Raw genomic sequence first — 72,089 nt, forward strand, 5'->3', positions numbered from 1 at the left:
TACTGTAAAGAAATTACCATGAACTTAGAGACTTGAGACAACACAAATTTATTATCACACTGTTATGAATGTGAAAACTCCAAAATAGATTTACAGGGCTAAAAGAGTTGGCAGAGATGTATTCCCTCTGGAGTCTCCAGGGGAGAATCCATTTCCCTATTTTCCACCTTCCAGAGGCTGCCTTCTTTCTTGGCCTCCTTCCTTGACTGGTGGCTCCTGCCTCCACCCTCACACCATGTCACTCTCACCTACCCTCTCTAATGTTGACCCTCTACATAAGAATCCCTGTGATAAGGACATCCACCCAGATCTTCCAGGGACAATTTCCCCATCTCAGGATCCCTTACTGAACTACTGCCAAGTCCTCATTGATATGTATGATCACAGAGTCCCTGTAGTTTCTAAGGATTATGACATGGACAATTGGGGGACTGTGATTCTATCACAGTGTTGCTTTCACATTCAATGGTCCCCTCACTTTTAAATAAAATTGGTGCATTAGAGAAACCTAGGCTCTTCTGCAGAAGCTGAATTGGCAATAAAATGGTGGCAGAGCTTTTCAGGGTCTGTAGTCTTTTGCTCCTTGAATTTCCAGTGACTGCAGAGGTCCAATGGACCCTGAGGGAGGAAAGTCCAAGAATAGAAATGAGTAACCCACTCCAAGAAGCTGGGATCCTGCTCTCTGTGTCTGTTGTCCACAGTCAAGCTGCATATGGGTACTTCCTCAAGAAACAGGAGGGACCTGGTGATTAATGCCACCCTGGAGATGAAGCCAGCACTCCCTGTAAACCCCAACTGCCCAACTATCTCTTTTGTGAATTTATTTTTACATGGCATCTACTTTTACTTCCCTTCATTTCCTTTCCAATCCCTTCCCTTCCCTTCCCTTCCCTTCTCTCAGACACTAGAGATTGAATCCAGGGCCTATTCTTGCTAAACACTTATGGTATTACCAGGCTACACCCTCAGCCCTCACATCCCACCTCTAGAATATTTGGCTCCTAAAACCCAGCAATTGGCCCTACTTCAACAGATTGCCTTAGGGCAGACCCCAGAGAGCCTGGGGATTTACCCTCTGGACACTCTTTGATTTCTGTCCAAGAGACAGGTGGATGTGAAACCCAGCTCACCCACCTGAGCAAAACCTGAGTCTCTGAGTCTGGGATCATGCAGGGTTTGCCTCTTCTGTCTGCAAGTCTGTCCCTGGTACCTCAACTTGCACATGAAGTATCCTCTCAGATCTGCTGAGTGAAACCTTAAAGACAACACAACAACAGGTTAGAACAGACACATGCGTCTCAGAGAGACAGAGTGGTGCTCAGGCCAGCAAACTTGAATATTGTCTAATGAATGGTACATAATCATGTAACCAGAGCAGGGCTATCCAGGAGAGCAGAAGGCAAGTCTCATGTGTCATTTCCACTTCCCTAATAAAATCTTTAAGAAACATACAAAGAAGCAGATGAAACATTTTAGCAATATATTTCCTCAAATATAATATATTCAAAATAGCATTGGTTCAAAATAAATATTTCATGTTCGATTTTTCTCCTATAAAGTCTTTGAAATCCAGTGTGTTTCTGTACTCACAGCACATCTCACTTCAAACTAACCACATGTCAAGTTTTCAGCAGTCACACAGGACTTGTGACTACTATATGGAACAGTTCAGCTCAAAAGCCTGTGTTAATTAGAAGAGTGTGCATAAAATTTAGGGAGGCAAGAAGGGCTTCCAGGTGCCTCCCTGAGTGCTTCCTTAAGGGGAGTGTACCTTGGTCACCAGCCTCCAGGGCTCTTCACATTCCACTGGAATCTACAGAGCTCCTAGAGTCCCTGCTCCTAGCAACCTTCTCATTCCTGATGGGTTTCCTTTTCAGGTGTACCCCAGGAGAGACTGAGAGGCTGACTTGATCAACAGATTCAGGTGTAGGTCCCTGCCACTATTTCCATGATAATGAGTAAACAGCATATTGGTTTTATATATAGGTTTCTTTTTTTAAATTAAAAAGTTATTCAACTGATAAATAATAATTATATATGTTTATGGGTTATCATGTGATGTTTTGATGAACATTTACAATATGGAATGATTAAATCAGGCTAATTATCAAATTCTTCATCTCTCATAGATTTTTCTGTGGTGAAAATGTTTAAAATCTATTCTTTTAGCAATTTTGAAATATGTACTACATTGTTCATTACAGTCACCTTGCCATGCAAGAGATCTTAGACTTATTTCTCTGACTGAAATTTTGTACCCTTTTATCAGTATCACACCTTTCCTTGTCCTCCCCCAGGCTCTGTTAAGCACCAAGGATTTGGCTATATCCATGGTTCTTCTGAGCCTTCTCTTAAGAGCTCATCCACAAAGTCAGGCTTCTGATGCTGCATAGAATCAGAGTTAGCACAGACATAAGCTAATCTAAATTATTAAGTATCTTTTTCCTATATAGAAATAAAATCAAAACACAGTCAGTTCTTCCTCTCTGTAGGCTCTACAGCCAGTACCTGTCCTAGGAGGGAAGTTTTGTATATGGTTGCCGCCCCTGCCCCTTGTCTAACATGGCTGCTCAACCAGATTTGGATCCTGGTTTGCTCTGCATGTACATTGGCTTACATATTCTCTGCTGTGGCTTTGTAACCTAATGTTCTACCTGTCCTTGTCCCTTCAGCATCTGGTTCCTGTTTGGTTCTTCAGCCTTTACTTTCTTCTTCCTACTCTTACCTCTGAGCCTTTGCATGTGCTAATTCCTTTGCCTGGAAAACTCTTCTCCCTTTCTCCTGCCCCATGACTCCAAGCCTTTTACTTTTTAAGCATGGATATAAAATTATCTAAATTCTTAAGTGGTGTTCCAATTATTAGAAATAAAATTAGTCAGCTCTTCCTATCTGTCGGGGGCTGCAGACCCCATCCTAGCCTGGCTTGAGGATTTCAGTGTGGCCCTGATGCAGGACATCAGTGTAGCCCTGATGCTGAGATAAAGAATTGCAACAAACAGCTGACATTGCTTGAAGAAGGAGCCCCGGCGCTGAGCCAGTAGGCTAACACTGATCAAGGACTGTACCCTGGCATTAAGCCGGGGCAACATAGATTGCAACAAGGACTGTACCCTGGCATTGAGCCGGGGCAACACAGACTGCAACATCAAGAACTGGCATTGAGCCGGGGCAGCATGATCTGCAACATTAAGGACTGGCACTAAGCCGGGGCAGCCTGGTTTGCAACATATGACTGATACTGCCATAAGAACTAGCCCCGGCACTAAGCCAGCAGCTGATGCTATCTAAGAAAGTGGCCCCGGCATTGAGCCAGGGCCAAAAAGAACTGCTTTGATTAGACAAAAGTGACTCGTGCTTGCACGCGCCCTTTAGTTGCTCTGATTGTATTATATTGTAATCTTGCTCTCCCCACATATTCTATAACTGATTGTTCTTCTGTACCTTCTTGTATCTGTGCCCACTATGTACCTTTTTGATATGTAATACTGTAATCTTACTATTATACTCTGTAACCTGATTGTCTCACAATTCATATATATATAACTGTAACTGCCTTGTAAAACCACCATCACCATCATCATCATCATCATCATCAGAGAACCAGAGGATGATCAGAGAAGAAAGAGAAAAGAATAAAGAGCTCTGATGAACAATTGAGGTGCCGTGTTTCTCTCTGCGGGCAGAAGGAACGTGACACCTATCAGCAGGTTATGCAGTCATGGATTCAACCAACCATGGATACATCTTAAATACCCAGAAAACATCTTATCTGTACTGATCCTGGATTGTTTTCATCTTGCATTCACTAAGCAATGCCATATAACTATTTACATAGAATTTACATTGTACTAGGGATCATAATAAGACTGAGGCAAAATCCAATACAGCCTCAAATTTCACTTGCTTTGCTATTTGCTTTTATTTGACATTTTAAAAATCACTAGTTCTGGAGGTCACACAACTGAGCTATACATTATGGGTCTCCCACTAGCTTTGCTGCAGGTGACATGTGGGTTGTGATCATAGCAATTGTCTAAGTTATTTGTCAAGGATTAAAGGTCACCTTTGTTGAAACTATCACCTCTTCATTTGGGCCTCTGCAGGTGTTCTATTCTTACTGACTTGGTAGGTTCTAATCTCTATCAGAAGAATAAAAAAAAGGTGCAACTGTGAGAGAAATAAGACCTTTTAATGGGATGTCCTGCTGGAGAGAAAGGGAGATAAAGCATTGACCAGGACAGTGTCAGGCTGGTTCAAAAAGAGGACAGAGGTGTACAGCTTTTAAGGCATCTTTGGTGTAGCCAGGGAGCTGGTCTCTTGATGTCATCCACTGTGGAAGGGGTTTTAGTTGTTCCTGAGCTCTTCTCCATCATGCTGCATCCTGTGTCCCATGGCTCATTACCATCTTAGGTTCTCACCTATGTCTGTGTATTTCACTATGCTGATAAGGTCAAGTCAAGAGTGGATCACTCCAGTGGTTGTCCTACCTATGCCTTTGCTCCTCACCTCCTGAAATTTGCTTCTTACCATTGGGGAAAGTTCCTAATTGGACTTTGGGGCCAGACAAATCATTGTCCTTCCTCAGTAGATGTGACTTAATGATCTTGTTTTTCTTGACTCTGTTCTCTTTGTATCTCTGCTGTTGGTCTTTGAAGGTCACACTGACTAGTTAGCCTCCCATCTCCTGACATGTCATGTTAGTTTAGAGCTTTGAAGGTAGCTGCACTTTTTAGCTCTTAATATGTGGTATGTTTTTCATGGGGTTCCCTAACTGTGTCACCATGGGTGACCTTTACATGCCAGAGGGTCAAAATATCCTCTCTCAGATCATGTCAACACTGATATTATCTGAAAATGTGTTCTATGAAGAGCCATGAAGATTGATTGTGCGTGCACAGAACACTGATTTATTTACCTCTGATTACATTTCCCCATGCCATGGACTACTCTGCTTCATTGCCCCATTAATATGCCCAAACCAAATTTTCGCCACAGTGAGGTGATTTTGAAACTTGGGTCTCTGTCTCTGCTTGGCCACCTTTCAAATAAACTCTTCTGCAAAACTCATTTCAGTGATTGGCATATCACCTGGAAGGAACAACAGGCCTGGTTTGGTAATAGTAAGTAATCTAGAGATGGTTTAAAGTATACAGAATGATGTGAACTGGTTATACACAAATACTCCACAATTTTATATTTTATGAGATCTAAACATCCATAGATTTTGGTATCTTTATGTTCCTGTGAACACTGACAGACAACTACATTTTTATCATTTTACAGCTTGTGAACAAAGGCCTCTAGCTTCCAATAATTTCTGTAGTGAGGGTGTTCTTGGTATCCCAAAACAGGTTTTGGAAATATAATGAAGAGAAGATGTGGAAGTATCCTTGTCAGTTCTGAAATATAGAAAAATCTGTTAGCTGTATCAAGTAGTTTGAAGACCAAAACATGAAAGAGCAAACTATAGCACATATTGAAACACTGACATCAAAGGCCTTTGGGAGGCCAAGCTAATTAGCAGAGGGCAATGGGCTGAAGGCCCAGAAGAAATTAGGCCAGGGGAAGCCCTGCTCCGGGAACGCAAAAACAATGACTAGGAACTAATTATACCCCCTGCCTGAGCCATAATTAAGTTGTTAGTACCCACCTTTGGAGCCAGCTTCCCCATCACCTGAGCAGGTATCTGCACAGTGCAGGGGGAACTTTTTCAACAAACTTACAGTGTGATCTGAAGGTTTTCTTTTTTAAAAAACATTTTTAAAGGCCAGGCTATAGAAATGAGGTCTCATATTTCCAGAACTGTTGCCAAACTAAAAGGATGATTCTCTTTTAAAAAATAGGTATCTGTCTTGTGTATCCATCTACCTATCTATCATCTATCTAATCAGGTGGTTTGTATTGGTTGATTTAGAGCTATGTCTATCCTACTGTTTCTGCAGAAGTTTTGAGGTAGCCATATGCTTTAGCTAAGGAAGCTTCCTAAGATTTTGAAAGGAACGTCAGGTCCTCCTAGATTATAGGGACATGTGATTGGGGCTGGATTCATAACTCAGTGGTAGAGAGCTGCCTTACATGTGCAAGGAACTGGGTTCAATTCCCAGCACACACACACACACACACAATGTGTGCATGCACATACACACATGAAGACTTGATTGCTTAGGCAAATTGCAAAGCTCTTGTCTCATCACAATCTAAGGAAGAATGAAGTTAAGGAAGTTGGAAACCCTATAAACCCCCTGTGCCTGAGGGCCCAGGACTACAGTGAACAGATGCTGAATAAATTAGGAAAAGAGAGATGAAAAGGGACAAAGGCATATTTTCTGTAGAGAGCATGATTTCAGGCTATATCAACTAACAAATGAGTAAGAAAATGAACCAGCAGAACCTTTGGGAAGGGGAGAGAAATTTGCTGCTCCAGTGGCCTCAAGCACTCCACCAACCTCTGAGACTTCAGGCAACCTCATCTGTAGGTGGGGCTGGGCAGTTGGATGATTTCTGCTACCCCTTGTTTCCTTTCTCCTTTAGGTACTTTCATTATTGTTAATCAATGTAAACATCTTTTTGTAACATGCACTCAAAACTGCAAATATTCAAGATATAGTTTTATGTTTTGATTAATGTAACAAATACTTAAAGAGACATGGTTAAAATGAGAAGAAGGGAGGAAGAGTGAGGGAGAGATATATAAAAAGGGAGAAATGTAGAGTGAGGAGGAGAGTGAGACAGAGGAGAAAATGCAGAGAGGCACAAGGAAAAATGTAGAGAGGGAGAAAAGGAGGAGTTGATTTATCATTTAGAATTTCTGAACTCACTGACTATACACAAACCAGAATGGTCAGACATCCAATCCTTCAGAGCCCTCTGAAGGAATTTGTCTGCATTTTTCTGCTGCTGGCTATTTGTGATTTTGATTAGGTTCATAAATGGAAGGGAGTTATCAGTGGGGAGGAAGGGTAAAGTCAGAAAAAGATGTGAATGGCAGGAAAGGGTGGGAATTGGGAGGGGACATGGAATGAGGGAGTCAGTAGGGACTGTGAATTTGGGGATAAGATGGAATGAAGGATCTGGCAGTTTCCTTGAACTTTGGGAATTCAGGGATATGGATGGGTAAAAAGGTTTCTAGGAAATGTTCCTGCCATATTTTGAAGTTTAAAGTCTTTCTTCCGGGGTTAGGCTTATGTTTCTTTTAGATGTGGCATTGCACAGAAATAGGCACTTTGGTAGATTGCCAACTTTGTAACAGATTCTTTGTATTATGTTGAAACCCCTTGCAACATAAGTTTTGCAACTTCCCTGTGAAGAAATAAAATCTATGCTTTTTTTCCTCTCTTGAATTTGGATTTGGCCATGGGGCTTGGCCAATGTGGTGTTGGTACATGTGAGGCAAAAAGAGGCTTGGGAATAAAGTGGACATTGCCACTGGCCCTCTTGCTGCTCATAAAATCTCTAGGACCATCACCATGAAGGAGTCCCTACCTACTAGATGAGAGTGACATGACCTTGTTTTCCCCATTCACTCTGCTACTTACCAGACACGAATGAGACCACTCACTGCTGATTGCAAATACACAAGCAAGTGTTCCTACCATCACATGGAATAGACACAAGTTGTGTCTTTGAGCTTAGCTCAAAACAGGAATCCATGGACTGGTAAAGAAATACATTTTTTTTTTGTATTGGAGATTGAACCCAGAAACACTTAACCACTCACTTAACCAGTAGGTTCATCTCCAGTCCTTAAACTTTATTTTGAGAGAGTGCTAAGTTGCTTAGGGTCTCACTAAGAACCTGAGGCAGGTTTGAACTTGCAACCACCTGTGTCAGCCTCCTGAGCAACAGGGATTATAGGCATGTGCCACTGGTAGTGCCTGGCATGGTTGTTGTTTTAATCTACTAAATTCTGGGATAGTTAGTTGTGCAGCAAAAGCTAGCCAAGAGAGGCAGGAAAGAGTTTGTTATTATATAATGGTGGGGTTTTGTTAGTGCTCAACAATTGGTAACCTATAAAATAGCAGCTGCAACCAGTTTCTCAGAGAGCTAACAATGGTGCATTTTAGCAATGTGAGTGCCTCTGGAGTTCATGTTTTGCCACCTGCCTGATACAGAAATGCCTTGACACCACACTGCCTCATGACTTCCTGGGGAAGAGAATCCCCCAGCTCTTCTTGGCAGTCCATCTCACTCAGAGAGTTTTGGTTAGTGACATGTTCTGTCTTATATTTAGTCAAATGCAGCAGCTTTGCAATTGAGAATGGTATTTTATTTTTAGAGAAATCTTGGGCCCAGGGGAGATGAGAGGTGCAGGAGAGAGATCAATGATGAGAAGTGAAGGAGAGAGACCAATAGTCCTTTGCGCTCCTCTCTCTGCTTCCCCTGTACTTCTCCCTGAAGACATCTACTAGGTTCTAATACATTACAGTCCATTCCTGTGGAATGACCCAGTTTCCTGGTTGGGGTGATTCATCTAGCACCTATCAAAAGGTGTAAAGCCTGGGAAACTGGGTTGTTAGGAAGTCCAGGGGGTCAAGAAAGGAAGTTTAAAGATATGACACAGGACAAGGAAGGGAACAGACATTGTGCTGGGTTTAGAAGATGGGATGTATGTTTTAGGTATATGGGACAGAGTGGTATACAATATTGGGTGCAGAGGAGGGTTGCCATTCTCAGTGAAACTGTTATGACATGATTTTCTATGTTTAAGGGACAAGTTGCATAAGTTTTGTGGTAACAAGGAGTTGACCTGGTAGGGTCCTTTACTGTTCTTGAAATAAAATTGAGAGGTTTATCATTCATTCATCAAATACTTTACAAATACTCAGTCTGGGGATGCAGTAACTAAAATATGAAGAATATGTAAATTCATGGAGCTTCTCTTCAGAGGGGAAAATGCCAAGTGAACAATTTGTTATATTACATAATTTTGAATGCATCAAGATGGTGAGATGTTATGCCCTGAGATAAAGGGGTCAGCAAAGGCCTTGCCAAAGAGGTGATGTTTGAACATAATCCTGAATTAGTGAAGGAGGGAGCTGTGACTTCTGGAGGAAACCACTCCAGGCAGAGTGGACAGGAAGTGCACAGGCCCTGGGGTCACAATGCTGGGTGGAGGATGCAGTCAGGATGTGACGATATCTGTTGAGGGCTGGAGCTGGGGAGGAGGTTGAAAACCTGCATATTGTATCCTGGACCTCATAGGTCAAGGAAAGACCTCTCATTTGAGTTTTGTTGAGTTGCTTGGGCATATTTTAAAGATGGAGGGCATGAAAGTAACTTGATCTGATTTTCATTTTTAAGGGATCTTCTGCCTATTGTAGAAGGACAGAAGACTTCGAGGGAGCCATGGAAAGATGAATGCTCCAACAGTGGCTCCACCACTGGCTGACCTTGGCATGTATCTTAACCTTTCTGAGTCTCAGTGTTCTCTTCCATAAATTGGTGACAGAAACCATACATACATACAAACAAACATACATAATTCATCACATCATGGATTAACTTCACAACTACTTTTTGAGGATCTGTTCTGTGCCACTCTGTGAGGTGCTGAACTGTATTGAGGACTAAGAAGACTGAGGGGATACAGTTGTCCCTAACCCACAGTGAAGTTTGAGAATTGATGACCATGCTATACCTTTATTATTAGTCCATTGGTGTTTTGGCCTGATGAACCTTATTTCAAGGGCTACAAACAAACCTTCTCCCAAGGCAGGAATCCATGTGGGAGGTCTCTATCACCCCTGGAAACTGAGGCTGAGTATTATAGAAATCTAGCAAAATTCCAAGCCTGCTTTATCCTCTTCTAGCTACCTACCATTTAGTTTTCTTCATTTTTGGATTTCTTCAGTGTCTTGCCTTTATTTGCTTTGTTTTGACATATATTATCCTGTGTTCCACTAATCTTTGTGTGTTGATTTAGACTTTGGTTTTTGTATGTTAATGGTTCCATTGAGTCAAAATCCACTTCAAAGGTGCAGATATTTAAAAATAAGAGTTGTTCTGCCTTAGTCTCCTCAATTCAAGGGTTACAATGGGAGTATTGTGTGTCACATTACTGTTGATTAGTTTTGTTATTCATACCAATCTCTGATAAAACCATGTTAAGGAAACCTCGCTTAAAAGGAATATAATTTTATTTTAATTTTTAATGAGGTCAAATACACAAAGCATAAAATTACTATTTTATTCATTTTTATGTGTATAGTTCAGTGGCATTAAGAACTTTGACATGGTACAACCATAACTTCTCTTCAATTCCAGAACTTTTTCATGATCCCAAACTCAACCTAATGTATCAATAACTCTCCCTTCCCCACTTTCTGTCTCCATGAATTCAACTGTTCTAGATACCTCATCTCATAGGAGGAGAACCATCTAGTACTTGTCCATTTGAATCTGGCTTCTTTTACTTAGCATAATGTCCTAAAGGCCTATCCATATGGCAGCATATCAGAATTCCCTTCCTTTTGAAGACTGAATAATATTCCACTGTATACATATGCCACATATTTGCTCATCCAATTATCTGTTGATGGATGTTTGTGTTACTTCCACATTTTACCTATTGTAAATAATGCTATTATGAGCATAGGGGTTCAAATATCTCTTTCAGACCCTACTTTCAATTATTTTGGGTATTTATCCAGAGGTAGAATTTCTGGATCATGTGATAATGATAATTTTAATTTTTTGAGGAACGACCATACTGTTTCCATAGGGACTGTGCCATTTTACATTCCCATTCACAGTGCCTAAGACTCCCAATTTTTTCGTATCTTCACCAGCACTGGATATGTTTTGCTTTTTTTTTTTTTTTTGGATTCATCCTAATTTATTTGAGGTAGAATCTCACTATGGTTTTGGTTTGCATTTCTTAATAATTAGAGATGTTGACCATCTCTTTATGTGCTTGTTTGTGGTTCATGTATATTCTTTGGAGAAATGCTTACTCAATTTCTTTGCCTAACTGGGTTAGTTTTTGTTGTTGTTGCAGAAGGTCTTTAAATATTCTGGATATTAATACCATATCAGATCTGTGATTTGCAAATATTTTCTCTCCTTCTATGGGCTGCCTTTTCATTCTGTTTATTGGATCCTTTTATGCACAGAAGATTTAAATTTTGAGGTAACAGGGTTCACCTATTTTTTCTGTGATGCCTGCATTTTCCATGTCATGTTAAAAAATAGTTGTTAAATTGTTCAACAGTGCTATGGAGGTAAATTGTAAAATTCAGTGCAATGATGTTTATGAGATTGATCAATTTGAGTTAATTATTAATTACTAATTAATTGTTAATTAATTATAGTAAAAGGAACAGGTCCAACATTGTTCTTTTGCATGTGAATATTTATTGAAAAAAATTTCCTCCCCCCACTGAAACATCTTAGCACCTTTGTAGAAAATCATTTCACTCTGTATGTGTGAAGTTATTTCTGGATCTTTATTGGTGTTTCACTGGTTCATATGTCACTTTAAGTCAGCAAAACTGTATTGTTTTGATTACTCTAACTTTGTAGTAGGTTTTGAAATCAGGAAGTATGAGACCTCTGAGTTGGTCCTTCTTTTTCAAGATTGTTTTGGTAATTTTCAAGGTCCCTTGATATTTCTTCTGAATTTTGGGATGAATTTATGTTTTTTCTGCAAAAAGTAAATGTCATTGGTATTTTATTATAGATTGAAATATATCTGTAGACAACTTGGGACTGTACTGACATCATAAGAATATTAAGACTTAATAAGAATATTAAGTCTTCCAGACCATCAGCAAGGCTGTCTTTCTACTTACTAGTGCCTTATTTCAGTAACATTATATAGTTTTTTCTGTACAAGATTTTCACGTCCTTGTTTAAATTTATTGCTAACCATTTAAATTTTCTCAATGCTATTGTAAATGGAATTGCTTTCTTAATTTTGGCAGGACATTATTAGTATATATAGACATAGCTCATTTTTGCATGTTGATTTTGTATTCTGCAATTTTGCTGAATTCATTTATTAGTTTTACCCAGTGTTTTCTATTTTTAAAATGGAATGTAATTCTTAAAATTATTTCAAAACCAAATTCTCCTACCATGCATGAATGCTGTTTGCAGCTAACAAATACTGAGTGCAGGTGTGGAGAGAAACCTACTATTCTGTGCTGAACTGGTACAGATAGAAAAAACAGATCATAATTCCCAGTGTGCTTTGAACTTATCAGTTACACAAAATGAAGTATAAATGGCTAATATTCCAGGTCAAAAATGTTGGCAGAAGAGAGAAACATTCGAGAGATCTTTGCACACATTTTCAATTTTCTTAGTGTTAAGATGGGACCTCTGAATAAATTTGTGTGTATCCCAGCATGTCAGAATTTTCACAGATAATGGTAGATGTTTAGTAGAAAACTGCTTTACTTTATGAGATCTCTTTCCACACCATAAATGAGGTGTAAATATTTTTCTAATTTAGGAAAAACAGAAGATTTTCTTGCTTGAGAAAGGCAGCTTTACTTACTCTAAAGGTAATGGGAGGCCTCACTGAAAACATCAGTACAGGGTACTTCTGGAAGGTCAGATTAAAGCTACAAATAGACACTGTGCATATCCAGATTACATGCAAGTGCAAAGAATAGGGTGTGACTAAAAAGGTGAAATAGCTCAGCTGCTTCCACCATTGAGCATTATGTCCAGGAGTCAACTCTGTCCTCTGTTGGCCTAGAACTCTGGGATTAGAAGGGAGGGCAGACACCTACACAGTAGCTTCCTGCATTACTCAGAACTCAAGACAATCTCACTTGAGTCCCAGGAGCAGTCTCACCTTGGCTTACATAGGGATGGTGAATCCAGGAATTAGAACATATGGAATCATCTGCATTGGCAACTCCATGACTCATCAGTCTGTGAGGAGCACACTGGTGGAACCCACTAGCTCTCTGCAGAACATAGGATATAGCAGCCAACGTCTTTCCCTTTTCTCCTTCACCTGACAGACAAATTGTCACTGAGTGTCTTCCAGGATCCCATGCGATCCTTCTTGTAATTACTGTTTACTTCCATTTCTGGTGGTTCACTACATGACAGTTCATTAACATAATGAGAGGGTTCCACAGCACAGCAACTAGGGGTGGAACAGGTTCCAATGAGACTGTGACTCACTCATTCGATTGGGTCAAACTTTGGTTGCCTCTGTCCTTGGCTTATCTCACTTCTGTGGGCACAAGAGTGCAAACCACCCTTCTGTCTTGCCAGGTTATACCCCCTGCCTGTCCTTCCCATCCAAACACTGGCTGACCCATGGAGTCTCTCCTGAGAACTGAAAGAGCTCTTTATATTTCTAGTCCTAACCCTGAGAACTTCTCCTTCCTTTATGCTATAGATTTGTCCTCCAGTAACACTGCCACCTTAATATCTGTTCCACACATATCATCCTCTGCCTCTTTCTTGCTTTTCCCTGTGAGATGAAAATGGTTTATTATTTTTCCTGTCTGTTCACCTTTGCCCACTTCTTTATATTATAATTGTATTTCTCCATTTCAAAAGAAAAGTAGTGATAACCCCTACTATCATAATTCCCTATTTACAACTATGTAAAATATTAACTGTCCCTGTCCCTTTTCCCAAAAGGAGATGTGCTTTTAAGTATGCTGACATATCTAGAAATACTATCTTTTCACCATCTTTGGGAGCTTTGATCCACTTATTTTTCCCATTGTAGTGGGGCATGCCCAATCACTAGGTGCAAGGCTCCAGACTGAGGGGAACCTGGTGGGGAGGTGCTGGTACTTGGGCCCAAAATCTCCTGGGCAGCAAAAATCAAAGGCTCTACTTTTAAACACATGGGCAGGATGAGGGAAACAGAACTCAGGGCTGTCACATAGGAGTTTTCTGCAGAAGGAGGCAGTCTCCCAAGGCGATCTGGTTGTTCTTATTCTCGTAGGTCCTTTGACCTCTGAGGACCTCGCTTTCTTGGTTGAAACTAAGCCAGTCAGTGAGGCAGATCAATGACAGCCTCACAAGTCAGTCTGAGTCTCTGTGGACACAGAGCATGATGGGGTGTTGCAGAGAGAGGCTTGGACAAATGCACAGTCCTGCAGGGATGTGTTATGTGATGTGCTTGAGTCTGAGACAGGAATGTGCAGACATATGCATATCTGCACCACTGTATGGAGGAGTCAAAAGAGCCCATCAGAATGTGAATGTGACTGCAGATATTTCTCTTCCTTAAAATCTCTTTGAAGATGAAAATTAAAACACATTGCTGCTAGGTGTGGTTTTAGGAGTATCTCAACATGGGCTCTTAAGTTTCAAGAATTCTAGATGGAAAATGGTTTTGAGCAAGTAATGAAGAGATTGATCATTTATATAGTATGATGAGCAGGCAACTCTCTATCATGTCTCCATCTTTCCTTTTTAGGTTTAGAAGGAAGGTTAACTGTATGTATCAATTTTATGACCAAGTGAAGCAATAATTTTCCATTAGTTGGAATTTTGCCTGAAGAATACAGATTTACAGACGCTCAGACTTCCAGAACTTGTAAGGATGTAACGAGGTAGAGGTCAATGCTGTGTTCTGACTTCATCATAACTGGGGAGAAAGATTTACCCTAAAGCAAGATATTGGGAATCTGACTATCTCAGACTGATCCCAGAAAACCAAAACTGAAGCTACATTTAATTTTAAAGAATTCCTATATATGTGCATGTGCTACAAATGACTTTGAAGAAATTGTTAGACCCAGATCAACTATGCTCACTGTCAATGGTTTTAAGAGAATCTGAACATGGTCATTTGGGCCCAATAAGATGAGAAATGAGAATTTCCTTAGTAAAACTCAAAGAGCCATGGTGGTGCATACTTATAGTTCTAGCTACTGGGAAGGCTGACCCAGGAGGATCACTTGAGCCCATGAGTTGGACACTGGTCTGGGCAACATAATGAGACCACGTCTCAAAATGCAAAAGAAAACAAAAAGAGAAGCTTTGTAGAGTAACAACTAAGACATGCACTTCACTTAAAAAATGGGGGAAATTAGAAAACATGATCTACTACAATTCAGATACATGATCTCATGATTGAGCCATTGAAACAAAAGTATACAAGTCAACGTTGAAGAGATACACTTGGAAGTGAAGACCAGCTTAAGGAAAGCAAAATCTTCAGGGTGGGAGAGTAAGGCGGGGAGTTCTAAAGATCTGACCTGTCATATCCTATCTGTAAGTCTCAGTAAAGACATTCGATTAACCCTGTTTGTTCTTATCAATGAAATGAGAATATTTGCATTTTTGTTGTTGTACATTAATAGTTGTGAATGTCAAAAGAAGTCATGGATGTGAGAGTGTTATATGCAAATTGCTTAGGTTTACAAAAATAAGATTTTATTTTTGCACAACTCAAAACTTTTTCCTGAGGAGGTGTAGAAATATACATTGCAAATCTGAAATTCCTAATTACCTGAGTGCTTACAGAATTGGGTGCAGTTCCAAGGGTGCATGAAAGGTTTCCTGTGATCACATGTGACTCAGGAATATGTTTTTGGCATCAAACACATAGTTCTTAAATTGATAATAATTGGAGGCTTACTGTCCATTTATGACCAGTTTGGAGATGTTATATTGGTGGCTACAACAGTTTCACTAGCTCCAGTTCCTGACTAAGGAGGCTCTATGCCCTAGAGAGGCTGTTTGTATTCAGAAGAGGTAAGGTCTGGATCCCTGAAAAGAAATCTGGACACATTTGGTTGGGTCCAGAGTAAGGATTCTGGATGTACACTTCATAGTAGATGTGGCCAAGCATGCTGAACCTTCAGTATGGCTCCATGCTGGTAGAACTGGTTTGCTCAGTCTTATCTGTCTTTCCAGCACTGCCTGTGATTTGGATACAGTTTGACATTGTCCCCCCTGGATTCATGCATTGGAATCCAGTTCTCTAGTGTGTTGACATTAATAGGTAGTAGACCCTTTAAGAGGTAGAATCTAGTGGCAGGCCTTTCGTCCCTGGGGTTGCTGACCTCAGAAGGGATTCAAATCATTCTCCTTGAATGGCAGTTCTTTTGAGGGTGTAATAAAAGAGCAAGGCTACTCCATGCCCTAGCTTCCAAATTACTATGTAATCTTTTCATATGAACCCTGCCATGATGTCATCTCCCATGTAGTCCTTATGAGAACTGATACCATGCTATATGAACTTTCAAACTCTAAGACTGACCTAAATAAGCCTCTTTTTTGGAAGTTTCCCAGCCTCAGGTATTTCATTATAGCAACAGATTAAAGAATAATATACTCTCCAAACCATTTTGCCTGGCTAAATATGGAAAGATGACCATCACTGAGAAGTAGGGTTGCAAAACTAGACGATCACCTAGTTGCTCTCGAACAAGGAGAATGATTTGAATCCCTTCTGAGGTCAGCAACCCCAGGGACGAAAGGCCTGCCACTAGATTCTACTTCTTAAAGGGTCTACTACCTATTAATGTCAACACACTAGAGAACTGGATTCCAATGCATGAATCCAGGGGGGACAATGTCAAACTGTATCCAAATCACAGGCAGTGCTGGACATTTAAGCTACATGAGTCAGAAAATTTCCCTTTCTATGTAAGCCATTTCAAATCAGTTTCCTGTCACTAGCAACTTGGTCTTTAATAATAAATATGCCTCTCATCTCAGAAAGGCATCTCTGGAACTGACAATGGCTGATATTTCAGTCTCTGATTTTCTGATGTGCATAATGAATATTCAGTAGGAACAACTACTGTTTAAACATATGCCAAGAAACACAGCTGAGACTTGAATATTTGGGAGTTTTTAATGTAGAAAGAAGGAAGTATTTCTAGAGACATAATAATACCTGTTAGGATAGCAGGTAATTTTATTTTTCTTTTTAATTTTTATGGGCAGGCTCTTTTTTCCTGTTTCATCTTTTAAAAGTAAAAGCAATGCTTCTCCACCAAAAGTAGAGACCACAAAAGAAAAAATAGATATATTGAACTTCACCAAAATTAAAAACATTTGTGTATCAAATAACACAATATAGAAAGTAGAATGTGAGGAAATATTTGCAAATCATGTGATAAGTGATGAATATTTAGACTGTATAAAGGAATACCCATGGCTTAATAATGACAACAAAACTATGTGATAAAAAAAAACAGGCAAAGGATTCAGATAGTTATCTAAGCAGATAAGTGGATGGCCAATAAGCACATGAAAAGATGCTCCAAATCATTCGTCATTAGGTAAATGCAAATCCAAGCCACAGTCAGATATTACTTCATACTTGTTAGATTGGCAATCAAAGAAAAGGGACAAAACCAAAAACTAAATAGTAAATACCAAGTATTGATGAGGAGTTGGAACCCTATGTATTCCTTCTGAGGATGTAAAACAATGCAGCCACTATGGAAAACAATATAGTGGTTCTTCAAAAAGTGAAACATGAAATTACCATGTGACCCAGAAATTCTACTGCTAGGGTGTACCCCAAGGAGTTGAAAGCAGGGACACAAAAAGACATTTGTACATCACTATTCATGACAGAATTATTCACAATAGCTAAGAAGTAGAAGCAATTTGAGTATCCCTCCACAGAAGAATGGATCAGCAAAATATAATATATATATATATATCTATACAATGGTATGTTATTCAGTCTTAAAAAAGAATGAAATTCTGATACATGCTACAATATAAATGAATCTTGAGGGCTAAGCAGAATAAACCAGAGAACAAGTAGAAAAATACTACATGATTGTACTTATGTGAGGTAAACAGAAGAGTTCTATTTATGGAGACAAAAGGTAGAACAGAGGTTACCAGGGCCTCAGGGAGGGGGATTTTTTTTAAGTGGATATAGTTTTAGTTTGGGTTATTGAAAATGTTCTGGAGATGGATGATGGTGGTGTTTGTACAACAGTGTGAATGTACTTAACACCACTGAATTGTACATTAGAAATGGCTAAAATGGTAAATTTAATGTCACATATTTTTTACCATCCTCCCCCAAATAACAATGTTTCTCAAGGGAGTCTATAGAAACAGAAAGTAAATTAGTGCTTGCCTAGTTGGGTGGAAACAGGGATTTACAGTTAATGGGCAGGAGGATCTATTTCATGGGTTGGATGAAAAGTCCTAAAACTGATATATGTAAGTGATCACACAGCTGGATATGATATGGAAAATATGCTTCAATAAAGTTGTAAAAAAAACCCCAACAATTTATCTAAAAATTTCTCAGAATAATTCTACTCTATAATGTGCTAATAGGAGTTCCTCAATAGAGGAGCTGTGTGGTCCAGTGTTTTGGGAAACACTGTCCATCTTCCACAGGGAGATTGATGAGCCACACAAGAACATCTAGGTCTGAAAAGACAGTGGGTGAAGAAAGATGCTCATTCTAACCTTCCACCTGTTCCCCCAGTGCATTACGAGGCATCTTTCCTTCCTCCACAAAGTTGTTCCTTAGATCCCTCTGAACTCAGGTTCTGTAAAATGCACTGTAGTAAATGCTAATTGGAATTTTGACAGGAATCACTTCAATGGGCAGGTAGCTGCATAGGATCATGTATGTAAGTCATTCTCTCTGGATCCCTGAAGTTGTTTACTTGCCATTGCCATGTATGTCATCAGAGGGGATTATTCAGCTCAGCAAGTGTAAAGATGGCCCTAAAGCCACACCAGATGGTGTTTGTCTATACCATCGAAGCTAGGATTATCTGGGACCTCGGGAGTCACTATGAACCCTCTCTCCAAAGGGAGGTATGGAAAGCGGGACACTGACTTAGCACTGGGCATGACCAGGTACTGCCTGGCTCCACCACTCATTTCTCTTTCAGTTATAGTAAAACTTTTTTTCTTATAATTTTTTATTATTAGTTTTTGATTTATTGTATACAAATGGGGAATAACTTTCATTTTTTGTGTTGTACATGAAGTAGAGTCACACCATTTGTATAATCGTACATGTACATAGGGTACATGTACACTCTATTATCATTCCTTCCCCCTGCCCCCTACCCACCCTTCATTTTCCTCTACACAATCCATTCTTCCTCCATTATTCTCTTTCCCCCTCTTCCCCCCAGTTATGTATCATCATCCAATTTTCAGAGAAATCATTTGGTCTTTGTTTTTTTGGGATTGGCTTATTTCACTTAGCATGATATTCTCAACTTCATGCATTTACCTGCAAATGTCATAATTTTATTTTTTCTTTATGGCTGAATAATATTCCATTGTGTATATATACCACAGTTTCTTTATCCATTCATCTTTTTAAGGGCATCTAAGTTATTAGTAAAAGGCAACTTTCCTTCCAGACTGGTTTGTCCAAGATAAAATTCTATATAACAACTTCTAGTGGGCCTTGTAAAGCTCACTGGGAAGTAAAAAGCATTTTCAAACACCCACTGAATGCCAACCACCACCCTAGGTGTGTTCCTATCATCTCATTTAATTCTCTCTTGTAAAATATTTTGCTTCTTTGAAGTTGGGGAATGTGAAACCCTGGGGTGAAGTAAGCAATCTGTGAGTCACCTTGGGTCACACAGCAAAGTGCAAGTTCAAATCTGGGTTTGGCCTTCCCAAAGCCTACATTGTATGACACCACACTTTGAAAATCTGGTGAAAAGCAGCCCGAGAAATTACAGCTAGTGAAAAATGAGGTGCCAAAGGTGGTATTCACAGACCACCGTTTGGCAGAACCTTCCAGGAAATGATATGCAAATTACCTTGATGCCCACACTTCTACTGCATGGTACACACTGTGACCGGGGGTCAATAGCCTGAGACACAAAGGTAAGGGCAAGGTCAGAGAATGCAAGACTGCAGCTGGTGGCCTGTGAGTCAGGGATGCATCTGAGGCAGGGCAAATATTCACAGTGAGTTGGGGAGTGGCTGAGGCAACTGCTGGCCTTATCTCTAGGGCTCAGCAACTCAGAAGGCTATAATTCACAGAAGAGTTCAGAATGCCTGAATGGAAGGCAGCACAGACTGATGTCAGCATGTCATGTACCCAGGCCATCGGTGCTTCAACCAGGCCTGGGTAGAGTGAGACTTCCTGCTCTGTCCCTTGGCCAGTCTGGATGCCCTGCAGCTCTTCTGAGGCACTTTCTGCCTTATCCCCAGGAGGTCACATTCAAAGTGTCCTTAGAGACTTGAGGAGAAATTGTTCTTTCTCTTTCCAGCTGGTGGAGGTGGCTGGGCTGAGAACTGTTGTGACTCCTATGCAGTCATGGACTTGTGCTGGGACATGGTCCCTGGGAAAGTCCCCAGATGATCATGCCATTATCACTCTCTTGTGACCCTCCATAAATAATAGAGCCACCAACACATCCCAGGAGCTACTCAGTTAACAGAAATAGCTTTGTAGTGGATGTCCTGGTTCCCTAGAAACTGAGAATGCACAGAGATCAAGCAACATGGCCAAGCCTCAGAGCTGTGTGCCCCTGACTCTGGCCTCCCTGGACTCTGACCTCCACTCAGACAGGGTGGGGCAGTAGCATGGGCTTTACTTCATCCTCATGTTGGCACAAGATCCAAGTATGGAGATGAGAAGTCAGTTCTCCCTGTCTTGAGAACTGTCTACCTGGCTTTCTCTTGCTGTGCTGGCCTACACCTTGACACAGGACTGCTTGCCCTGCAGAAGGTCCAGCTACCCCTCCATGGTTCTCCATGTTCTGTGGGTTAGGCCTCATTTTCAGTGTCTTACCTGTCTAAAACCCACACACAGCACTTGGCACCTGGTACAACTGTCCCTCAGTTTCCATAGTGAATTTTCCTTGCAGTACAAGTAATACATAATGTCTATTTTTAAAGTTACATACAAAGAAAAAAAAATAATGTTGCCTATTACATCTGAGAAATAATTAAGGATAACTTTGGCTTTCTTCTCTTATGTTTTTTAAAATTTTTATATAGTTGAATAAATGTGCTTTATTTATTTAGAATAAATTTTGTTTTAAAATTTTCAAGACATCTACATAGTGAACCTTTGCCTATAATATGAGGTACTCTTGAAAACCATGATTTTTAAGGACTGTTGATAATTCATCATTATCGGTAATATCCTGGGTTACTTTATGTTTAGTTTGTTTTTCCATTTTCAAGATTGTGAAAATTATTTAATAAACATTCATGTAATAAAATTTGTATCCCCATTTGAATATTTTCAAATGATAAATTGTCAGGTATAGAAATCTAATCATAAAATCATTTTAAAAGATATAATTTAAAACCTTTGAAAATTATAAAAATGACATACTGTCATTGCATAAAATGTAGAAAATATGTAAAAGTCAAAAGAGTTGTGATTATACCTAGTGACATCTCTTCTAAAACAACCACTGATAATGTTTCACTTTCTTCCTGTGTTTTGTCTGTGCATTAAAAAGCACAATCAACCACTTCATATATCATATAATTTTGTGTTCAATAGTTTTCATTTAGCATTTCATGGTGCAATAACTCATGTTTGCTCAATATTTCCCTTCATTCTTTGTGTAATCCTATTCTCAACCTTAAGAATTTTCCCAGAGGAAAAAGAGAACTACTTAAATGCTATGGGTATTTAAAACAAACAACTATCTCCCTCTGGACACTTTTGAGGATCTTCAGCAAAGCACTGGGAATGTTAAGGAGGCAGGGATGACCAATCAGGGCTCCAGCTCTCCCACCCTTGGGTCTGATCAGCCTGAAACCTGCTCAGTCTGAAGGGTCAGGCTCAGCTAGAAGTGAGGAGGGTCCCATCCTGCTGGGGTAGGGGAGAGGACTCCATCCTGCTCAATGGCAATTCCTGGTGAGATGATGGTACTGTAGGGAGTCTTTCCACCCAGGACCCTTAAGGAGATTGGGAGATGGTAAGAACCCTCCCTGCTTCCTCTGGGTTTTCTGAGTCCCATAAGTGGCACAGAGGCTGGGTCAGAAGGAATCAAGCAGGCTGGGATCCTGAGAACACTGGAGGGAAACATTTAAACATTTATTCAAGAGGCAGCATTACATGTGGGAAATTCAGGGATAAATAAGATGGACAAAGTCCCTTTATGCATCAAACTTATAGTTAAGTGCTCAGACACATTTTCATCTGTGAAGAATAAAAATCAGATGAAGTGACAGGCATGGCCTTGGAAGAAATGACTCCCATGCTCAAGTGCTGGCCAGAGCGTGACCTTAAAGCAGGTTATCCCAGGCAGAGGAACACCTAGGACCAAGTCTTAGGATGACCAAACTTGGATGTGCCCAAGTTTGAGGGATAAAAAGGAAGCTGCCATAGAGAGGGCAGTGAGAGGGGTGGTTAAAAGGTGACAGAGCCAGAGCCAAGATAAACTGCGGTTAAGAGACGAGATGTCATCCCAAGGGTATGGGAAATCTTGGGAGGGATTATCGCAGAAATGGGGCATAACTACTCTTATCCTTTAAAAATGCTCTGGATACTCTCTGAAGGATTTGAGGAGTTGAAGGACAATAAATGGAATAAGAAGGCCAGTGGTCAAGGATGATGACCTCAGGTCAGGTGGGGATGTGGGGCCTGAATAGCTTTGTGGTGAGTTTTGGGGGCTGGCCCTGGATGATCTTGGATGCAATGTGGGAGGGTGATAAAGAAACAGGAATCAAGGAATATAGCTTGGGCATAGATTTAAGCAACTGTGTGGGTGGGCATGTAATTTACTGATCTGAGAAAAGCTGAGGGAGAAATTGAAAATGTCTGGGATGAAACTTCCTCTAATCCTGGGAGATGAAGACTGGATTTAGATTTAATTTCACTTAAGGATATAGGAAATGGACATCTCTAACCTCCTTGCCCCCCACAGTTTATGGTTGAGTTCTTACTATGGTTTGGATAAGTGTCTTTGAAAGCCTATGTGCTGAAGACTTGGTCCACAGCCCATGGTGCCATTGGGAGGTGGTAGGGGATAGTGGGAGATTCTGGTCATGAGGTGATATCCTTAAAGAGGATATTGAGATCCCAATTCCTTATTTGTCTCTTTCTTTTCCAGAACACAAGAAAAACAATTGTACCACATGCTTCCTGCCATGACATGCTACCTTTCCATAGGCTCCAAATCAATGAGTGAATAAGCCACATACTGAATCTCTGAAACCAGGTGCCGAAAAAAACTTTCCTCTTTATAAGTTGATTGTCTCAGATATTTGTTACAGTAATGAAAAAGCAAATAAGGCAGTACACTCCTCTGTAATATAACAGGATCATGTATTACTATTAACATGTAATATACCAATAAATTACTAGAACTTTGTCATGTACTTTTTGGAATAAAATAAGATATCAAATATTTGGCCACTGAACATTTGATTATAAACATTTTAGTTATCTTAAATTCTTCATAATTAATAACCACTGAATTGAACATTTGGCCTTAATTTCCTGTTGTTACCACAGGATATAATTTTGGTAGTGGAATGATTGAATTAAACTTAAGAATATCCATATCAACATACATTGGAGAAATGATGGCCTCTTCAACAAATGCTTCTCACCCTGCACAAAACTCAACTTGAAGTGGATCAAGGACCTAGGCATTAGAACAGAGACCCTGCACCAAATAGAAGAAAAAGTAGACCCAATTCTTCATCATGTCCACTTAGGAATTGACTTCCTCAGAAAGACTCTGTTTGTTGCAAGCTCTTAAGTTTGTTGTCACTTTGGAACAATACAATAGTGACAGGGCTGGGGAGGAGACAGCTGTTGCTGTTGAGAAGTTCAATGAGGTCTTTCTGCTGTCAGTCAAGGTTAATGATGGGAAAAAGATATTAGAGAAACTGAGTCACAAGTGGTCATGAGAGCAAGAGGCAAGGGAAGTTGAGATTGGGCAGTAGAAGTTAGCCATGGTGACTGTCAGTGATAGCCTGGGACCTATTGCACCATGGGGGATCCTAGCTTGCTCCTTATCTCACATCTTTTAAGTTTCCTGAGTGTGGGAGCAATCAGCATCCTGGAGTTGTAGCTGGATGGAAGGAAACTAAGATGAAAAGTAAGAGGGTCTGGGCGGGACAAGGTTTGTAGCAGATAATGTTGTGCTCTGCCCAATGATCTGGGGTTCTTTGACCAGTGAAGTGATATCCCCTCCCACCTGTGACCTTTCCCAAGACTTGTCCCTCAGCAATCAAAGCCATCTCTTTTGGTGCAATCACTTCTGCCCCAAAGCAGTCCATAGTTCAGAACTAAAAGATCCACTCACTTGCCTCAAGCTTCTGTTGGGACTCACTCTCCAGAGATCCTTCAGGATCAAGATGAAACCAGTCTTCTTTTGAAATCTTATGTGGATCATTCCCAGTCCTGCCCTTACCAATTTGCTCCTGACAATGCCCTCTATGTAACTCAGGTTCTGCTTCTTAGAAAATGAGCTCAAGATGACAACTCTTCCTCCTTTTCCTTTCAAAGCATGGGTGTTCTCAAAGTCCTTGGGAAATTATTTCTAGTTTGAATAATCTAATAATCTTAACATCTGATTTTCTTGAATAAATGAAGAATCTTGAATTCTCTAGAAATCATGTAAGAAAAAAAAGTCTGCAACATGTTCAGAACAGATGCAATTTTTCTTTCAAATATTTTAAATCCTTGGTTGGCTGAATCTTTATATTAGGAATTTAGAGATATGAAGGAATGACTATATAGTGCTTTATAAATGGCAGAGAGGTGATACATAGGACTTTATTATTATATGTTAAATATACACTACATGACTCAAGTTTTACTGGTAGATTATAAATAGTATTTTACATATGCTATAAATGTAATTGGTTGATTGGACACAGGGCAGGGAAAACACATTTGCTCCGTGCCAAAAAAGTACTACATATGTTTTCATATGTGTATTAGCCATGTTTTCTAATTTATGTACCCAGCCTTTTTTTTTTCTTTTTTTTTTTTTTTTGGTACCAGTGGTTGAACCCAAAGGTGCTTAACCACTGACCCACACCTGCAGTCATTTATAATTTTTTATTTTGAGACAGGGTCTCAGTAAGTTGCATATGGCTTTGCTAAGTTGCTGAGACTGGCTGTGAATTTGCAATCCTACCTCAACCGTCTCACCTGCTCAGAGTACAGGCATGCACCACCACATCCAGCTTATATCTGATGTTTTGACATTTGGGGACCTGGTGATTTGAGAGCCTGCCCCTCCCAATTTCAAGAGACAACCTGAATCTGTGCCCAAGAGCATGTCTTTATATACAAACCAGCTAATCCAAGTGCATATCCCCTGCCCACCTGCTTATCTGGCTCTTACTTTTGGGATGCACTGGTCTACCCTCACATTCTACCCTAATCAAACCAAGCATAGACATGAAAAATTCTCTTCTGTATCAGATAAGCAGGGCAAACCCCTAGATCCCAGAGCCTATTAAGATTAGTCAAATTAGCCAATCCTAACAAAGGCAGCCCCTTTCCTGCCTCCATGCCATTCCTTCCAAAAAATAAAAACCCAATCAAGTATTTCTAGCAGTTCCCTTGTTCTTTGTCCTTGCCTCTGACCAACCCTGCCGTTTCCCCATGTGTCCCTTAATGATTTACTGTGCCCCTTCCTCTTAGATATCTAATAAAATAATCTTTTCAGTGACTGTCTTCTGATCTGTTGGTCTTATCATACCTGAATAAAACAAAAATTTATTAAACTCTCGCAGCAGTCTTGCAAAGGAAGCATTATTCTGCCCGTAATCCTAAATGAGAAAAAGGAACTCTCCAAAAGTCAAAGGAACACTACATCTGAAGTTCCAACAGGAACCTCGTGTAACTCCAGTGCCCATAATTTTCAACAACCATTATTGTACACACAGAATACAAGGCAATACTGGGTTAATGTGCTCTATATGAGTATAAAAAGTGTTTATGTGTATTTGATAGCAGGAATTCAGAGACAAGTAATATATTTTCTCAAGTCCTTTATCTTCAACTTAAAATTAATTCAATAGAGTAAGAATGAAATATTCCCTTCTGTATCAGTTTCTTATTGCTGCTATAACAAATAACCACAAACATAGAAGTTTAAAATAACTACAGTTTTGAGGTCAGAATTCTAGAATGGACTTTCCTATGATAAAATCAAATTAAATTATACATTTCCTTTTTCTTCCAGCTTTTAGAGAACAGCAGCATTCTGGGACTTGAGGCCCCTTCCTCATCTTCAAAGTCAACAGTGTAGCATCTTCTAGGTTCTCTTTCTGACTCTGAACCCTGCTTCCCTTGTCATCTCTTCTCTCACCCTCGTCTTCCTGCCTTTTTATAAGGATCCACTATGATTATATTGGATCCACCTGTGTTAACCAGGATAATTTCCCTATCTCAAGATTCTTAATTTAATCACATTTATAAAATCCCTCTTGCCATTAAAGTTACTATATGCACAGCTTCCAGGGATTAGGACTGGATAGCTTAGTCATTATTCTGCTTACCTCAGCTATGAAGAAAATCTTTTATGAAATCCAAAATGCTTTCTTAGGAATTGGGAGTGTAGCTCAGTGGTACAGTCCATGCTTAGCAAGTGTGAGACCCTGAGGTAAAATCCCACAAAAACAAAACCAAAGAAACCTCAAAATTCTTCTTAAATCAACATTTATAAATCATTATCTTCTTTTTCCTTTTCCTTTTAATCTCACTTCTTAAAAGTTTTCTTCCAGTGTATATCCAAGGATAGCCAATCTATTTATTTCTATGAAATAGATATGCTATGATATATACTCTTTTACTTTAAAAAAATATAAAGTATCTTAGAGATTTTTCCATGTCACCACATATAGATTACTTTGTTCCTTTTGTTGATATACAAATTTTCATTTCATGGATGCACCGCAAATGTATTTAACCAATCTCTTATTAGTCGATATTCAGTTTGTCTGGTGGGCACTGTTGGTTGCCTTCTTAACATAATTTCTCCCCTCTTCACCTTAACACAATCACAAGTCTGTTCAGTTATTTATGGCCTCTCCCCTGGTTCCAGAAGGGAATACTGATTCACATAAGCCCATCAGAACTTGATTTTATTCTGGTGATGATTGTTGGTCAGGAATATACACATGACCTAAGCTGATCCATCAGATTGGAGGTTGGGGCAGGTAGCTCATACTCAGTGGAGAAAAGCTAAATTCTGCCTTCTGTCTTCATTTTCCCTCTGGACAGGCTCAAGGAAAGGTAGTCATCTTGTGACTGTTGGAAGACTCAGCTGATCCAAGAATTGGCAGAGCTAAGTGAGGAAAGACAGATCATTGATGACATCTTTGACTTGTTTCTCACACCACAACTCGGCTTCCAACCTCTGAAATTTCTTTTCTTTTCTTTTTTTTTTTTTTCTTGTGGTGCTGGGGATTTGAACCCAGGGCCTTGTGCTTATGAGGCAAGAACTCTACCAACTGAGCTATATCCCCAGTCCTGAAATTTCAATTCCATGAGAGTCTTTCTTTCTTTTAGAAGCTGGTTGCAATTACAGTTTCTGAAACTTCAGTATATTAATAGACACAGGTTGTTAGAATTTAATCCATTTATAGTTATGAAATGCTTAGAATGATGCTTAACACATACTAAGCACTAAGTCAACTATCCCAAATAAATAAATAAAATACAGATTGGGTTCAACTTTTTTCTGTTACAAGTAATGCAATCATAAACTTCTCACCATAAATCATTGGGAATTTCTGGAAGAATAATTATATGTTATATGACAGAAGAATGACTGGTTCTAAAGGTATATGTATTTCAAATAAAAATGGGTATCAAGAAATTGTTCTTTTAAGAAGTTGTGTAAGAGTACTTATTTTCTTTTTTTATCAGAATTTCTGCATTTATTAAAGTCTGGCTACATTTTTTTATTGTAAGCAAATGGGATACATGTTGTTTTTGTTTGTACATGGAGTAACAACATACCATTGTGTAATCATACATTTACATAAGGTAATAATGTTTGATTCATTATGTTATTTTTTCCTTCCCCCCACCCCTCCCACCCCACTTTTCCATCTATACAGCCCCTCCTTTCTCCATTCTTGCCCCCCTCCCACCCCCCATTGTGTCATCATCCGCTTATCAGCGAGATCATTCTTCCTTTGGTTTTTTGAGATTGGCTTATCTCGCTTAGCATGATATTCTCCAATTTCAACCATTTGCCTTCAAATGACATAATTTTATTATTCTTTATAGCTGAGTAATATTCCATTGTATATATATATACCACAGTTTCTTTCTCCATTCATCAATTGAAGGACATCTACGTTGGTTCCACAATCTAGCTATTGTGAATTGAGCAGCTATGAACATTGATGTGGCTGTATCTCTGTAGTATGCTGATTTTAAGACCTTTGGGTATACGCCGAGGAGTGGGATAGCTGGGTCAAATTGTGGGTCCATTCCACATTTTCTAAGGAATCTCCACACTGCTTTCCAGAGTGGCTGAACTAATTTACATCCCCACCATCAATGTATGAGTCTACCTTTTTCCTCACATCCTCGCCAACACCTGTTGTTGCTTGTATTCTTGATAATTGGCATTCTAATTGTGGTGAGATGGAAAATTAGTGTACTTTTGATTTTCATTTCTCTTATTACTAAAGATGGTGAATATTTTTTCATATGTTTGTTGATTGCTTGTCTATCTTCTTCTGTGAAGTGTCTCTTCATATCCTTAGCCCATTTTTTGATTGGGTTATTTGTATTCTTAGTGTAGAGTTTTTTGAGTTCTTTATATGTTCTGGAAACTACTGATCTATCTGAAGTTTGAGTGGCAAAGATTTTCTCCCACTCTCTAGGCTCTCTCTTCACATTGCTGATAATTTCCTTTGCTGAGAGAAAGCTATTGAGTTTGAATCTATCCCAATTTTTGATTCTTGCTTTTATTTCTTGTGCTATGGGAGTCCTGTTAAGGAAGTCTAATCTGAAGCCAACAAGTTGAAGACTTGGACCTACTTTTTGTTCTATATGATGCAGTATCTCTGGCCTGATTTCAAGGTCCTTGATCTATTGTGAGTTGATTTTTGTGCAGGGTGAGAGATAGGGGTTTAGTTTCATTCTGTTGCATATGGATTACCAGTTTTCCTAACACCATTTGGTGAAAAGGCTATCTTTTCTCTTTTCTCCATTGCATATTTTTGGTATCTTTGTCTAGTATGAGAAAATTGCATTTATTTGGGTTAGTGTCCATGTCCTCTATTCTGTACCATTGATCTATCTGTCTATTTTGGTGCCAATACCATGCCGTTTTTGTTACTATTTCTTTGTAGTATAGTTGAAGGTCTGGTATTGTGATACCCCCTGTTTCATTCTTCCTGCTAAGGACTGATTGAGCCATTCTGAGTTTCTTATTCTTCCAGATGAATTTCATGATTGCATGCGCTATTTCTGTAAGGTACATCACTGGAATTTTAATTGGAATTGCACTGAATCTCTATAGCACTTTTGGTAGTATGGCCATTTTGACAATGTTAATGCTGCCTATCCAAGAACATGGGAGATCTTTCCATCTTCTAAAGTCTTCCTCAATTTCTTTCTTCAATGTTTTGTAGTTTGCATTGTAGAGATCCTTTACCTCTTTGGTTAGATTGATTCCCAAGTTTTTTTTTTTTTTTTTTTTTGAGGCTATTTCAAATGGAGTTGTTTTCTTCATTTCCCTTTCAAATGTTTCATCCCTTGCGTATAAAAATGGTTTAGATTTATGCATGTTGATTTTATACCTGCTAGTTTGCTGAATTCATTGATGAAGTCTAGAAGTTTTCTGGAAGAGTTTTTTGGATCCTCTAAATATAGAATCATGTCATCAGCAAATAGTGACAGCTTAAATTTCTCTTTTCCTATTCGAATCTCTTTAATTTCTTTAGTCTGTCTAATTGCTCTGGCTAGAGTTTCAAGGACAATGTTGAATACAAGTGGTGAAAGTAGACATCCCTGTATTGTTCCCATTTTTATAGGGAATGGTTTCAGGTTTTCTCCATTAAGAAAGATGTTGGTCATGGGCTTAGTATAAATAGCCTTTATCTATCTATCCCTATTTTTTCTAGTGTTTTGAGCATGAAGGGGTGTTTTATTTTGTCAAACACTTTTTCTGCATCAATTGAAATAACCATATGATTCTTATCCTTAAGTCTATTGACATGATGGATTACATTTATTGATTTACTGATGTTAAACCATCCTTGCATTCCAGGGATGAACCCCACTTGATCGTGTTGCACGATTTTCTTAATATGTTTTTGAATACGGTTTGCCAATATTTTGTTAAGGATTTTTGCATCTATATTCATCAATGATATTGGTTTAAAATTTCTTTCCTTGATGTATCTTTACCTGGTTTGGATATGACGGTGATATTAGCTTCATAAAATGAGTTTGGTAGGGTACCCTCATTTTTTATTTCCTGGAATACTTTGAGAAGTATTGGAAAGAGATCTGCTTTGAAGGCCTTGTAGAACTCGGCTGAGAATCTGTCTGGTCCTGGGCTTTTCTTTGATGGCAGGTTTTTAATGGCTTCTTCTATGTCATTGCTTGATATTGATCTGTTTAAATTGTGTATGTCCTCCTGGTTCAGTTTGGTAGGAGCATATGTCTCTAGAAATTTGTCAATATCTTCAGTAGCTTCTATTTTGTTGGAACACAGATTTTCAAAGTAGCTTCTCATTATGTTATGTATCTCAGTGGTGTCTGTCATGATATTTCCTTTTTCATCATGAATTTTAGTAATTTGAGTTTTCTCTCTGCTCTTCATTAGTATAACTAATCGTTTGTCTATTTTGTTTACTTTTTCAAAGAACTAACTTTTTGTTTTCTCAATTTTTTGAATTGTTTCTTTTGTTTCAATTTCATTGATTTCAGCTCTGATTTTAATTATTTCCTGTCTTCTTCTACTTTTGCTGTTATTCTGTTCTTTTTTGTAGGGCTTTGAGCTGTAATGTTAGGTAATTTAGATGTTGACTTTTCATTCTTTTCTGGAATGCGCTCCTTGCAATGAATTTTCCTTAGTACTGCTTTCATAGTATCACAGAGATTTTGATATGTTGTATCATCATTCTCATTGACCTCTAAAAATTTTTTTTATCTCCTCCCTGATATTTTCTGTTTCCATGTTCACTCAATAGCATATTATTTAGTCTCCAGGTGTTGGAGTAATTTCTGTTTTTTATTTTGTCATTGATTTTTACTCTCAGTCCATTATGATCTGATAGAACACAAGGCAGTATCTCTATTTTTTTGCATTTCCTAAGGGCTGCTTTGTGGCATAACATATGGCCTATTTTCGAGAAGGTTCCATGTGCTGCTGAGAAGAAAGTGAATCTGCTCATTGATGGATGGAATATTCCATATATATCTATTAAGTCTAGGATATTGATTGTGTTATTGAGTTCTATGGTTTCTTTGTTTGGTTTATTTTGAAAGATCTGTCTAGTGGTGATAGCAATGCATTAAATCACTCAGAATTATTGTGGTGTGGTCTATTTGATTCCTGAAATTGAGAAGGATTTATTTGATGTACAGGGATGCACCATTGTTTGGGGCATAAATATTTACTATCGTTATGTCTTCCTGATTTATGGTTCCCTTAAGCAGTATGAAATGTCCTTTTTTATCCCTTCTGAGTTACTTTGGCTTTAAGTTCACTTTATCTGATATGAGGACAGAAACCCCCACTTTTTTACTTAGTTCATGGGCATGGAAGGTTTTTCCCCATCCTTTCACATTTAGTCTATTGATGTCCTTTTCTATAAGAAGAGTCTCTTACAGGCAGGATATTGTTGGGTCTTTCTTTCTAATCCATTCTGCCAGTCTATGTCTTTTGATTGATGAGTTTAGGCCATTAATGTTCAGGGTTATTATTGAGATATGATTTGTATTCCCAGTTTTGGGCTTATTTTTGGTTTTTAATTTCCCTTGGTTTCTCTTTGAGTGGTTTTTCTCTAAGGTATTTCCTCCCTTTGCTCACCTCCATTGTTGTTTTTCATTTCCTCCTCATGGAATATTTTGTTGAGAACATTCTGTAGCACAGGCTTTCTATTTGTAAATTATTTTAACTTCTGTTTATCATGGAAAGATTTTATTTCATCTTCAAATCTGAAGGTTAGTTTTGCTGAGTATAGGATTCTTGGTTGGCAACCATGTTCTTTCAGAGCCTGAAATATGTTGTTCCAGGACCTTCTAGCTTTTAGAGTCTGGGTTTAGAAGTCTTCTGCTATTCTTATTGGTTTCTCCCAATAAGGATAATCTGATGCTTTTCTCTCATGACCTTCAAAATCCTATCTTTATTTTGAATGTTATGCATTTTTATTATAATGTGCCTTGGTGTGGACCTGTTGTGATTTTGTGCATTTGGTGTTTTGTAAGTCTCTTGTACTTAATTTTCCATTTCATTCTTCAGGTTTGGGAAATTTTCTGATATTATTTCATTGAATAGGTTGTTCATTCCTTTGGTTTGTATCTCTGTGCCTTCCTCAATCCAAATAATTCTTAAATTTGTTCTTTTCATGTTGTCCCATAGTTTTTGGAGATTCTGTTCATGATTTCTTACCATCTTCTATGTTTGGGCAACTTTATTTTCAAGATCAAATATTTTGTCTTCATTGTCTGAGTTTCTGTTTTCCAATTGGCCTAGTATTTGGTGATGCTTTCCATTGAGTTTTTTATTTGGTTTGTTGTTTCCTTTATTTGAAGCATTTCCATTATTATTTTTTTTTTAGATTCTCTATCTCTTTGTTGAAATGATCTTTTGCTTCCTGCAGTTGCTCTTTCAGTTTATTGGTATTTTCTTTCATTACCTGCATTTGCTATCTCATCTCATTCTTTGCTTCATGAATCATCTTAATCATGTATAATCTGAAGTCCTTTTCTGACATTTCTTCTAACTTACTGTCATTGGATTCTATTAATATAGAATCTAGATTTGATTGGATAATTTTCTTCCCTTGTGTTTTCATGTTGTTCATGTGTCTTCCCCTCTAGCAGTGTAGATCTGGGGTATTTCAGATTTCCCCCTATAAGGTTATAATGGCCCTATCAGTTTCCAAAGCCTTTTTTTAAGGGGAGATCAATATTATCAGTGCACAGTTCAGACACTATGCAATCCCAGACCAAATAGCTCCTATGAGGACAATAACAGTATTGTCATAATAAACAGAATGAGTTCAAATATTATCTTCAGTAAAACAAACAGATTTGCAATAAGGTCTGCCGTTTCTAATGGAGGACAAAGAGGATGCAGAGGTATGTAGAATGTAGCTGTTAATTGGCTATGAAAAGAATATACAGAAGTTCTAGATAATAGAAAGTGTGAGAGTGTAATTGGATGTTAGCATGAAAAAAGGGAGAAAGAGACTCTGAGGGAACAGGTAAACAAAAGGAAAAGAGAGCAAGAAAAGTAAAGAAATAAAAACTTAAAAATTTTCAATAAGGAGAAAAAAGAAAATCTACAGTATAACAATCATACACTAATGAAACCTCCCAGTGTTCAGTAGCCTGATGCATGAGAGGTACCTGACAATGAGCTTCAAGCCTCCAGCAGGTATCTCAGGATGTGATTTGTCCCACCTAAATATCTTAGCTAAGGCTTCTAGGATTATCCAAGATGGCCACTCTGGCTTCCAAATGTGTTGGCAAATGGGGAGCTGCAGCTCGTGTTTGGATGTGGTCAGCTGGAGGTCCTGGAAGTGGGGTGCAGTTGGTCAAGCAGGGGTCCTGGAGGTCGGGTGTATTTGGTGTGGTTGCGGGATCCTGGAGGCTGGGTGCAATCAGTTGGTCTGGGGTCCCGGTGATAGGGTGCGGTCTGCTGGTCTCAGGGTCCTGGCAGGAGGAAGCAGTCAGTTGATGTGAAGGCCCCAGAGGCAGAGAGTGAATGGTTGGGCTGAGGGATCCTGGAGATGGGGCTTAGTCAGTGTGACCAGGGATCTTTATGGGGCCTGGCTTTTGTCTCAAAATGGTGGCAGCTTCGTATAATCAAACCTGCAGGTACTATAACAGTGAACTTCCAGACAACAGCAGGCAGCTGGTGCTCCAATGTTGGTTGGCGATCAGTTTGCTGACTGTTTTTGGATGATCAGGAGGTGAATCTCGTGTTTTGGGTGCTGGATATGTGTAAGGCAGGTGAAGGACAGGTGAGAGGAAGGCAAATGGTGGATGATAGGCACCTGACAGTGAGTAATCTGAACTCAAAGAAGGCATCGATAAGCTGGCAGACTGCAGGTGATCACAGCAGACAAATGGGGTAAACAGAAGGGGATCAATAAGCAGCAAAAACTGCCTCACCAAGAAACAGACATCCTCTGCTTGAAACCAGAGTTACGGAGCGACAAGGAGTACAGCCTCTCTCTAGTCCACCATCTTGGATCTCCTCAAGAGTACTTATTTTCATCAATAAGTCATATTGTACCTTTTAATGCTTACTAAACATAATAGATTAAAATGACATATTATTGCTTTGTATTTTATTTCCTTGGTTGTGAGGGTATGCATTTTTGATGTGTGTTGATGATCTTACTTAACTTTTTAAAATCACTGTTTAGAAATTCTAGTTTCAAGTAATCAGAACCAACTAATTTTCTATGGATTTAGCTATATAAGAAGTAAAATATCTATATGTCAAAAACTAAGAAAATACTACCACTAAATACAAAAAGACAATATGCCATCTCTAAACTGGGGGAAAATATTTGTAATATATCTGAAAATAGATAATAAATGATTCATATAAGTAAAAAAGAAAATGATAAATACTATTTAAAAATAGACAAAGGGCTTAAACAGGTATTAACTAGGATGCAAATAACCAATAATTATATGGTTCACTAAAACTCACTAAAAAATCAAAATATGATATCATCTTTCAGCTATCAAATAGGCAAGAATTTCTTTCTTAAAATTCTTCATGTTACAAGAATTCAGAGATAGACACTTTTATACAAGCTTCTTTGGTAATTTTTAACTTGCCTTTATTTATTTATTTGTTGATTGGACTGCTTGTTTAGACTCTGTTTGACTGGGTTTAGATAAGAAAACTTGAATAAACTAACTTTATATTGAGTTCCACTGATGAAAAATGCAATTTTAGAACTGCTGTTTTTGGTGAATTTTTAGGCAAATAAAAAATGCAAAGCACAGTAATGTAAATATTGTACTGTTCTAAGGTACTTTTTGGGGAAGTGAAATGCTTGTATTCAAACTATCATAATTCTGACCTTTCAAAATAAGTTTTTTAAAGCAGTTGTTTGAATATTAGTATTTGCTTCTAAGCTCTTAAAAGGCAAATTCCAAAAAAAAAAACCACAGATAAATCTTGAGTTATTACAAATAGTTTCCTATTATTTGAAAATTGTTTTTATACTTATTTACTTTCAATTATCTTTTACTTTTAAGTATATATTGAATAAGGAACCAATTTCTAAATAAACATAAAGAACAGTTTCAATGTACAGTAAAACTAAATAATCTAATGTAACTTATATAGAAAGTCTGAGTGCAATATCAAAACTTTGAATTAAATTTCCATAGTAGTGAACAACTTTCAGTTTCTTCTGAATATTCAAAACCAGCAACTTCCCCTGAGACTAGAAATTTAGCAGAGAAGATGAAAGAGATTTAAGCACCGCCCTCAAAGTAGTCATTTCGAGTAGCGAGAGTTTTTCTAAGTCTGTTCTCTGGATGAAGTAGACAAGATACCACTGTCTGTGTACTTTGGTCCACATATTTCTTTTGTGGAATATCTCCAGAGGCTGGAATAGTTTCATGAAATGAGCATTCATTTGGCAAAACTCCAGCTCCTGGATCAACTTCATTATAGTGGTAGTTAACAGCTGTATAAGCAGGAGGTATAACATAACTCCTTTGTTCCCCAGCAGGCCACTGAGGTGGCATCTGATAATTATAAACAGGGAGCTGATATCCAGTAATGACCTGAACTGATGAACTTGAATAAGGTGTATATATGCCAGAACATATTGTGTCATAGGATTCATCATGCTTGGAGGCTGCATGTAAGTTTTGGTGTTTGGATTACTCCTAACACTCTGAAACTGTGGTGGAGGAGGAAAGTTAAAAATCAAAAGATGTGGGCTGGATTTGTGGCTAAGTGGTAAAGCACTTGCATGGCATGTGTGAGACCCTGGGTTCAATCCTCAGCACTTCATATAAATAAATAAATAAATAAATAAATAAATAAATAAATAAAATAAAGGACACACTGACAATGTAAAAACTATTTTAAAATAATAAGGGGACATGGTTGCTCATGAGAAGCACTTAAATTTTATTTCCTGATGGTAGGGCCCAGTTTCTGCTTTTTACCATGGATATTTATCTGTGATTATATTATCTTCTGTACATCCACGTCATCATGAAATTAAATGAATCTACAGCCTTTGGACACACCAGTTTGATCCATGATTATCTTCACTTTTTCTTTACTGACCCATATCTAGGAAAGAAACTTCTGATTTCAGTTTCATCCATTCTAACATCAATTCCACCAACAAAAACAGTGTTTGGCATGATTTTGCTTTCTGGTAAAACATAGCTTTGGCTGGTGGTGGCTGATGAGGACTGAGCATCTCTTGGGAGATGGCTGAGTTTGGAGTCAGAATTTGCAGCAGAAGTGATGGTGATAGCCACCAGTTCCTGCCAATGTGGCTCCACGGGGAAGCAGAGGCTGCACTTCTGGGTTCCAGAGTAGCCTGCTGGAGCCTCTTCCCAGTCTTCTACCATTGAAGGAGCCAAAGGCAGAGGTAAGAGGAAAACCAGGGACCAGCAGCAAGACCAAGGAGACTTGGAGGTGAGTAGCCTAACTTAAAAACATGCATAACCCAGGATTTTTAGGAAGTGAAACTGCCCTGGATGATACTTGTGTGATGTGGTGGACACATGTCATTACACATCTGTCCACACTCACAGCATGCACAGTGGGAACACTGATGTGAATGGTAGACTTTGGATAATAATGATGTGTCATTGTAGATTCACTAATTGCAACTAATACACCACTCTGCTTGGGGAGGTTTATGATGTGGAACATTATGCAGATTATTCACTGCACCATTATTTACAACTGGAATAATATACATTCGGTGTTCTATAATTTGAGAATGTTCAGTGTTGGTATGGTTATATGATAGATGGAATACATCCATAAAATCTTCATATACACTTTAATAATCAAGCAGATTATGAAATCATAAAGAAAATTGTTCATGATATACTAAAGAAAAAAGGTCACAAGGTAGTGCAATATAATCTCAATTGTGTGTCTGGGACGTAGTGTGAAGGTGGCATGGAGGCTGTGAGCACCCACAGAGAAAAAGACCATGAGTATGCATACAAAATATTAACCATGGCTGTCCCTAGATGGTCACACAACCTCACATGGTTTTTATTTTTTGTACATTTCCATATTGCTCAAATTTTATTTTACTATGAGCATGTAACATATCTTTATCTCCAATCAATAAAGCTACCTAAAGTTCTATTAGATTAATGATTTTTGTATAACATGGTATTCTAACTTGCAGTAGGCTAATGCTAGAAAAAATACTATGCAATGAAAATCAAATGTTATCTTTTCAAAATCCCAATTATTTGCATGAAAAGTACACTGTAATATATAGTTATTTTGATAGATTATTAGAATGTCTGATAAGACTCATTCTGGAGATGGAGATTATGTATCATTCTGATGGACATATAGGTACCAAAGATGTTTTTGAACAATGAATAATAGCAGAATTAAGTAGAGTCTGAAAAGAATCTCAATTTTAAAGGATCATTTCTGACAGTCCCAAATGATAAGTTAAGTCTCAAAGTTTGAGGACTTTCCTGGTCTGGAAGCTACTGGGTTGTGTTTTTTAGAAACATGTAATTTGAAAATAAAATTGACCTTGTTCATTTTTGTTTAGGTAGCAGTTTTGGAAGTTAAATAGTTTAAGATGAAAGTGTATCAGTAAGCACCATGTCTTCATTTTAATCCAATTGTAGTCTCTAAATTTGCTTTTAAAATACAAAAAAACTGAATATTAGCCTAATACCCAATGGGGCAGAAAACTTACTTATCTTGATGAGAAAAAGAGTTGGGGAATCTACAATTTATTTTTTTAAAAATGACAGCAAATTGCTTCTTGTATCAATTACTTAATTTGGATGTGTTGAGCCCTATTGTTTGTGTTCATTGCTTTGATCTAAATTCTGAACTTAAGTTGTATGTGGGCAAATGCTGTGGTGTGTGTTTGGGACCACCTGAAGAGTTACATAGCCACAAGTAGCCTCCAATTCCTCCTTTCAAAAAAAAGTTGTTTTCCATCATGAACTATTTCTTCCTGTTAGTGAACATACTGTGCCATGGAAACAACTCTCAAAGGAAATCATATCTTCAGTTTCCAAAGGTTTTTTTTTTAATTGAAAAATATTTTTGATTGACAGGTCTTATTTGTACATATTAATGGGATAAAGTAGGATAATTCAATACATGTTCACACATGCAATGATCACTTCCCCATCTCTAGTAAATAGAGAGTGTCTTTCTTTAGAAAACTCTTTCCTTTGGAATTCTAGTGACTCTTTGGATGTCACAGGGTCATTGTCCTTACAGACAGAATAATTTCCAGTTGAATTCACACTGGTGTTTAGTTAATATTTCTTGTCTGTTTCCTAGTTGTTATGCTTCTCAACTAGAGGGGAAACTTGAGTCATTTAACCCTTAACAGGTTTTCTGTTGCTTTGCCCATCATCCTTGGGAAGTGCTAAAAAGACAGAAGGATCAATGTCTTTCTTCTCTCCCCAACTGCTTTATGTTGGGACTCCTCAAGGATAAGGCAGTCTGAAACCATCTTCTCTTTTCTTCCCATATCTTCTTCCCAGATGATTTTCTAATTTCCCCTAAAGGATTATCTTCATGCTGCTGTCTCCCAAATGCATGTCTTCACTGAGATCTTTCCACTGAGAAATAAATCAACAGGTCCAACTTCTATAGAGACACCATCCTAGACCAGTGTGTTGGAGTTTTAGTCAACTTTTTTTTTATTCTATGATTAAAAAAAAAAAAAACTAACAAGAACAATTTTAAAGGAGGAAAGGTTTATTTGGGGGTTCACTGTTTCAGAGGTTGATACCATAGCCAGCCATCTCCATTCCTCAGGGTTCAAGGTGAGGGAGAAGATAAGGGCAGAAAAGTGTGCTGGAGGGAAGCAGAGAGATTCTAATCACCAGATACCAAATATGTACCCCAAAGTCATGCCCCCAATGACCCATATCCTTCAGTAACACCCTACCAGTCACTCAATTAATCAATTAATCTCATCAAGGAATTAATTCACTGGTTCTTATGAGCCCATTCATTTCTCCTCTGAGCCTTCTTCAATTTTCTCACACATGAGCTTTTGGGGAACACCTCACATTCAAACCATAACAGTTAAAAGGAAGGCTGATGTGGACAATGATGGGCATCACTGAGATTTTTTGCCCAATTCTTTTCATTTCACAGAGGAGGAATCTGAGACCTATAATGGCTCAGGGATAAGTATGCTTGTTTTTTTCAGAACACCACCAGTTGGTTACATTTGACATAAACACTGCAAAATTAACATGTCCCAAAAATCTCTTCAATTTATCCCCAGCCAATTCTCTCTTCCCTAGTTTATCCTTTGACATTAAATGACACCATGGTTTCCCCACTATTCTTAAGCCAGAAAGTAGGAAATCAGACTTGATTTATCAGTTTCATTAGTAAATTCCTCAGCAAGTCCTACCAGGTCTCCTTCTAAACTCTGTCTTAAGTTTGTCCACTTCTCTCAATGGCCATACTCTCTATCTTGTCCAGGCCACTATCATCAACTGCTTGGGCCACTTGTTTTGCATTGCTCCAAATTTTTCACTAAAAACCTGCAAAAGTAATGGTTATGGTTTGTGTCTCCCACATGTTCATGTTTAGGAAACTTATTCCTCAAATTGTATGCTAATGGCATTTAGAGGTGGAACCTTTGGGAAGTAACTAGGATTAGATAGTGTTGTGAGGATAGAACCACCATAATAGCATTAGCAGCTTCATAAGAAGAGGAAGAGAGACTAGAGTGAACACACATGCTCTGTCTCACCACATAATGCCCTCTGTCATGTTTTGATACAGCAAGAAGGTCTTCACCAGATACTGGTGTCATGCTCTAGACTTCCCATATTCTAGCACTGTGAACTATATAAACCTCAATTCCTTATAAATTACCCAGTCTGAAGTATTTTGTGATAGCAAGCAAAAGCAGAGTAAGACAGTGACCATACTAGAATGTAATTTGGAACCCAATAAGACCTAAGCACCTTTTAGCCTCAGAATAGCTTAAGTGATGGTGAGTTGCAGACCAAAGTGACCCTAGGGTGGTGGAGAATGTACAACAAGGAGCTGATGGGATGGTTACTGCCAAGCAAGTCACCAGGTATCTCGTGCCAGAGTGGTGGTCAGGAGGTGATGTCCCTCTGCAAATGGCATGAATACTGTGGTATTATGAGGTGTTATTCTTATCTAGGACACAGCCAGCACTGGGTTGTTGGTTAGTTCTGAGAACACAGATAACCCTGAAGCCCTGTACCCAGGAATGAAAGGATGGTATGGATGGCCACCAGTGTCCTTTCCAGCTCTGTCTCTCTGTTATTCTGTGACTCTAGACAAGACTCTGACTGTATTTTGGTGCACTTCAAAACCAGAGCCTTTCCTGGTGGCTAGAGCATCTGTGAATTAATGTATCACATTAATACTGAGGGCCTGGCTGGCCCAACACAGTCTGTTGAAGTAATAATTTCTCTTTACACTCTCTCCCCTTCCTCCTCTGCCTGTTTCTTCCCTCTTGACAGTCCTTACCCCCAATAAAACTGGAGTGTTCAAGAGGCTTCTTGGATATCAGGGACTCCTGATTTCAGATGCTCCTTCCCACAAATTCTGTGGACAAGAACTAATATTAGTGTTTCCTTTCCTCTTGCCTCCATTAGAACTCTGACTTCTTGGCATGATGAAGGACTCTGAACATCAGGGGTGTGCAGAAGCAGCAGGGTGCTCTCAGACGTTGTTAGTACCAGGACCTTGGGAAACAGGTGTAAATAGAGCCAACAGCAGGGCTGTTTAAAAACTGTGCAGGAAATGATGAACCCAGACCCACACATCTGCACCTGTCTTGTTACACCCCTCTCCCCAACCTCAGTGGAAACCTTGCAGACAAATGTAACTAGAGAAAATTTGGACTTGCAGACACCAGGCACAGCTGAACTCAGGGGTGTAATACTAAAAAGAGAGTGAGTAGATGTGAGAAACAGAAAGTTAGGTGGACCATTTTCAGAATGTAGCATTTACACTTAATTGGATCCAATTGTAGCCATTTTAATTACATTCCTTCCCTTGTTCACCCCAGATTAAAAATTAGCAAATGGTATAGATTGTAACCCCAATCTCCTCCAATTCTGGGCAAAGGGTAGTACTGTGTTAGGAATAAAAAATGTGGACCACCTACCCAGGTGCAATTGCTAGCCAAGTTAGATAGCAGGCCTTCATGGCAGGGATAAAATTTGCCTTGCCCATTTTATGTTTCTAACACAGATGATGGACTAAATCTATCTAATTGACAAGAACACAAACTCTACCACCACTTGGCCCCAAGGATGCTCACAACCAACTGACTTCCTGGGATTCCTCTTATGGGAGCCCTTGCCAAGAGAAAATGCTAAATGGTGAATATTGAGACTCAATTTCTAGCTGTTTCTTCTCAGGTTTACTTTTAAGTATTTCATGAGCTTTGTCAAGGTGAAAGACATCTCCACACTGATCTTGTTGGATTGGGGCTAGGAACAGGCTTAAATATGCCATACATAAGAAGATAGACTGTAATGTCCTGCAAAAGAGATGGAAACTAAGCATTACACCCACTTGTGGTTGAAAAGTCAAAGTTTAAAAAAGGAGGTGTCATTTGCAATGGACTTCAAAGGTTTGGTGAGATTGGGCGATGGAGACAAGGCAGGGAACATGGTGGTCAGCATTGAGGCTTTCAGTAAGAAGGGAAGTAGGAAAAGTGAAATACTTCCTAGCTACTGTTTATATGCTAATGTAAATGAGGAGAAATAAGGGTAAAAGAGAAATTTCTGGTTGAGGTTGTGGAGGGTTTCATTAACTTCCAGGCTAGGATATTATACTTAACTCCTGAGGCCCGCTTGGGTGAAGCACATGGGCAGTCTGGTGGCCTGGGCAGAGCAGGAGACAGCCTCCAGAAAGGTTAATGGCAAGGCTTCTGGAACTGGCTGCTAGGGGGCCATGCCTCACTAGCCCTGGACTGCTCCTCACTTCTGGGTTTATGTAAAGTCCAACATCTGGCAGATCCCTAGAACACATTGGTGATAACCAGGTCAGAGTTGACTGAGTTCCTACTCAGTGGAAATGGGACGTGACCCTTCTTATGATTTTAGTGTAGACACTCTCTGAGACCTTGTATGAGGCAGCCCAGAAGCTATTCCTGAGATTGTCTATGAGTAGAAGTCCAGATTAATTGTGCTAAGGGCTTACTCCATTTTATATCTTGATTACATGAAAACTTTGTTGACATTGCAAGACTCATTATGATTTCCTAATTTCTGAAATCTATTTAGAAATATTCTCTACCTACAAAAAATTCTCTGACCTGGGCAACCATTATTGGAGCTAATGCATGCAATTTTTATAGAAATTATGTTTTGACTCATAGAAGAATTGCTTGGGTTGTGAGAAACCCATCACCTCAGTTTGCTTTTTGGTTCATGGAAGCTGTTTCCTAAAATGATGCTAATTCTACAGTTTTCCTACCTTCTCTGCTTTCCTTTTCTCTTAGTACTGCTCATCTTTTACATCTCTCTTAATCTAAGTGATAGTTAAGATTGTACAGGGTGTCATCACCTTGCTTGGGAATGAGCAGGGGCTGATGAGCTCACGTTTCTTCTCAAGGCTCCTGTGTCTGTGTTCAGAGCTGTCATCATGAGAGCCTTTGACATGCAAGTCCAAGGCTCCCATCCAAAGAATTCCCTCAGCTCAGTTCAAAAACAATTCATCCTTGGTGTTTACCTTCATTCCTAAGACATGCTTAGAGAAATCTTTGTTTGAATATTTGTAAAGGTAGTTCAGAACTGAAAGTTGTAAGGCATGTGAGCACATTTGAGTACTTAGTATTTTAACTTAGGACACATTTGAAGACAGCCAACATTTAGATAACTATTATGAATGTTAAGGAGCATGAGGGGAATATGAGGTACCCCTGCTCTCTGGAGCTTGCTGCTTAGTTGTGTCAGCAATTACAGTACAACCCTGCATGTCAGGGATACATGATGATGAGTCCAGCTGCTGATGTTTACCATGAACCAGGCAACATTCGATGCACTTTTCAGATATTAGCTTATTGTGTTTCTGTAAGAGCAAAATATGCAATCCTATAATTATCCATACTTCACAGATGAGGAAAGTGAGGCACTGAGAGGGGAAGGGAAGTCTCTTTGCCAAGGTCATAGAGGAAATACTGGGATGACTTTGCTCTTTGCTCTACTCTGTGGACTCAGTATAAAGATGTTGCATTGGTGCACTGGTCAGATATTGCAAGGCAGTTGATCCTGTGGTGACACTGTACTGTTGAGTCTCCTTTGCTGCCTTGCCTTTCTCATATTTGGTCTTACACAGAACAGTGTGTTGCTTAAGGTGTGGTGAGGACAGGGGTGCTAGCCTTCAGGAGCATGGAATCCTTTGATTACTCCCCTCCCTGCAGGTGTATGGCAGGTGCTCCCCCACAAGATGATCACAGTATGAGCATCCTGCAGGTACTGGTAGGGCTCATACTGGGCAAGTAGATTGCTGACCAGTAAAAAATCCAAACAGTACATCTATTTGAGTAGAGAAATGTTACCAAATTTGGCAGAGCTCTTAGGTAGTTTCAGAAACCTCATGAAGCCCAATGCAATCCTGTGCCTCAAGGGTATAGCTCACTGGAGTCAGGGTGGCACACTTGCTCCTGGCTGGGCATGGCAGGCTCCTGGGCAGAACACAGGGGAGCAGGCAACTGGGGCCATCAAGGTCTTGGCTTGCAGGGAAGGATGAGAGGGGCCAGGGGCTGCTCTTGGCAACTGTCACCTACCCTGAAGCCCTAGCATCCTGGAAACATGTGTCTTATTCAACACAGAATTCCTTAGGATCCTAAAGCCCAAGTAAACTGTTTTCAAAAGTTCAGAGATTCAATTCTGGAAAGGAAAAGCATTAACATTTAGGAGTATTCTTTCCTTTTGGATATATGGAGTTGGACTAAGGAAATGCCAATGTCATAAATCCATCTCAGACTTGTCCTCTTCCTTCTTGTTTAGATACTTGTCAGGCTAGTAAAGAAGTTGAGCACTTACATTTTTGGGAAGCACTATGGGCTAAGGGGAAGAGCATGATGGACAGGCATCATGAGAGGCCTACACTAGAACAGAGGCCAGTGTCTGGTCATGAGGAGAGTTTTGTCCAGAAGCTCATTATTCTCTTGGAGCATGAACTCTGTCTTGTGTCCTCCTCTTACCTTAGAGCTATCTGTTTGCAAAGAGGCACCATGTGTTTATCCACATCTACACTCTGCTCACTAAGGAGGAAGTAGAGTGATGCAGGGAACCAAACTGTAAGGGAAGAGCATTTGGGGTGATGGAGCTATGGATAATCCTTTGTCCCTTTCTTCCTTTCTGTGCCATACTTCCTTCAGTGAGTTCTCCATCAGAAATACTGGTTACTCTTGTTTAGCCATTAATTCCATTAAAGAAAAAAATGCCAGGTGTGGTGGTGCATGCTGGTAATCCCAGCATCTCAGGAGGCTCAGGCAGGTGATCAAAAGTTTGAGGCTAGACTCAGCAAGTTAAAGAGGTCCTACGCAACGTAGCAAGACAATCTCAGAATAAAAAATAAAAAGGATTGGGGTTATTGCTCAGGGCTAAAGAGCTGCTGGGTTCAATCCTCAGTATCAAAAGAAAATTAAAAAGAGAAAGAAATAGGAACAAAAGAAAATAAAAGCATGTGTAAGTTGATTGGTAATTTACCTGAAATCATATTCATGGATTTCCAGGGGCAGATGAGATTTTTCTTGTCTTCCTTGACCAATTTGACTATTTATACAAAAGCTCTTCTTCCTGTGTACTTGAACAGGTTCCATCATAAGCCCCTTTCCACCTTTCCCTGTGCCCTATGGAGGAAAGGACTCTTGTTCTCTTGATATTTTTGTAACAATGTATTCATAATACATATAAGATAGAACCTGTTTTTCCATCTTCTGTCCAATGGGGTAGGAGGCTTGATGCAAAACTTGACAAAGATGCATTAGAAGCATCAGTCACAAAACATCTTTTGGCATTGCACTGGGACAAGACTAGGATTCAGGATCTCTCCTCAGCCCCACCTGCTGGCTCAGGTGCACATGCAGGCAATCCCACATGCTGACCCTGGGGAGGCTTGGCCTTGCCAGCACCACACACTGCTCCAGGGGCAGATATGGCTGTGCAGAGCCTTCCTGTGTACCAACCTTTAGAAATGAATGTCCTCTCTCTTCTTGACATTGACCAAAACTAAAGGTAGGAACTTCCAGACTCACAGGGAAACTCTCTTTAGTCATGTATACTGAGGTTGCCAGTAGCAGCAGTCCGTATGCATCTCCAGCACAGCCAGGATCCAAGGTTGAGCCCACTCCAGAGGGCCTTGTAAGTGATAGAGTTGGGAGGAAATTACAACAGCTGCAGACATTACCTTGCAGCCAAGGGGCCTGACCTTGTCACTCTGCCTGGGTTTGGCTTTGGGCAAGCTCCCGATTTATCTTTGTTTAAATTCCCAGTCTGTAAAATGGAGATAATAATGTACCCGCATCTGGGGTTGCTGTGAGGGGTGAAAAATTAAATTCGTGGAGAGGTGCAGAAGTTAACAGAGGCCTGGCCAGGTGCTCCATCCCTGAGACATGGGAGCTGGAGGGACCAGCACATGCACAGCTACAACACACCTGCAGTGCCTCTGGTAGTGTTGCTTTGGTTACCCCTTTGTGGCAGAAACTGCTGGGAAATTTTAGTAGCCAGAGTGCTATCGTACAAGTGTTGGGCAGCTTGCTATTTAAAAAACTTAGGTGAAAATATTTTAGATGAACATTTTCATAATATATTGTTGGCATACAGCAATCAAGTGGGTCTACCAAGTCCAGTCATTGATTGAACCTCCTGGGTTACCTGTTAAATTCTTAGCTGTGATCATGCCAGTGGATGGGAGCAACTCCTTTGCCCTGAACAGGTGGGCTCTGCTCCGTGGTGATGCTGTCCATGAAATGATCTTGAGATTGTATGACATCAGAAGTATTTTTAACCTCTCTCAACACAGATGTTCTTTGATAAAAGAGTGACCAGACAGGAGTCGGTACTGCTAGACTCAGAGTGACTTAGGTACAGACTGTTATCTGTGTTCTCTCCAGGTTCCCATCAGGTTCCAGTACCCCACAGAAGGCTACTCTACCCCCCAAATCCTGGTGTTTTCCAAGTTGCAAAGAGTTTTCTGCTTAATTTTATTCTTTCCCACCCAAAGTTACTAAATGGAAAAGAGTATCTCTAAACTGTCTTGTGCATGCTGGTCATGTGCCTTCATAGGAAGGTTACAGCCCTCTCCTCCAGAAATCCTTGACTGTGTCACTTGGAGGGAAAAGTAGTCTCTGGGCAAGGTGTTTGTGCAAGCTGCTGAAGGACTTGCTGGGGCACATGGGGGAAGTGGGACTTCCCTGAGGAAGTTGCAGGATGAGGGGTATTAGTGCCCCCTTAGGCTCTCAGGTATTTGCCAGATGAATGGACAAACACTGATCACAGGGACAGAGTACTGAGTAGAGTCACTTAGTGGATATTCAGAGGAATCCTTCCTATATTGCTCAATCCTGTAGTAGGGGGTTTGGAAAAGGGAAGAGAAATGGGACTAGGAATGTTCTGATTCCTGCTCTGAAGGTGCCTTGGTGAAGCTTGGAGGAGGAAGGACAGTGGCCCCAAGAATTAGGGAGTGGGGGAACCAAGTCACAACTCTGCCTCTTGGTGAATGGTCCTTTCAGGGAATATGGACAGCTGGCCAGTTAGCAGAGGAGGCCTGCGGGTGGGAGGAGGTAGGCCGTGGCCTTGAACATGGAACAGGGAGAAGGGAGTGCATTCCAGGCTGGAGCAAAGTCTGGAGGCTGGAGTGAATGTGATCTTGCAGAGGACAGAGAGGACCTTGACCTATTTGGAGTCAGAAAGAACTATTAGGGATAGAACCTGGAAGTCCTAACAGATGAGGATGGTTAGGGTCAGGCTAAGGCTGTTCCCCACATGGGTCACTGCCTCAGCAAGCCAGAACGTGTGCACTCACTCTTTGCTGATGCTTGGAATAGTTAAGTCATGCTCTTTGGGGGGAAGGAAAGCAGAATTCAGGTTCCATCATTACAGGTCAGGCAGACTGTCCAGCCATCACAGATGCTGGTGCTAGGTCAGTGACACTGATGAGTGAGTGCACTGACATGTGTCCCCAAGGTCACAGGACAGTGCAGAAGAGGGCCAGGACCCAAGTTGAGTCCCAAGCCCAAGGGGTCTCTGCAGTTTGAACTTTTCACTTAACCAGTTCCTCAGGAGCATGTGTAAGCCTCACACACAGGGACAGGAAAGGTACAGAAAGTAGACCCTCTTGGTTCAAGCATGTCTTCTCACTGTCTGAAGGTCATGGTTCTAAATGACAGATACAGAGTAGCTCAGCTGTTGCCTGGAAAGAATTTAACCCTTCAGGGTTTGGGTTGTGAAGAAACCTATCCTCTGAAGATGAATTGTTGCTTTTTACTTGAATTTTAGTGATGTGGAAGTAAATTGTTATGGTGTTGGAGACATATTTTCCTTTCCACTCAGTAAAGGATCTAATGTGGCAACCTGGCTCCATGGGACTATGTTGGTTTGGACCAACAGGTGAGGGTGGATTAAGGTGCTGTGTATGGTTCAGCAGGGATGGGAAATGGCAATGGAAGTCAGGAAGCAAAGAGGAATTATAATGCAGGGGTCAAGGACAGGGTGGAGGTGAACCAGGGTTAGAGGAAAATCCCTGGGAAGGTTCAGGGGCTAGGGTTCCTGGAGGAACTGCAACTCCCCCTTCTCACAGCAGGTGATTCCCCAACAGGTCACTCTGGCTTGGTACCTGAGGGGTTGAAGTGACTTAGGATGTCCCTTGAAATGTCCCTGCCTCCTTTTGCTGTTAGTCAGTGTTGAGCCTCTGGACTGTTGCTGAGAGCTGCTTGTTTTCAGTGAGCATTTATGAACCTTGGGAAGAGGATCTCAGGATCTCACCATCCCACTTTCAGCAAGGAGCCTGCTCTTCATTGGGTGTCTCCCTGCAGAACATCAGTGTGGTGAGCGAAGGGCTGGGCCCATAGCAGCTGTGTGCCAAGCTCCTTCCAGGTGCTGAGCAGTTGTCTGAAGAATGTGTGAAGTGTGTTCTTCTGACCTGATGCTCCAGGAGGATCTAGTGGGAAGCGGCATGCTGGCCTGGTCTTTGCTGGGCCTTTTTCAGCTTATAGCACACAAACCTTCACTGAGGGCCTTGGGCACAACAAACTTGAATAATTTAAACTTCTGGGTGTTTTAGATTTTTTTTTTTTTTTTTGCTACTGTGATTTAAGAATCCAATCAGGAAAACTGCAAATGAGAAAAAGTTTATTTGAGGGCTCAGTTTCAGAGATCTTTGGCCATAGAAGGCTGGCTATATTGCTTGGGGCTCAAGGGGAGCCTCAACATCATGGAAGAAGAGTATGGCAGAAGAAAGCAGCCGATGTGATGATCAGGAAGTGGAGAGAGAGAGAGGTCTCCACTTGCCAGATATAAATATACACCTCAGAGTCACACCCCCAGTTCCCACCTCCTGCCAAACCCTACCACTTCAGTTTCCACACAGTTATCCCTATCAGGGGATTAATTCACTGCTTGGTTTAAGACTCTCACAACCCCATCATTTCTCCTCTGAACCTTCTTGCATTGCCTCACATGTAAAGTTTTGGAGGACACCTCACATTCAAACCATAAACTGAGTTTCTATTTCATCCATTTTTTGTTTGATATTTTGAACATTTTGATTGAAAATGGATAACTGAATTAACTTTGAAGCTGTTGAATCTGAGATTTATGCTATTACACTATCAAAGAACAAGGGATGCCTTTGCAGGGTAGAGTCTCATTTTCTTCCCCCTTCATACTTGGTTAACATCAGATCCAGGACAGAATGCGGATAGTCAGTGTGGCAGGAACTGAATGACTGGAACTGGAAGCTGGGTGAGATCCTGAGAAGTGGCAGGCATTGTGCTGGGTTAGGCTAGCCCAGATCTTGCAGATGAATTCCAGGGGGCTGGAAACTGAGGCTGTAGGTAAAACAATGGCAGTAGCAGCAGGTGAGGAATGCCAGCCTCTGACCCTCCAGGGACCCATTATGCTTTTCTGTCTTTACACACACATGACAGACTTCACACCCCAAGATCAGTGGTCACCCCTGTTTGAAAGGAATATTTAGAATAGGGGTGGGGATGGGTGGTAAGAAAGTTGTTGAGATGGAGACCCTGTGCTTATAGCAGGGGACACTCTCCAGCTGCACAGAGGATACCATTGTGAGAGGTAGTGGTGCTGCAGGACACATTCTGGGGAGAAGAGACTCAGTCTTGAGTTCCCCTGGCCTGTCTCAGACATGGGTAGACTTAGAGATAAACTAACTGAGGAGTCAACTTCACCAGAAGTTTTGTAGGCTGCAGCTAGGGGACAAAGGGGTCCCACTGGTCTGTATTTAGGTTATGCCACCATTCATGTGACAGAAGGGGGTGCAGTTGCTCATCTGCCCACCATGGAGTCACTATGTGGGGATATACTGGGAGTTGGTTTTTTTGAACTATTTGTGGGAAGAGTAGGTGTGACTCACTGGCTAAAACCTTTAAAAAATAGAGACTACAGGTTATTTTGTTGTCTGTACCTCTGGATTCTCAACTCCTCAGATCCCTCCTCTTCATGTGGAATAGAAATCCCAGCTCCCAGCACATTTGAGATCTGTGTGGATGCTCTGAAGTCCCCTGTGTTTGCTAGATGGAGAATTGCAAAGAATAAAGGAAAAATTCTCAACCTCAAAATCTATTATATTGGAACATTTTATTGTGTGACAACAGAGTCCACTCGAGGTGACCAGTGTGGTATGGACTACAGGGGAAGACTCCACAGAGGGGAGGCATTGTATGGAGCTCAGGCTTCTCAGCTCCAGATAAGTGTGTTACTTACCTGGCGATAAGTTCCAGGAGGGGAGTATCAGTTTGTTCAGCCTTAATTCCCTGTGCCTCACGTATCCTTGGTACACAGCAGGTATTTATTGAGTATTCATAAGTGATAGGAAGGTGTTTCTGGAGTCTCAGAGTTTGAGAGTTGGGAAAGTTTCAGTGAGGAACAGGCCAGCTGGCAGTGCTGACAGAGGCATCTCAGTTTCAGATCCTGGAACTGTGAAGGATCTTTGAAGATTCTTCTAAGCCTCTCTGTTTCCATCTTTGCATGGAAAAGATGAGGAAGTAGTCAGCAAGATGTAGGATCTATTCAAGTGATGGCCAAGAGCTTGCCAATGGTGAAGAGGCCTGGCCTGCAGTTCAATTCCACTATACTGAGTGTATGTGGCTTTTAAATGCTCAGCTTTGGTCCCCAACTTACAGCTGAAGGGACAGAAATATGCAGACAAGAGACTTATATGAGGTCCCACATATTTGGTTCAGAGTCATTTCTGTGCAGCTCCTCTTGGACAGCCAGTGGTGGGCATCATTATTAAAGAGGTCTGGGATGTGCCATGGATTTAATGAGATATCAGAATCTCATTTAGCACATTTCATTGCATCTGCAGGACTGTAAATAAGAAATCTCAAAAGGTCATCCTTCATTCTTGTCTTCCAAGCTGATGGAAAAGGTTTTGGAACTTCTTGGAATCCTTTATCAGCTTTGGATAAAATATTAGATTCAGTGCATGAGCTTGTCAGAAAGAACACTGTCAGGAACCATTCCTTCTGCTGGCTGTTGTGTCATGAATGGCTCACTCTGAACTTTTTTGAGGAGGGTATAAAAGTGCACCTTTCCCTTCAGGGTTAAGGGTCAAGCACCTGGCCAATCTGAGGGTAAATTCAAGGTCTTCCTGGCAAGTGGTCCCAGTAGTGTACAGGATTGGGGTTCCTGGGATGGCCTGTTCAGCATAGAGCAGAACGAGAAATGGAGCCTGGGCACTGTAATTTAGCTCTACATCCACTCTGATATTGGCCCGAAGGGGCCACAACAGGGGGGTTCTCTCTCCTTCTGGCTGAAGAGTCTTTGGTGACTGTATATTTTCAGATGTTTACTTTTCTGAAAAATAGAAGCACTCATGTTACTCACTGCCTGGGATTGTCATAATATGATATGGGGTGACTCAGGTAGAGCTATAGGCAGCCTGCCTGACAAAACTCAGCAATGTTCTATTATCATGCAGTTGATGATGACATACTCTGTGGCACCTGTTGCCAAAAGACTTTTATTCTGGCTAAGGAATACAGTGTGGAGGGTTTGATTTAGTTTTGAAGGAAGCTGTGACTATTGAAGCTTGTTTTGGATGGACCCAATTGGCTCCCAAAATTGAGAATGAGGAGGATCTAATGTGGGGTATGGAAAAGTTCCACCTGCCTACCAATTCCCCTGAAGGGGAATGCCCTTCATGGTCTGGTATGAATGGGAGCCACATTCCCTGAGAGACAATTGGCTGGCCTCCAAATTCTGGAAGAGAGAACTTGTCAGAGACAAGTCCCTCATTCCATTCTGTTTTTCCCATTCATAGCTACTCCCCTCCTCCCTTTAATATTTTCGATTTTATTGGTATCTGTTCTTGTAAATGGCATGCCTGTTTAATGTACGTGATGTTGAATCCCACGCCATCCTGATTCTGTTCAGCTTGATGTGTCCACACAGGCCTGTACATCCTTGTACCACTGTAGTGCTGGGCCACAAAGTGAAATGTGCTTTACCAAGGGCACAGTCTCTTACCTTCCCTGGAACACAAGATAGTATATCTGTGGGGATAGAAGTCAGCAGCAAAATAGCTATGTGGTCATAGGCCCCAAGTGGGCTTACTGACCTAACTCTCACCTGGTTGGTGGTAGAGAGACTGCCTCCTGTTTTCCACCAATGCTTACATTGAGACCTACCTGTTCATCTGTGCCCACTCTCCAGAGTTTGCCAGTCTCTAGGGACAAAGAGCTACTTAAATCCTAAAATTGCAAGTTAATGTTCTTTTCCAAGCCTCCGGCAAGGCCTGTGTTTCTCCTGTCAATGCACAGGACATCCTAGAAGATTCCAGATATTGGGCCTTTGTCAGTTTTAGGCAATGTCAACTGGGGTACAGTATTCAGTCTCTCAACTTTGTATGAGGTCACTTTCTCAATAGATATCCTTAATGTTTGATGTATTAATGTGTGTGCATATACATTGATAGAAGTGAACACATGATGTCATCTTCAATGGGTTGAAAATATGCTGGTTTTGGCTTTCAAAAGAAGGCTGCTGAAGGACAGAGCTCAGGCTCAGCCCCTGTGTTCTGATGAACTGCTGAACCGACAGCCTTGCTGAGGAGTGCCTGATGGGCCACACCTGGGCTGGCGTGGGTCTGTTAAGGAAATAACTGCTAACAGGGTCCCAGAGCTGTCCCACACTTTAGTAAGCAGACTGGAAATCACCCAGGCTTTGAAAAAGGCTTCCAGGCCAATTACCTTCAGAGGTCTATAGATGTTCAGCTGGATTCTGGTTCCCAAAGGAGGGGGTTATCTCAGTCTGTCAAGAACTCTGGCCTCAGGGATATCTTTTTGATCCTGTGGGCCCCCTCTTGACCATTACCCTTCTTCTGGGCCTGTGTGTTTGTCCCTTATTAAAGTGTCACCACTGCTACTTTGCCTTCTTGTCAGACTTCCCCAGAATGCTCCTCCTCACCTGGCTGACTCAGCACAGGGTAAGAGAGACTCAGGTGTGGCACAGTCCATGCCACCAAGAGGACTGTGCCCTTTTATGCAAAAGCAGGTGCAAGTCCATCTGTTCTCTAGGAGGTTCCAGCTGGCTCTAAATAGAAAATCCCAGATGATCAGCTGGGTAGAGACTGTTAGAAAAGTCATTATTGACAAGAGGTTGTCTGAAATTTTGAAGACAGAGGACAAGGAGAATATGATATATCCCTTTTATGACCCACTTCCTGTGTGTACTCCAGTATCCACTGCCTTGGACACTTTCACATCAGTCAAAGGAAGATTTTCAACACAAATTAACCATTAACACTTTCTCAATTATCCTTTTATTATCATTGAGATGAGCTAGTTTCTCCTTTCATGGTGCAAACAAGTATTCAAAGCTTATGTCTCTCCTGATAAAGCTGAGAGTATGAGGTCTGCCATTGAGACTCTTCTACCTGGAACTATTTGTGTTGCCTTCAAATCCAGCCCAGCCACTGTGGGTACAGGATTATGGCAGACTCTAACTATTCTGTGCCACTCATGCTTCATCTGTGGAAATGCTGTTAATACTACTAGGTAGTGGGTGGCAATATTTGGAAGTATGAGACACAGCATGAGGCCTGGTCCATGGTAGATGCCCCAAAAGGGGGAAATATTGTTTATTGCAGTGATTTAGAAGGAATAATTCAGCATGTGATGACCTCCAAACAGAAAGCTTTACTTAGATGTCACCTAGTCTGAGAAACTGTCTCCAGTCCCTTGGTCTGTGTGAGAGGCCCTACAGGTCATCCTCAGCTCTTTACTTTGCTGGTCCACTTCCCTGCTTGATGCATGGGTATTTTTCTGCTTAGTACTTGGCCTTGGATACCTAGAGAAGTACTGTTTCACTGACCTGTCTGTTCTTGGTAATAAAAATAGGGAGACACAACAGCTAGCCACAAAGGGTATTTTTCAACTGTGACTTCAGGGTAAGCAGAAAGGACCTGGTTGGCTTAGGGGTCTTTGTTGTGGTGAGAGTGAAGATGAGAATTTCTGATTCATCAGAAATTTTACCTCATTCGGGCCAATCAGGTTGACTCAGAAGAGCTTGAAAATATAAGCAAGCCTTTAATGGACTTGGGTGGGGGGACTTTACATTAAGGAGAAAGGGAACAGCACTGATTGAGAGAAACAGAATGAGCCAGGCTTCCAGTGAGTGACTCGTTGGAAGGGCCGGCATTTTCATGGTAATGATTTAAAGGAGTTTCCTTCATGTGAAAGGCTGTTGTGATATCTCCTGGGCCATCCTAAGCCCAGTTGATCAGCACCTATTTATGGTTGATCTGTTGAAAAATGGAAGTGTACAAAATGGCATATTCCATGCATTGTTAAGGTAGAAGAGTTAAAAAAAATATAGTAACCTTATAAAATAAGGCTTTAGATCTTATCTGCCATGTTGTTCCCCATTTTGGTCTCTTACCATCTCATTTTCCCTGAGAGATTATATCCTTTGCATTAGTAAGGGGAAAACTTGAGAGCTAATGGGTTAAGGAGACACACAAGGAAATCGAATGTTGTATGATTTTCATGAAATGACTTATTGTGACACCTTCATCTTTCTTGCTGTTTGACAACAGTAGGACTTCTCATGTCAAATCTGATATCATTTGTAAAGCAGTAGGTTCAGGAATATTACACTTTCTTCCTCACAATGGTTTCTCATTGCATTCTTCTAGGTAGGCTAAATAGATGTCTCTTTTGAAATCCTACCAATTTATGAGATATTTGATTTTGTTCCCAAGTTTGTGAACAATATCTGCATTTACAATACCCATGCCAGTTATATGAGTGAACCAAAGTTAATACCCTTTGGAAACCAACAAATCATGTTTATCCATAGCACCATTGAGATTATTACAAGTACCCACTACTTCTGGTTGAGGCATGTTGGTTCCACTCCTTTTATTCATACTGAGATGTTGGCAGGTTGTTCCACTCTATGATAGTTTTTTGCACCAAGTATTTATAATCTTACCATTTTACAAAGACAATTTCATTATTTGCATTAAATCTAATCATATGCCTTTTACTTTTATCATTATTGTCATTTCAGATAACACATGTGTGGTCTCTTTTGTCTCTTACGAACAAAATCTTCCCCAAATGTACTATCTGGATGGGATGTAAACAAGTCAGAACCAGTGAACAGTGGATTCTCTACCACTTAAAGCATTTGGAGAACTACCTTTCCATGCTAAAGTTTATTGTTAGAGCTTTCTTGAGTGCTTCTGCTGCAAACCAACCAAGGGGCAAAACATTAGATGTTGTCAGGCAGCAGTGTGTCACACTCCACATTTCTAAGCAATATACATAGTCCTGGTATCCTATTTATAGGACAGTTATTTTCAAACATCAATAATTTGAAATACAGCACATTCCTAGATATAAAATGACAAACTACTTCAAGAAAATACTTTCATGAATGTATTTCTTATATTACATGCCTGTTATGTACATACTACTATTCCATTAAACATTTAATAAAAGTGACTTTTGCAATAGGTTGTCATGTTCACAATAAATTTTTAAATATTTCAAATGATCTCATCACTCACCAATTACCTTTCTCAAAAGGAAAACACTTTACAAATATAATATTTATTTTAAAATTAACCACAAGTGGTCAATTAGTTGCTTAGTTTAATGTACAAGACACCTCTAGTTGTCCTAATACATAGGACAACTGACATACTCGCTATATTAACCACTACTTATCTTGAGGAGTTTACTCCAGAGCAACTGGTGGAGTTTAAGTGTGCACAAACTCCTCCCTGCTCAGATCATAAGAAATTGAATGCCCTTCTATTTTCACAGTATTAGTGTTACCTCAAGGTAGGTAAAGCTGTTTGTTATGATGGTTTAGATATTTGGTATTCCTCAAAAGTTCATATGTGAGACCATGCAAGAAAATTTACAGGTGACATGATTTGGTTATAAGATAATCAAGGATTTATTCCCTTGCTAGGGATGAACTGGACTAACTGTAGGCAGGTATGGTATGGCTCGAGGAGGTGGTTCATTGGGGGTGTGCCTTGACAAGTGGAGCTCTTTCTGCTTCCTAGTTGTCATGGTCTGAGCTGCCTTCCTCCATCACATCATTTCACCCTGATATTCTACCTCTCCTTGGGCCCTGAGTTAATGTAGGAGGCTGTCTATGAACTGAGACCTCTAAAACCATCAGCATCAAGTAAAACTGATGATCCTCCTCTAAAATTGTTCTTGTCAGTTCTTTTGGTCACAGTGATGGAAAATCTTACTAAAAAACCTAATCCAGGGAACAAGAGATATGACTGCTCCTATGACTCCTACGGGAATTCATTCTCTAGCATGCTTATGTCAGTGTGTCCTGAGGTCCTTATTTTTCTAATAGATTGTCATTTGTGCAGGGAAAATATGTCAAAAGACAAACCAGTCCCCTCCAAATTGTTTTGGTTATAACTGCATTCCAAATTTACCATCTAAAGACCTGTCTATGTATCGGGAAGAACCCCACACATTTGTTCATTTGATAGAAGTTAAAACTCTGCAAGATGCTGGGAAGCAAATAGCAATTTGCTGATAGAAGACCCAGAGGGTACGTTTAACTCTTAATATCTTTCTTTCCTTCTGAAAAGCAGCAGGAAGCAATAGAAGCCCATATGTGTAATCTCCATGGATGTTATTTTCTTATTTTAACTATAAGGTCTGAATAAAAATGATTAATTTTGTTTGGGGACAGAAGTGTGGGTGTGGAGAACATTTGCTTCTATGAAATTATCACTGTAACTGTTGTATTCCATGCTTTTATGTCATCTTTTTTATAAAACTGCTTCCACCTGTGAATCATTTAGCCACAGGGTTATCTATAGGCACATCTTTTAGTTTTAGCTTGCTATAAAGTTTGTTCCATAATGTCCACACATTGGTCTTTTAGAGGGGGCTCAGTTCAGGAATAGAGTAGTTAGATTCAAAGTTGGACATTCCTGGAAATATTTGATGTCAGGAGTATCTAACAGTGATGATTATGAACCAGTGATGATTCTTGGCTTGTAAAATTGTGTGGACTTGGTGAGAGGACCTGGACCTCCACATGCTTTCCCAAGATTAATTGGGAGGACTTGTTAACTACCAAAGGAGCCATGATCATTGTTCATATACAATTTGGTAACCCCTGACTCAAAGGATCTATCTGTTTGGAGAAATGAGTTACTAGTCTTGGGATGACCTCCACTTTTGGGATTTAAACCTCTAAAGTTAAACTCAGTCTTTAGCATATGACTTTTCATTTACCCATATGATGTTCATGTTTGTCTTGGGGTATACTTTTCTTTTGGGCATCCAAGGCTGAGCAGATGGTGCATTTCTACTGTGAAGGTCAGTCAAGGATCCTCAGGGGTTATTTTTTAGGGTATACAATTACATGTGAATAAGATTTTAATTCTTAGTAATCTTATATTTGAATGAACACCTAGGAAGGAGACTCTCCTTTTAACTTTTTCACATATAATATTTTACTAATTTTTACACACAATTTATAAAAACACATTTAAGAGACCCAATTATATTGTATTTTATAGACTGTAAGAAACCAAGATACTTGAATTTTTAATTAGCAATGAATGTTTAAATATTTTAAATTACAAGCTGGGCTGAGGACTGCAAGACCAGTGTTGCAGCAAGTGGTGGGGATACTGGGCATGAGGGGGCCATGCTACTGGGTCTCAGCCTCTGGTTTTGCTCCACTCCCTGGATGCAGCACCCCCATCTCAACCAGGATGGTGAACCTGGCTGCCATGGTGTGGCGCTGCCTCTTGGAGAAGAGGTCCATGCTGGTCCTGGTCTTCAGGCTCTGGCAGGTCTACATCCTCAGCAACACCTTGAAACAGGAGGACAGTACAGTGAGAGATAGCAATCTCCTCCAGGCTCAGGACCAAAACCAATCCATTCCATGGAAAGTACAATTTAACTTGGGCAACAGCAGCCAGCCAAGCATTCAGTGCCAGAACTCCTTTCAAGGGAAGCGCCTCATCATGGATGACCTAGGATTTGTCTGTGAAAGGAAGATTCTACTGACCAATGGCTACTGTGATGTCAACCAACTCCAGCACAAAGCAGTATTGCTGCAATAGTTGGCTGCAGCACCTATGAGTACTGTGTGTCCTGCTGCCTTCGGCCCAACAAGCAACTCTTCCTGTAGCGCTTCCTCAGCAGGGCAGATGTGCCATTCCAGAAACTATTCATGGCAGTGAAATATCACTTCCAATTGTGGTTGGCTAAATGCAGTACCTCTTCCCAGAGTGCACAGCATGAGAACCCCTACCAGGATCCAATAGCCAAGTTCTGCTAGGGAGAGAGCCCACCCAAGTTCTTCCACATGTGATGGCCTGCTGCAGCCTGAGCACTGAGACACTGCCAGAGGATGCACCACCTGGAACCACACTTAAGGGTCCAGGTCAGTTCTGGACAAGGTGGAGTGGGGACACATTGACTGTGACCACTTCCATGCTGTTCACTGGCTTTGCCCACCACCTGGGCTGCAACTGGTGGAGCTCTTCTATAAAGTGGACTGGAACCTCTGGCTGGGCCCATGCAGGAAAGAACTGCAGGCTGAGCTGGGAGCGGTGTTGTTGTCCCTGGGAGACTCAGCCTCAGCACCCACACAGTGACCTGGAACTTGTGTTCATTAGGTGCCATGTGTTCACTGCTATTTTGATCTGGGCTCTTCTGTGTAAAATGTATTTATAGATTCCTTTGGAATAGTAGGAAAAACATAATGTATGCAGGAAAATGCCTTACCATTCTAGTTGAATATATTCAAGGAAATTTTGAAAACATATTTTAACTTACAAATGATTCAGTTGTTTTACCCCTTATATAGTTTTCAGATTTTAAACTCTGTAAGCAGTTTTACAAATATTTATCTTACTTACATTTAATGTATTTTTAATAGTTGATTATAGATTACCAATGGAAATCAAGAAACCATCCATTTTCAATTGCTTCATTGTCAGAGAATACAGTAAAAGTCATCATACCTGAAATACAGAAAACGGTAGTCATTGCATCCCTTCAACATCCAACAAGGATAAATACAGCCTTGGTTGGTGAGCAACCCAGGCAAGAATGTGTGCTAACAATTTTGAAAACACCTTTATTTTCAGTACAACTGGGAGATTCAGAAGAGAGAAAATCACCAAAATCTGTAGGTGCTTCCTGTAATTGCAAGTGGAGGATTATTTTAAAATTCTTTATAAGGAATTCATTAAAGTAGGCATGTCAATCACCCACCATGCCACACATGACATATGACTCCTCCAGTGTGATAACAACCTGGGTTCCTGTACCCCTTTGGACATTTGGACCATGTCTCTTCATGGAGAAATTATTTTCTAGATAGTACTAGAGGGTCCAGGTCTTCTCAAGTAGGGACAATCAGTCTTCCCATTACCAGTGTGGCCATAGGAGTCTGACTGGCATATTTTTGTAGTCTGAGGGCCATAAAGACCTGCACATAAGGGACTTCTGTCCATTTTCTTTGTTTCTGCAGTAGAGATCTAGTTGTGAATGGTGTTGAAATAAGGAAGTCATCCCTGTTGACCATCAAGCACATATAGAGGGCAAGCAGTATGGCAGAAAAAAAACATTTTTCTTTAGATCATCTAGTTTGAATTTTTCTCATTATACAATACATACCCTAAAAGGGACTCTTTTGAATTGCTGTCAGTGTTACCTGTATATAATACCACTGTAAATTTGGTGTCCCATAATGAGTGGTGCTGGGGAGGGGTTGAATCCTTGGAACAAGTGTCCATATAAAGAGAGTGGTAACATTCATTCTATGGATTCTGATTATGCACAAGAGCAGCACTTCATACCAGATGCTGGGCCCCAGAGGAATCTATTCAGGGTGTTAGGCTTGAAAGAAATCAATCAAGTTCCCCCTCTGGACATTAAACAGTGGTTTTATAGTGGCTTATTTTTAGAGGTATCTTTAAAAATTATATTTTCTTGTTTCAAATAAATTTATGAGTTACCTTGTAAGTATTACACATACCTAGGATGGTTTGAGAGAATAAATCTATCAAGTGACCCTGAATTACCTTAGTAAACATAGCAGGTGTTGGGGGGAAAGAGGGGAAAGAGCTTCTAACAGCTTCCAAAATTACCCCTATGATTATAGGCTAAGAGTTATTCAGAAACCTTTTAAAAGAAATGCTGAATTAAATATGTCAAACAAACAAAATATCAACTTACATATGTAGGGCCAGAAGGAAAGGTTATAGGAAGAAATGGATGAGCCCATTGGAGTAAACAACCTGGATGACAAACCCCAAGTGCAAGGAAAAACCAAAAAGACATGTTACAGCATGCGGGCTCCAACTAAGTACTCCTGAACCAGTGGCTCAGATTCAGGAATTCTCTCAATTTCCCAGATGCTGGAATCACAGCAGTAGAGCTACTGGAAATTGATGCTAGTGGACTATGGGAGTTTCTCTCTACTCTCCAGAAGTCAGAACCAGGGTCAGAAGTCCCTGGATAGCTGCTGATGAGATGAGAGCTCTCACACGTGAGTCAGGTTTTGGTGACAAACTAGAAATTTCCTTCAGTTCTCCAGAAGCTGGAGCTACTGTTGGTGGGCTATGGTAGTTTCAACTTTCAGAAGCCAGAACTGACTTTCTGACACCTGAGCCATGGATGGTACTTTCAACACCCCTGAATCTGGAGACAAATTTCAGTCTCCTTTTAAGGCTCTAAAGCAGAGGAAGAGCCAGGTGGGCCAGAACCAGAGAGGAGAAAGAAAAGATGAGCATATTCCAAGGAATAAAGAACCCATGAGCTTGTATGGTGAAGAATTTGACTCCATCAGGTGTCAAGGACATCAATCATCACCCTACTGCCATGTGTACTACTTTATCTGAGAGTAGCACCCAAAGTCATTAAGTCTAGTCAGGTCTTGGACTGCCTGAGGTGGTCATCAGTCACCATGGCTGGATGAATCCAGCATTTCCCAGGCCAGATGTGACCTGCCTCAGGACAGGTTTATGCTTATGACTTTTTTTTTTTTTTTTTTTTTTTTTTTTTTTTTTTTACATTTACATAGGGTAATGATGTTTATTATATTTTTCCCCTCCCCCCCACCCCTCCCACCCCTCCCACCCCTCCCACCCCTCTTTTCCCTCTACACAGTCCTTCTTTCCTTCATTCTTACTGCTCTCCTTAGCCTAACTCTAAACCTAACCCTAAACCTAATGCTAGCCCCTCCCACCCCCCATTATATGTCCTCATCCGCTTATCAGCGAGATCATTTGTCCTTTAGTTTTTTGAGATTGGCTTATCTCACTTAGCATGATATTCTCCAATTTCGACCATTTGCCTACAAATGCCATAATTTTATCATTCTTCATTGCGGAGTAATATTCCATTGTATAAATATGCCACAGTTTCTTTATCCATTCATCAACTGAAGGGCATCTAGGTTGGTTCCACAATCTGGCTATGGTGAATTGAGCAGCAATGAACATTGATGTGGCTGTATCTCTGTAGTATGCTGATTTTAAGTCCTTTGGGTATAGGCCAAGGAGTGGGATAGCTGGGTCAAATGGTGTTTCCATTCCAAGCTTTCTGAGGAATCTCCACATTGCTTTCCAGAGTGGTTGCACTAATTTGCAACCCCACCAGCAATGTATGAGTGTTCCTTTTTCACCACATCCTCGCCAACACCTATTGTTGCTTGTATTCTTGATAATCGCCATTCTAATTGGGATGAGATGAAATCTTAGGGTGGTTTTGATTTGCATTTCCCTTATTACTAGGGATGTTGAACATTTTTTCATATATCTGGTGATTACTTGTACATCTTCTTCTGTGAAGTGTCTGTTCATTTCCTTAGCCCATTTGTTGATTGGATTATTTGTATTCTTCGTGTAGAGTTTTTTGAGTTCTTTATAGATTCTGGAAATTAGCGCTCTATCTGAGGTATGGTTGGCAAAGATATTCTCCCACTCTGTAGGCTCTCTCTTCACATTTCTGATAGTTTCCTTTGTTGAGAGAAAGCTTTTTAGTTTGAATCTATCCCAGTTGTTTATTCTTGCTTTTATTTCTTGTGCTATGGTAGTCCTGTTAAGGAAATCTGATCCTGAGCCAACAAGTTGAAGATTTGGACCTACTTTTTCTTCTATAAGATGCAGGGTCTCTGGTCTGATTCCGAGGTCCTTGATCCATTTTGAGTTGAGTTTTGTGTAGGGTGAGAGATAGGGGTTTAGTTTCATTCTATTGCATATAGTTTTCCAGTTTTCCCAGCACCATTTGTTGAAGAGGCTATCTTTTCTCCATTGCATATTGTTGGAACCTTTGTCTAGTATGAGAAAATTGTATTTATTTGGGTTTGTGTCCATGTCCTCTATTCTGTACCATTGATCTACCTGTCTATTTTGGTGCTTATGCCTTTATTAGGTTCTTATCCTTGCTGCCAGATTGCCCATTGACCTCTCAGTGGCTCCAAGTGACACAGGAACTGTGCTATTCTGTGTTCTTTCCTGATTTTGGTCCCACAATGCCTGAATTAAGGCAGTGGTCCAGACTGATCAGGGAAATGGCAGAAGTCTATTACTGTTGTTTGTCTGGCAAAATCATTGAGAAATAAATTGCAGGTCAAGGCTTTGTAATAGGAAGATTACAGTCCTCTCTTGATCTAGCAACAAAATCATTTACCATGACCTAGAAATGAGCATCAAAGTAGCTCATTCAGTGCAGGACCTGAGGTGGTGCTGCACCAATCATAGGTGAGACATAACCATGAACTGACTGCAATTTGGCTCTATGGGGCCACTGAGGGTGGAGCCTTTCTGAATGCAAGTGACCCTAGAGGAGACAGGCAGCTTCTCCATCCTTGGAATGGCATATTGGGACAAGCCATACTGAGGTGGTCTTGGGGCAATGCTGGAATTTAATTCCTCAGTGTTGTTTTCTGCCTTTAGAGTAGCACAGGACACTGTGAAAAGTTCCCTTGGGTTTCTAAGAGGTGCCTGCAACCACTGAGAGAAGGTAACAATGGGTAGGGATATCTGAGAGTCTGTCTCATTGGAGTGGGTTTCTTTGCCAGAGTCCATTGGTGGTAGTGGGTGGTTCCTGAATGGAAACCAGCAGCTGTGTGTTCCTTGTGTACACACTTGCCGTTGGTACAGACTGAAGTATACCTGACTGTGTTGTTGGTAATTTTTTTTCCATGCCATAAGGAAAAGCAAGTCTCTGTTTTATGTCTATCTCATGGATTTTTCCACTTGCCTGCTGTGTGTCTTCAGTACACACAACTGTATGTGTTGTGGTCCCCCATTCCCACTCCCTGCTCTGCAGTGGAGCACCTGATGCATCTCTTTGTAAGGGTTATTAACCAAGGGCTCTTCTTTCCCAAGTTGCTTGATGCTGATCTCACTGGCTCTTGAAAGCCACCAATGTGCTATAGAATGCCTTCCTGTAGGAATTTCCCAAAGGTTTCTGTGTGATGCATAGTAATAGACACCAGTGACCAACCCCAGGGAGTTTCCACCTCCACCAGCACTACACTGCCGAGAGGTTGGACCAGGTAGAGGCAGCTTCCAGAGTTGCTGCCAGGCCCCTGCAGGTATCTTCAACTCTGCAGTGAGTCTAAAGTTCTAGGCCAGGCCAGGCCTGATGGGTGGGTAGCCAACCCCCTCTGAGCTCCTCAGTTCTGACAACAGCCTGGAGTTATCCCATTTTACAGAAGTAGAAACAAATCTGGAAACTACCAAGAGCTCCAGTGACTTGCTCAAGGCTCCATGAGAAAAACCTAGATGAAGACCTAGGTCTTGAGGGCAGGACTCCACTTGTTCCCCTCCATAGGGGGAATGAAGAGAAGTGGGAAGGAGGCTGGAATACTTAGGATCTTGGAGAACTATTCTCTACTCTGAGAGGCCCTTTCTTTTAGCCCATCAACCTCAATGAGTTGCTGGCTCCTCATGGCACACCCAACCCCTTTTGTTCTTTGCCCACACTCTGGGACTCAGTTTCCCTGAGGAGGAAAGATGACTGCCTCCCCAGTTGGAGGGTTAGCACAAGGGACACATGCACAGATGCTCAGAAGGTAATCACTATCATGATTATAAGGACACCTGGGTCTGAGGCAGGGCCCCTCTGCCATCCTTGGCTCTCCCAACACATTCTCCATGCTAGACCACCTCATCTTCTTGGTTCCTCCTTTCTCCATCTCCCACAGTCACTGTTTTGAGTCACTGAGGAAACCAACCTTCTTGGTGATCTCCAGAGTCCCTCAGCTGACTCTATGTGCAGTGTCAGTGAGTCCTGGGCCTTCCTCTGAGGAAGAACTCAGTCAGGGTAGCAGGGAGATACTTCATCAACCCTCTCTGAGTGCCTGCTCACTGCAAATGCAAGCTGGCCCAGTGACCCAGGCAGCCATTTGGCTATGCCAAAGCTAGGTTTTCAGAGATCCCTGCAGTCAGATGACAGGGCTGCCTCTGCATCCCTGCCTTTGCTGCCAGGCCTGAGTCTGGCACATGCAAGACCTCTCTCCACCTGACCTGGCCTTCACTGGGCAGCTTCAGATTTCCTGTGTCTTTGGAATAGCATCCATCTTTTTTCTGTTACTAAAAGTGGGGTGAGGCCAGTGACTAAGACCTCTTGCACAAGGGTGGCCTGGGGGGCTGTTCATAATCTGTGGTGACATATATGAGAGTCATGGTTACAACCTGTAGTGACAGAGTTGATGGAGATTGAGAAAGGCCCTGTGAACAACTTACCTGACCCAATTCATGAGGAAAATATATTCTTTGTCACTGCTGGTTTGCCTTCCTGCAGGAACCTGTTGTTCTGAGATTGGGACTGCATATTTTTCTGGCTCCAGTGTTCCAAGAATAAAACAAAAAAGAAACAATGAGTGTTGGGGACTGTGCTAGCCAGAACAGTGCCTGATCACATCAGCAGTGAGGAGGTTAATTGGCATAAGCACACTCAGGTGATTTATCACTGCCCATATTCAGTTAAGTCCATGCACACAACGCCGTGCACAGGCATTTCCGAGCACACCTGCTTGGGCCTGCTCATATTAACCCTTGCCATGATAGGGCAGCTGGCTCCTAGCCTGATTGCAACTGGCATGGCCCGGCCTCCACCTCCTGGAGGGAATATAAACAGGCGGTGGGAGGGGGCGCGAGAGTAAGGAGCAACAGTAATGAGCGACAGTGAGAGCAGCAGCTAGCAGAAAGAGGTGGAGAGAAGCCACTAGCAGAAAGGAAGAAGAAGCAGCAAGCAGATAGAAGCACCCTTAGTTCACAGAATGCAGAACGCACCTTTAAGAAGCGCAGAACTAAGAAGATACAGATCTCTGAAAGGGTAGTCTCTCTCTCATAAGCAAAGTCTCTCTCTCTTATGCAAAGTCTCTCTCTCTCTCTCTCTCTCTCTCTCTCTCTCTCTCTCTCTAAGAAAAGCCTTTCTTCCTCAATAGCCCAGGTAACAAGCAAATAAGCGAGAAAGCAGCCCACTAAAAGAAAGATAGAAGCAGTTCGTTTCCAGTTCACCACTGATAAAAACCCGCGCAAATTGTTGCTGCAGGCGGTGACAAATACCCGTGGATTTGGCACTGCAAAGAGCCAGTGGCAAATGAGATAACTTTGGGACCATCCCATGAAACAGGATTATATGTTTTAGGTCTCTTCAAATCCTTTGTGGAGAGGGCTAGGAAAAGAAGGAAGAAATGAACAAAGGAAGTAAACAAGTAGCTTAACTCTTTCTAAGAATGGTTACAAATACCAGCGGTCAGTGTGCGAACACTGGACTGTTGCATCCTGTTACGCTCATGAGAAGGCTGTGAGATGCCCTTTCCATTGGAGCAGATGGCAGGCAGAACTGTTGGGACAAGTGATGTTCACATGGGAGCCTCCTTCCTTAGAGAGGTGTTATGAAAATATTAATGCTCAATATTTTTCATCTCCATTAGGACTGACATTCTGCATAGAAAACCCAATCTTGACTTTGGTTAGGTATTGCATATCAAACACAGAGTCCTGCTCAGAGAGGAGAATCCAGGTGGCATTGTGAGAGCCAGATCTGTTTTTCTAGATTGCCTTTAGGCCTCCACAGGCCCCAGTCCACTCTGTAAACTCTTCACCTCCTGTGCTTGTCCAGTGAGTGAGAGCCTACTTTGTGCGAGGCTCAGTGCTAAGCTCAGAGGAACAACCTGGGCATGGCCCCGGCACCCCTGTCACTGCACTCTAGCAATACCTCAACTTCCTTGCTGGCTCAGGGGATGCTGAACCTGCCCTGTTGGAAACACACTGCTGTCTTCTTGTGACAGCCTTGCTACCACTTCAGAGGTGATCTCAAACTTGCCTACTCGAGACTGTATACACCTAATTTCTGCTGTAACCTCCTTTAACAGGGCCATTTCTTGCTGATTTTTACCACTCTTTGCTTGTGTAGATCCTGTTCTTGAGACCCCAAATGCCTCTTTGACCCCATCTAGAAAACCTTTGCATTCCATTCTTATTTTCTAAGATCCAATCACATGACTCATTGTCTATTGTCTTGCTGGCTACACCATGGGCTCTATGTGGGCAGATTTGTCTTGAACCACCTCTGAATGTCCACTTGGTGTGTTCCAGGGACAGTGTTAGATACCCAGTGCACAGCAACTGTCAGTTGAGTGAGCATGTGAGGGGTCACAGTCAGCCTCTAGAGGAAGTGCTTCTTTCAGTGGTCAGTCACACTGTTCTGTGTCCCACAGAAGAATCCCCTTACTCAAATGACTGTGACCTCAGGATGGTTTTGCATCCATGTCTGTTTCTACCCATGCATAGTGAGTTCTGCAAATACCAGCACAGGTCCTGGCAGAAAGCAGGCTTAGTGTGTATCTGTGGAGTCTGTCACGCTATATCCTTCTCTGTACCTCAGCAACTGTCAGGGCATCTGGCAGACAGCAGGCAGGCAGCAGACACTGAAGTGCATTGACTAGACCATTTCCATGCCTGTAGTTACTACACACACACACACACACACACACACACACACACACACACACACACAATTTGAGTTTCTCACAGTGACAGACTTTAGAAATGGCACTCATGTTTTCTCTCCTGTACTGCCTTCTAAAGGACAGAAGCCAGATCTTTATTGATGAATGTAATTTGGACAACCTTCCCTTAGGCAACTCTGCCTTCTAAAGTATATTAAAATTTGTATAATTCCCTGGACAAGATGAAAGTTCTCCTTGTTGCAGAATTCCAACTATAGTTGTTCTGATTTTTAATTAAGTGTAAGTATTAATTTGCATGACAACAAGTGTACATTTTAAGTTGCTTTTATACTCAGATTATCAGATGAAAAATGTTTGATCAATGTCAGTATTGAAGGGGTGAGTGATAATTTTGAACTGGCAATAAATTTTGCAGGTTGATTACTTGATCAACAAAAACCTACTGGGTACTCAATTTGAGCAAAGCATAATTTTTCAGGCTCTGGGGAAGAAACAAATACCCAGATCTACTAAGCAAACACTTATGGAAAACTTACTGAGGGCAGGCTCTGTGCTAGTAGAGAAAGAGAGCCTGGTTACAGGGGAAGGCCACAAACTCCTAGGAGCTCTCAGAGACCTTAGTGGGAAGAGTCTTTAGTGAGCAGAGGACACATTTTTGGTTATGAGCCGTGTGCCGGAGAATGCTCAAAGTGACCTGGACAGGGTGAGAGGGCACAAGGAGGGAAGGGAAGAGCCCTTCACAGATGAACATCACTCTGTATTTGTTATCTATTGCTTTGTGTCCATTTACTGCCCAACTTAACTGCTTAGAACAAGATTTCAGTCAGGAGGCACCAAAGCAAAAACAGTGTCACAGAAGAGTATATCAGAGGAAAGCTGCTCCGCTCATGGGTGCCAGGAAGCAGAAAGGGAAAAGTAGGAACAGGTGAGAAGGAATAGCTTCCAGGGCTCACCCCCAGTGACCTACTTCCTCCAACAAAGTCCCCCCACCTACCAGAAGGTCATTCAACTCTCGATTGATGAATCCATTGATGAGATGGGAGCGTCCATGATTCAATCACTTTCCAAAAACCCCACCACTGAACACTGCTGCACTGGGGACCAGACATCAACACAAGAGACTTCGGGGACATGCCACATCCAAACCACATCAAGCAACCAACATGTTCATTCACACAGTTGCCTGAGGGTCAGGAATAGGGGTGCTGTAGCTGGCTGATTCTGCCCCAAATTTTCTCATGAGGCTGCAGTCAACAGAGCCCTCCCTTGAGTTGTGTAGTCAGGTTTCCACTGCCTACTGGCCTCTGCACAAGGTTGGCTGAGTGTCCTCAAGACACTGTAACTGGCTAAACACAGAGCTAATGACCCAATTGTGGGGAAAAGGGGTGGATCACAGTGGCCTTTATAACCTGATCTGGACAGTGACATAGTCACTTTACCATATGCTATATTGTATTGGTCTCACAGACCATCTTGGTAAAGTGAGGGTAGAGATTACACAAAGGGGAGACAGATTCCAGGAGATGGGAATCATTGAATCACTGTGGCTACCTGGTTATCACACCATCCTCTAACTGAGGAGAGAAGAAATGCAGAAGGGCCCACCATATGGGATACAGTCACTGCCCAGGTGATAGTGAGAGCTGGCCATAACCCTGGGCAGCACTCATTTACATGAGTGCAGGATCCTTGCCTAGGTTTCCTGGATAACTAATCATTCACATGGCTTATAAACCTGAGTTCACTACCTGAGATTCATAATGTTACAATACATACAGTATAATATAATATAGTAATGTACAATAATATTAATATAGTTATATTAAACATATTATTATTATTATCATAATAAATTAAAATTTGAGAGCTTTAAAAGCCAGTATGACCCAACCACTTCTTGGCATTTATTCAAGATAATTAAAGTTACTATTGCAGTACTGCAGGCGAATTTGGCACCACAGTTCACAATAGCCAAGTTATGGAACCAGCCTGTGTCCATCAACAGATGAATGGTTAAAGAAAATTAAAGAAAATATGGCGTGTATATACAGAAAGGAATTTTATTCAGCCATCAGAAATGAAATTGCAGGCAGTCACAGAGTGAGCTGGTGGTGAGCCAGGCCATCTACATCACAGAGGTAGGTGGTGGGCAGCTATCCCACCCAACCAGCAGGCCAAGGACAGACGTCATAACTGAGCGACCCCACCTGACTCCTGCACCTAGGTTGGTGCCATCACTAGTTGGTTGCAGTTGTGGAGCGACTTGGTGGGTGAGGTAGCAGGTGGGCACCCAACCTGCCTGCCTTGCAGAGCCGGGCGATGTGTTGCCAACCCACCCAAGCACAAGGCCAAAGACAGATGCCATCACTGAACAACCCCGCCTGACCACCATGCTGAGGTTTGTCACCATCACAGAGTTAGACATAGGCTTCTTTATAGGCTGGTGCAGGCATTTTGAATTAATCCTGAGGGTGTGGCCATCATCATTGGTAGGGCAACTCCCTTCCTGAGACACCTACAGGAGGCAAGAGGACCTATGATAAGACCCAGCAGCCAAGAAGAGGGGGTATTGAGAGACTCGAGACCAACTGAGAGCCACCAGGGAATGTACCCCACCTGATGGTCACCACCCCAAGAAGTCCAACTTCCTAGTGGAGCAACACATTATCAAGTTCCTCCAAGACTTCAGGCTACTGAAGGCTAAGAGATGAGTTATTGGGAAATCTAAGATTCAATATTAGTCAATAAAGGAAATCTGCAATATCCCAGTGTTTCATTATTAGAGGGTTAGATACCTGAACAATATGAAAAAAACAAGGGAAGAAAATGTCCCAAACAAACCTAGATACTATATTAATAAAACTCAATGACAGCACAGCAGAAGAAATGTTAGAAAGTTAGTTCAGAATGTACATAATTAAAACAATCAGGGAAGCAAACAAGGAGATGAAAGAGCAAATGCAGGCACTAAATGATCACACCAAACAACAGTTAAAAGAGCAAATACGGGAAGCAAAAGATCATTTCAATAAAGAGAGATACTGAAAAGCAAACAAACAGAAATCCTTGAAATGAAGGAAACGATAAACCAAGTTAAAAACTCCAGTGCACCACGATCAAGTGGGATTCATCCCTGGAATGCAAGGATGGTTTAACATCCATAAATCAATAAAAGTAATAAATCATGTCAATAGACTTAAGGATAAGAATCATATGGTTATTTCAATTGACACGGAAAAAGTGTTCGACAAAATACAACACCCCTTCATGCTCAAATTACTAGAAAAAATAATGAGAGTAGGAACATACCTGAACATTGTAAAGGCTATTTATGCTAAGCCCATGATCAACATCATTCTTAATGGAGAAAAACCGAAACCATTCCCTTTAAAAATGGGTACAAGACAGGGATGTCCTCCTACACCACTTCTATTCAACATTGTCCTCGAAAGTCTAGCCATAGCAATTAGGCAGACCAAAGGAATTAAAGGGATACAAATAGGAAAAGAGGAACTTAAGCTGTCACTATGTGCTGATGACATGATTCTATATTTAGAAGATCCAAAAACCACGTCCAGAAAATTTCTAGACCTCATCAATGAATTCAGCAAAATAGCAGGCCGTAAAATCAACACACATAAGTCTGAAGCATTTTTATACGCAAGCGATGAAACAGTTGAAAGGGAAATGAGGAAAACAACTCTATTTGCAATAGACTCAAAAAAAAAAAAAAAAAAAAAAACTTGGGAATCAATCTAACCAAAGAGGTAAAAGATCTCTACAATGAAAACTATAAAACATTGAAGAAAGAAATTTAGGAAGACCTTAGAAGATGGAAAGATCTCCCATGTTCTTGGATAGACTGCATTAATACTGTCAAAATGGCCATACTACCAAAAGTGCTATACAGATTCAATGCAATTCCAATTAAAATCCCAATGACGTACCTTACACAAATAGGGCAAGCAATCATGAAATTCATCTGGAAGAATAAGGAACCCAGAATAGTTAAAGCAATTCTTAGCAGGAAGAATGAAACAGGGGGTATCACAATACCAGAACTTCACTATACTTCAAAACAATAGTAACAAAAACGGCATGGTATTGGCACCAAAATAGAAAGGTAGATCAATGGTACAGAATAGAGGACACGGACACAAAACCAAATAAATACAATTTTCTCATACTAGACAAAGGTGCCAAAAATATGCAATGGAGAAAAGATAGCCTCTTCAACAAATGGTGCTGGGAAAACTGGAAAGCCATATGCAACAGAATGAAACTAAACCCCTATCTCTCACCCTGCACAAAACTCAACTCACAATGGATCAAGGACCTTGAAATCAAACCAGAGATCCTGCATCTTATAGAAGAAAAAGTAGGTCCAAATCTTCACCTTGTTGACTTAGGATCAGACTCCCTTAACAGGACTCCCATAGCACAAGAAATAAAAGCAAGAATCAATAACTGGGATAGAATCAAATTAAATAGCTTTCTCTCTGCAAAGGAAACTTTCAGCAATGTGAAGAGAGAGCTTTCAGAGTGGGAGAATATCTTTGCCACTCATACTTCAGATACAGCACTAATTTCCAGAATCTATAAAGAACTCAAAAAACTCTACACCAAGAATACTAATAACCCAATCAAGAAATGGGTTAAGGATATGAACAGATACTACACAGAAGAAGATCTACAAGAAATCAACAGATATATGAAAAAATGTTCAACATCTCTAGTAATAAGAGAAATGTAAATCATTTCCATCTAAAATTCCGTCTCACCCCAATTAGAATGGCGATTTTCAAGAACACAAGCAACAATAGGTGTTGGCGAGGATGTGGGGAAAAAGTACACTCATACATTGCTGGTGGGGCTGCAAATTAGTGCAGCCACTCTGGAAAGCAGTATGGAGATTCCTCAGAAAGCTTGGAATGGACCCACTATTTGACCCAGCTATCCCACTCCTTGGCCTATACCCAAAGGATTTAAAATCAGCATACTACAGAGATACAGCCACACCAATGTTCATTGCTGCTCAATTCACCATAGCCAGATTTTGGAACCAACCTAGATGCCCTTCAGTTGATGAATGGATAAAGAAACTGTGGCATATATACAC

The 72,089-nt window shown here is 40.7% G+C and overlaps 1 protein-coding gene and 1 pseudogene across 1 annotated transcript; one reads left to right on the top strand and one right to left on the bottom strand.

The window, feature by feature from the left end:
* Nucleotides 1-35,533: 35,533 nt before the first annotated feature.
* LOC124975163 (deleted in azoospermia-like) lies at nucleotides 35,534-36,655 on the bottom strand (annotated as a pseudogene).
* Nucleotides 36,656-57,737: 21,082 nt separating this feature from the next.
* LOC124975155 (SREBP regulating gene protein-like) lies at nucleotides 57,738-58,309 on the top strand. The gene is made up of 2 exons (XM_047538025.1): nucleotides 57,738-57,860; nucleotides 58,259-58,309. Exons 1-2 carry the CDS (start codon nucleotides 57,738-57,740, stop codon nucleotides 58,307-58,309), a joined length of 174 nt encoding a protein of 57 aa, XP_047393981.1.
* Nucleotides 58,310-72,089: the final 13,780 nt, after the last annotated feature.

This window comes from Sciurus carolinensis, unplaced genomic scaffold (genome assembly GCF_902686445.1).
Source record: "Sciurus carolinensis unplaced genomic scaffold, mSciCar1.2, whole genome shotgun sequence".
Taxonomy (NCBI): Eukaryota; Metazoa; Chordata; class Mammalia; order Rodentia; family Sciuridae; genus Sciurus; species Sciurus carolinensis.

What these genes read in the sequence shown, in the direction of transcription:
- LOC124975155 (XM_047538025.1), top strand. Translation starts at nt 57,738, where the DNA reads ATGGTGAACCTGGCTGCCATGGTGTGGCGCTGCCTCTTGGAGAAGAGG. An exon ending in TGAAACAGGAGGACAGTACA is followed by an intron (nt 57,861 to 58,258) that starts GTGAGAGATAGC and finishes ACCTCTTCCCAG; the next exon opens with AGTGCACAGCATGAGAACCC.